The 68,799-nt window shown below is 42.5% G+C and overlaps 5 protein-coding genes and 12 non-coding genes across 17 annotated transcripts; 3 read left to right on the top strand and 14 right to left on the bottom strand.

Moving 5' to 3' along the window:
• Positions 1-21,236: 21,236 nt before the first annotated feature.
• LOC116671591 (stonustoxin subunit beta) lies at positions 21,237-22,964 on the bottom strand. The gene is made up of 3 exons (XM_032502940.1): positions 22,862-22,964; positions 21,816-21,916; positions 21,237-21,730 (listed from the first exon to the last, which is right to left on the bottom strand). The coding sequence occupies exons 1-3, from the start codon at positions 22,962-22,964 to the stop codon at positions 21,410-21,412; spliced, it is 525 nt and encodes a 174-aa protein (XP_032358831.1). The 3' UTR covers positions 21,237-21,409.
• Positions 22,965-24,536: 1,572 nt separating this feature from the next.
• Positions 24,537-29,764, top strand: aqp8a.2 (aquaporin 8a, tandem duplicate 2). The gene is made up of 5 exons (XM_032501563.1): positions 24,537-24,827; positions 26,600-26,726; positions 27,956-28,170; positions 29,247-29,381; positions 29,464-29,764. The coding sequence occupies exons 1-5, from the start codon at positions 24,574-24,576 to the stop codon at positions 29,507-29,509; spliced, it is 777 nt and encodes a 258-aa protein (XP_032357454.1). The 5' UTR covers positions 24,537-24,573; the 3' UTR covers positions 29,510-29,764.
• An 80-nt stretch (positions 29,765-29,844) lies between these two features.
• On the bottom strand, positions 29,845-31,484 carry hbae5 (hemoglobin, alpha embryonic 5). Its single transcript, XM_032501556.1, has 3 exons — positions 31,213-31,484; positions 30,662-30,869; positions 29,845-30,060 (listed from the first exon to the last, which is right to left on the bottom strand). The coding sequence occupies exons 1-3, from the start codon at positions 31,305-31,307 to the stop codon at positions 29,932-29,934; spliced, it is 432 nt and encodes a 143-aa protein (XP_032357447.1). The 5' UTR covers positions 31,308-31,484; the 3' UTR covers positions 29,845-29,931.
• trnai-uau (transfer RNA isoleucine (anticodon UAU)) lies at positions 30,936-31,029 on the top strand. The gene is made up of 2 exons: positions 30,936-30,973; positions 30,994-31,029. It is a non-coding gene; the product is annotated as a tRNA-Ile (tRNA).
• Positions 31,485-34,155: 2,671 nt separating the features above from the next.
• LOC116670855 (hemoglobin subunit beta-1) lies at positions 34,156-35,341 on the top strand. Its single transcript, XM_032501555.1, has 3 exons — positions 34,156-34,430; positions 34,809-35,031; positions 35,117-35,341. The coding sequence occupies exons 1-3, from the start codon at positions 34,339-34,341 to the stop codon at positions 35,243-35,245; spliced, it is 444 nt and encodes a 147-aa protein (XP_032357446.1). The 5' UTR covers positions 34,156-34,338; the 3' UTR covers positions 35,246-35,341.
• Positions 35,342-38,462: 3,121 nt separating this feature from the next.
• hbae4 (hemoglobin alpha embryonic-4) lies at positions 38,463-44,684 on the bottom strand. The gene is made up of 3 exons (XM_032501560.1): positions 44,336-44,684; positions 42,802-43,006; positions 38,463-38,916 (listed from the first exon to the last, which is right to left on the bottom strand). Exons 1-3 carry the CDS (start codon positions 44,425-44,427, stop codon positions 38,788-38,790), a joined length of 426 nt encoding a protein of 141 aa, XP_032357451.1. The 5' UTR covers positions 44,428-44,684; the 3' UTR covers positions 38,463-38,787.
• Positions 44,685-51,319: 6,635 nt separating this feature from the next.
• trnai-uau (transfer RNA isoleucine (anticodon UAU)) lies at positions 51,320-51,403 on the bottom strand. The gene is given in 2 exon segments: positions 51,320-51,355; positions 51,366-51,403. It is a non-coding gene; the product is annotated as a tRNA-Ile (tRNA).
• A 1,215-nt stretch (positions 51,404-52,618) lies between these two features.
• Positions 52,619-52,712, bottom strand: trnai-uau (transfer RNA isoleucine (anticodon UAU)). The gene is made up of 2 exons: positions 52,675-52,712; positions 52,619-52,654 (listed from the first exon to the last, which is right to left on the bottom strand). It is a non-coding gene; the product is annotated as a tRNA-Ile (tRNA).
• An 872-nt stretch (positions 52,713-53,584) lies between these two features.
• On the bottom strand, positions 53,585-53,678 carry trnai-uau (transfer RNA isoleucine (anticodon UAU)). The gene is made up of 2 exons: positions 53,641-53,678; positions 53,585-53,620 (listed from the first exon to the last, which is right to left on the bottom strand). It is a non-coding gene; the product is annotated as a tRNA-Ile (tRNA).
• A 624-nt stretch (positions 53,679-54,302) lies between these two features.
• On the bottom strand, positions 54,303-54,396 carry trnai-uau (transfer RNA isoleucine (anticodon UAU)). The gene is made up of 2 exons: positions 54,359-54,396; positions 54,303-54,338 (listed from the first exon to the last, which is right to left on the bottom strand). It is a non-coding gene; the product is annotated as a tRNA-Ile (tRNA).
• An 873-nt stretch (positions 54,397-55,269) lies between these two features.
• On the bottom strand, positions 55,270-55,363 carry trnai-uau (transfer RNA isoleucine (anticodon UAU)). The gene is made up of 2 exons: positions 55,326-55,363; positions 55,270-55,305 (listed from the first exon to the last, which is right to left on the bottom strand). It is a non-coding gene; the product is annotated as a tRNA-Ile (tRNA).
• A 615-nt stretch (positions 55,364-55,978) lies between these two features.
• trnai-uau (transfer RNA isoleucine (anticodon UAU)) lies at positions 55,979-56,072 on the bottom strand. The gene is made up of 2 exons: positions 56,035-56,072; positions 55,979-56,014 (listed from the first exon to the last, which is right to left on the bottom strand). It is a non-coding gene; the product is annotated as a tRNA-Ile (tRNA).
• A 2,014-nt stretch (positions 56,073-58,086) lies between these two features.
• Positions 58,087-58,180, bottom strand: trnai-uau (transfer RNA isoleucine (anticodon UAU)). Its single transcript has 2 exons — positions 58,143-58,180; positions 58,087-58,122 (listed from the first exon to the last, which is right to left on the bottom strand). It is a non-coding gene; the product is annotated as a tRNA-Ile (tRNA).
• Positions 58,181-59,376: 1,196 nt separating this feature from the next.
• On the bottom strand, positions 59,377-59,470 carry trnai-uau (transfer RNA isoleucine (anticodon UAU)). The gene is made up of 2 exons: positions 59,433-59,470; positions 59,377-59,412 (listed from the first exon to the last, which is right to left on the bottom strand). It is a non-coding gene; the product is annotated as a tRNA-Ile (tRNA).
• A 1,196-nt stretch (positions 59,471-60,666) lies between these two features.
• On the bottom strand, positions 60,667-60,760 carry trnai-uau (transfer RNA isoleucine (anticodon UAU)). Its single transcript has 2 exons — positions 60,723-60,760; positions 60,667-60,702 (listed from the first exon to the last, which is right to left on the bottom strand). It is a non-coding gene; the product is annotated as a tRNA-Ile (tRNA).
• Positions 60,761-61,956: 1,196 nt separating this feature from the next.
• On the bottom strand, positions 61,957-62,050 carry trnai-uau (transfer RNA isoleucine (anticodon UAU)). The gene is made up of 2 exons: positions 62,013-62,050; positions 61,957-61,992 (listed from the first exon to the last, which is right to left on the bottom strand). It is a non-coding gene; the product is annotated as a tRNA-Ile (tRNA).
• A 1,195-nt stretch (positions 62,051-63,245) lies between these two features.
• Positions 63,246-63,339, bottom strand: trnai-uau (transfer RNA isoleucine (anticodon UAU)). The gene is made up of 2 exons: positions 63,302-63,339; positions 63,246-63,281 (listed from the first exon to the last, which is right to left on the bottom strand). It is a non-coding gene; the product is annotated as a tRNA-Ile (tRNA).
• Between the last annotated feature and the right edge of the window lie 5,460 nt (positions 63,340-68,799).

The raw sequence follows: 68,799 nt of genomic DNA, 5'->3' as shown, positions 1-68,799 counted from the left end.
CTAACCCAATACACAAGTTAGCATTTCGCCAAGAACAGTTAAAATCCCCGGATGTGATCTCGACACGCCCATTTTACCGAGGATACATCGGATGGTAACTTGTGTGAACTTGGCCGGGCAGGTATCCCAGCATTCAATTTGGGTGTAAAGCGCTTATTGTTTCCGGAACACATATTTTCACAATTTACGTCTATTATTAAATCAATAAATTCATTTTTAAGATGTTTTAAGGAGAAAAATCAGCTGTGTAGATTTTGAATATAGGCAGTTCAACGAAAATTGATGGTGAATTAAAAAAGCCTTCGGAGTTTGAAAGCTCCGCAAACCCCGACGGGCGCGCTTGCTACGCCAGCCGAGAATGACTCTTGCGAGCCGGTCAGTCAGTCAGCTCACAGACCCCTCTGGCCCCACGTCTAGACAGACCCCTCTGGCCCCACATTTAGACAGACCACTGCAGCAAAGCTAGGTCCACAATTGTAAGATATTTTAAACAATTTTTATCGCTGTTGTTATATATATCTGTCCTCCTCATCCTGGCTCTCCTCCCTCTCGGGCTCCTCTTCTGCTTCTCGGTAAAGTATACAGACGGCAGTGACTAACTTTACCCAGTCCATCTATAATTTTAATACCTATTTTAACGTTTCTTTTCTGCTTTCAACTAAAATTGAATCCCGAACAATGTTACAAGGATTTTTTCCCTGCCGTTGTGTTGGTATTTATATAGTTATTGGCCCGTGATACTTAATAGCACTTAAAATGAAAACCTGGAAGACTGAACAACAAAACAACAAGGCGGTGTGAAGGGTGACCGTCCATGCTTTATTATGAATACACACATCAAAGCTAACTATAAAGTGGCAGGTGCCCTCTTTGCTGGGGGTGTTGCGCAATAACAGGAAGAACGTTTCGTCTCAAAACTGTCAACAGCGTTTTGTGTGCTTCTGAACTTGCGAGTTCAGTCTTCCAGGTACAGCTAGCAAGTACGGTCTCCCCAAGAACACAAGTCCGTTCTTTGCTTACTTGATATTGAGAAACGCCCTAGAGTTTTTTTCAGGAACCGTGGCGTTGGGTGAAAGATGATGCACGTTGATGTTGGAGACCTCGTTTTCTCATTCCCTCAACTTCCTGTGGAGCAGGAAGTGTGCCGTTGTTATGATGTCCGACAGCGGCAGCGGCTCGGCACTCAGTAACTGGGAGGGGGGGTGGGGGGGGGGGTATCCATAAAGCCGGCTGGTATCCATAAAACATCGTGTCCAAGATTCCCCCAAAAAAATTGACCTGTTTTCAAAAAGTTTCCATAACAATATTTTTAATAAAAAAAGAAGTTTATATATAAAAAATAAAAAATAAAAAGTAAAGTGAATCGTTCCCTGCTCTTCACGAGTTAAATAAAGGATCAGTCCACTACCTTCAATGAATTTTATTCCTATCGCTTTTGAAAACATTTTTAATAAAAGAACGTTTCAAAAAAGCTAAAAAAGTTGTAAAAAGCTCAGATGTGGATGTGTGAATCCATTTTATAACATTGGATATCCTAGAGACAAATACAGAGTCAACCTAACACGGCTCTTCCCCAAATTAGTCTGACTCTCTGCTCCTGGACCCCCTGGTCTTATTCACAAAGGGTGGGGTCTGAAGGTCACAGTGAGGTGAGTGGTTTGTGTGCTTAATCGTTATCTTTTCAATTGGAATGTGACTTAAAGTTTATGACCCTCAGAGCAGTGGACTGTAAAGAGGGACTGGAACCAGATTCAGGACGTGTCTTTCTAACATCATCAATTCAACTTCTGACACATTTGTAGAGCTGGGTTATAACAAAATATACCAGAACATCTTATATTATAAAACAGAATTATTGCAAAACATCTTAATGTAACAAACAACAAACTATATACTTATGACAACAAACTTAATGCATGACCAACATGTCTTCATTTATGCTGAAATAATGCCTCTACCTTTTAGCTTAAATGTATAATGCAAATCACACACAATGTTTAAGCACATATAACATTTTAAATTCCAACAATACAAAGACATTTTATACAGGTATAGAGTTGCTCTCCGGACTGTGCACCAGGTGTTTTTTTTTTCTCTGCATACCTATAGGCTACTTTATATTTTTATATTTTATATTCTTATATTTCAGGTTGACACTGTAAAGGTTTTGCTTCAATCTCTTCTCCTCTCCTCTCCTCTCCTCTTCCGTTTCCGGTGTGTGTGAGCGTGAGTGGCGGTGGCAGAGGTGCAGGTGCGAGTGGCGCAGAGTTTTCAAACTGTTTCTGTCCCTGTTTTTCGGATTTCCGACTGTATCTTTGACCTGTGGGTTTGTGCATGATCAGGTAAGTTTCTTAAGCTTTTCTTGTGGAGTGTCTGCTTAGGACTCGGGTTTCTTTTTTGGGAGGAATGGCGTCCTCCGGGACGCCGCCTCCGACTCTCCGGCAGGGCGTGAGGTTGGTCCCCCCGGAGGGTGATGTTACGGTGGAGGAGGTTCTGTTAGCGGTCGGTGAGCAGGTCGGCTATGACGAGCTGTCTTTTGCATCCAGAATGAACAAAGCAGTGGTGGTGTTTATGAAGGATGAGCAGCTTGTTCATCAGCTGATTGAGAGCGGCGTGTATATCAGAGACAGTTTAGTGCAGAGTTTCCCCGTTATCGGTTCCCTCAACGCGGGTCACCGTGTCCGGTGTTCCGCCGTTCATCTCCAACGAGGTGTTGGAGAAGGAACTTCGGAGTTTTTTATTTTTTTTATTTAACCTTTATTTATCCAGGTAAACTGTTTGAGAACCAATTCTCATTTACAAACATGACCTGGCCAAGAGGCTACAGAAATAAATAGGAACATACTGTCCAACTTTACATAGTCAAACACATGACACATAGAACAAGCAACTGAATTAAAAAAGACAGTCAACAAAAAAAGATAAAGAATAAGAGCTTAAATATGTGTGTATAAATATGGTTCATGATTGTCAGCAGGAACAAGAGTCAGCAATGTAATTTTGGAGGTTTTGCTTAAAGGTGGAGATTGGGATCAGAGATGTAAGTTTCAGGGTATTTTGTAGTGTATTCCAGTCATGTACTGCTACAAAGCGGAAGGCATTACGTCCAAAGGTAGTAGAGGTAGGAGGGGTACTAAATTTAATCAAATTACTCGATCTTGTATGATAGGTGTTATGAACGCCATGAAGAAGAGATAACAAATAGGGAGGTGTCTTACCCAGGATCGTCTTGTATATAAAGAGAAACCAATGATGTAGCCGCCGGGTATAAAGGGAGGGCCATCCCACCAGATTGTACAGGTCACAATGATGAGTGTGAAAGGGTGCATTAGTAGCTAAACGAATGGCTGAATGGTAGATTGTGTCAAGTTTTTTTAGGGCTGTGTTTGGTGCCATTTTGTAGATAATATCATCATAGTCCAAAATTGGCAGTACTGTCATCTTAACAAGGGTGCATTTGGTAGCATGAGTAAAGGAAGCTTTATTACGGAAAAGAAAGGCTAGTCTAGCTTTGACTTTTGCTTGAAGGTTATTGATGTGTGTTTTGAATGACAGGGATGAATCCAACCAAATACCTAGATATTTATATTTATTGACGTACTCCAGAGCCATACCGTTCATGCAGGTGATTGTAGGTGGAGTCTCGGTAATCGGTTTTCGGTTTGGGAAGTTTGCAAGTGGATTTAAAACAGTGACGTTAGGATGTAAAGATCCCAAACTGCGGCATGTGCAGTCTTTGAGGCGACAGGTGTTCATGTTCCTGGACTCGCCACGCAGACGCTGGAGGTGTCGTTCAGAGTAGCATGGTGACGGGTTTTATATGGTGTATGCCAGCTCTGGGCAGATGAATGTTTGAGTGTGGGGGTGGACACAAGCGTTTCGCGTGTCCCCTTAGGAAGCGAGCGCCGTTTGATGGCGAGGCTGCGGCGCCGGTGGCTCCATCCGTGACGGATGGCGGCCCGGGGTCGGTGATGTTGAGCCCGGGCTGTGTCCGAAGCGTTGGAGTGATGGGGGTGGGGGGAACCTTGCGGTGTTGCGGACGTGGCAGGGAGCGAGACGGTAGAGACAGGTGTGAATGGCAACGTGGAGATACAGTGCCCGGGTGGGCAAGCAGGCTCCGGAGCCCGTGGGGAGGGGGGCTCGAGTGTGTAGGTGCTGACGTGCAGTCACAGTCAGAAACTCCTGAGGTTGTAGCCTCCACCAGAACTTCGGGTGGTCCTACTGTGATCACCACTGATAGCAGGGTGGGGGTCCTTTCAGCAGTAAGGCGTCATGTGCTAGTGAGGAAAGGAGTATGAATCAGATGCTGATACTGTTTCTATTGGAGAAGTAATCAGAGCACCGATTTGTATCTTTAGAGGAAATAGATCGTTTTCTGAATGAATCATTTAATAGATCTGTGAAAGTGTCGGATACTTCCAGGACACAGAAAAATTGGTCACATCTGTTGCTGTTCTGCAGAGACTGGTTGGTTTGGATCTGTGGATAAAAAGAAACGTTATCGCCTCAAAAAGCGCATTACTTCCATTAGAAAGGACAAAGGCAGCAGGACTTCGAAAAGGTTAAGAACTTCTAATGATCATGACAGCTAAACTTATTCTTCTTTATACTGTTCTCTCCTTGTTTCGACTTGTCTGTTTCTTTTTTCTGATTTCTATGAGGAGCCTTAAAATAGGATCTCTTAATACAATGGTGGTATGGTCATAAGAGGGCTTTGGTTTCTGAGGTTTCTAGTCAGAAGAGGATTGATGTGCTGTTTTTGCAGGAAACCCATTCTGCCCAGCAGATGAGACTGACTGGGTATTGGTGGGGGTGGGGTGGGGGGGGGGGGGGGGGGGGGGGGGGGGGGGGGGTCCCTATGCTCTTAGCCATGGTTCTAATGTTAGTGCAGAGGTTGCTGTGTGTTTACGGCAGCGGCGGGTGTTACCATCGTATCTTCCACTGAGGTGGTAAAGGGACGCCTGCTGGTTGTCAGGGCAGAGATAGAGAGCTCTGTGTTTTGTTTTGTTAATGTCTACGCCCCTAATCAGGGACCTGAGAGTTATTTTTTTCACACAGTTACAAAATGAACTAAATAAGTACCATCAGGACCAGCTGATTGTTGGTGGTGATTTTAACAGTACTCCTGATTTCACTGTGGACAGGATAGGCGAGGAGCCTCACCCACTTTCGGCTCAGAGTCTGAACAGCATTATTAACCAGCTGGATCTGGTAGATACCTGGAGGGTCAAACATCCACAGTCCCGACAGTACACTTGGGTGAGGGTCATTAATAATAGGGTGTGTGCAGCCAGACTCGATAGGGTATATATTTCACTGAACCTTAGTTCTAGACTGTCCCGCAGTAGCATAACTCCTGTTGGCTTCAGGGATCATCACTGTGTATGTATGGATCTGATCATCTCGCCAGGTAAGAGAATTAAGTCCTACTGTAAGGTGACCAGATTTCTCAGACAAAATCCGGGGACATTTTCAGCTCAGAAGCGTATTTACCTACAAAACAAGTAATGTTTTTATTTTTGTAAAACTTAAAACGGGGACACTAGACCTAGAGCTGTTCTTATTAGGGGCTGAGCCCCCCCCCCCCCCCCCCCCCCCCAAGGTCTGATCCTAGACCCACCGCTGCTGCTACTTCCTACTCCACTCCACTAAACCTCAAGATAGAAAGTCCTAACATTTCAAGATAAAAAATCCATCCTTATACTTCAAGACAAAAAGTCCTAATATTTTAAGATAAAAAGTCCTAATATTTCAAGATATAAAGTCTTAATATTTCAAAATAGAAAGTCCTAATAGTCCTAATATTTCAGGATAGAAAGTCCTAATATTTCAAGATAGAAAGTCCTTATAGTCCTAATATTTCAAGATAGAAAGTCTTAATATTTCAAGATAGAAAGTCTCAATATTTCATAATGTTGTAATGTTTAGCCTACTGAACTACTGACAGCTTTTGCTTTACTGCTCAAGGCTTGTTTCTGCAACAGCTCATTGAGAATCAGATACAACAAAAACCTCTGAGGACCCACCCCTGCTGCTACTTCCTACTCCACTACACATCAAGATAGAAAGTCCTAATATTTCAAGATAAAAAATCCATCCTTATATTTCAAGATAAAAAGTCCTAATATTTCAAGATAAAAAGTCCTAACATTTCAAGATAGAAAGTCTTAATATTTCAAAATAGAAAGTCCTAATAGTCCTAATATTTCAAGATAGAAAGTCCTAATATTTCAAGATAGAAAGTCTTAATATTTCAAGATAGAACGTCTCAATATTTCATAATGTTGTAATGTTTAGCCTACTGAACTACTGACAGCTTTTGCTTTACTGCTCAAGGCTTGTTTCTGCAACAGCTCATTGAGAATCAGATACAACAAAAACTTCTGAGGACATATTTTCCTTTGACATTGATGCAGTGTTAAACGAGATCGCTGCAGTCGGCAGTAGAGAAACAAGCTGCAGCGTGACTTAATGGGATAATTGTCCAGCTTGTATTTACATTCATAAAAGTGCTTGTTTGGCTGCTAACAGACTCAGATTAATATTCTAAGTGTCTGACAACATTATGGAAAGGATTTCTAAGGAGGTCGACCTTTCTGTTAAAGATTAAGATCCTTTTTAAAACATAAAAGTCCGCGAAATTGCGTTCGCTAAACCCACCAGACTCCATGTAAATAACCAGTGATTTTAGCATCGTAAAACACGGCTTCTAAAACGTCTCCGAGCACCGCTGGCTCTGGCTGTCTAGAGCCTGCGTGTGTTGGGTGTGCGATTATCGGCTACGTTTTGTTAGTTTTTTCTTTCTTTCATTCCAATTTCGGGTCTTTCAGTCACAGTGAAAACCGGGGACATTTAATAATAGAAAAGCAGATTTTGCTTCTTTGACGCAGTGGTGGGATGTTGGCAAGGCACAAGTTTGGGTTTTTTGTCAGCAGTACACCGCCCATTCCACTGCTAAGGTCAGTGCGGCAGTGATGGAACTTGAGGCCAACATTGGCCATATAGAGGAGGTCTTACAAAGAGACACTGACCCTTCTTCTTTAGGGCAGTTGTAACAGAAACGTAAGCTGGAGTTGAGCTCCTTTCTAAGTGAGAGGGTGAAGGGGGCTCTGGTCAGGCGTCGTTTCCTCCAGTTAAGAGATATGGATGCCCCGAGCGCTTTTTTCTTCAATCTGGAGAGATCGGTGGCATGCAGATGCCATTTCATTCCATTTCTGCAGATCAGCAGATGGCATGCCTTCAGCTTCCGGGAGGCAGGGTAACCACCTGTCCTGGTGAGATGAGGAACCATGCAATGGAGTTCTATGCTGACTTCTTTGGGGCCCAACAGTGCTGCATGCAGGGTCGCGAGGAGCTCCTGGAGGGTCTTCCTCAGCTCAGTCCTGCCAAGAAGGCTGCTCTGGATTGTGAGCTGACTCTGGAGGAGCTGACAGCTGCCGTCAACCAGATGGCCTCAGGAAAGGCACCGGGGATTGACGGTCTCTCCACAGATTTTTATCAACAGTTCTGGAGTACAATTGGACCTGACCTTTATGACGTTTTTATGGAGGGGATTTGGAAAGGGTTTCTTCCTGTTTCAGCGAGCAGTGTTGTCACTGCTGCCCAAGAAAGGCGATCTGACTTTGCTTAAGAACTGGCGCCCTGTTTCCCTCCTCTGTACGGATTATAAATTACTTTCCAGAGCTTTGTCTAACAGACTGAAGGTTGTCCTGGGACTTCTCATACACTCTGACCAATCTTATTGTGTTCCAGATTGGTCAATCATGGACAATATTTTCTGCGTTCGGGACATTCTTGATGTGTGTAAATTGTATGATTTTAAGGTCGGCATCATCTCTTTAGACCAGGAAAAAGCTTTTGATAAGGTGGATCACTCCTATTTGTTTTCTGCACTCAGAGCTTTTGGTTTTGGTGATGGGTTTCTGTCTTGGGTTGGTTTATTGTATAATGGTGCACAGTCTTTGTTGAAGACGGGGGCAGGGCTGAGTCGGCCCATTCCTGTGCAGAGAGGGATACGACAGGGTTGGCCTATATCGGGACAGCTGTATACGTTGGCAATCGAGCCTCTCTTGTGCAGGATGAGGGCTCGACTCAGCGGCCTTTTCTTGCCGGGGTCTTCAGGTATGGTGCGTCCTCTTACTGTTTCGGCGTATGCCGATGATGTCAATGTTTTTGTTCACAGTCAGGAAGATGTTCAGTGTTTGCAGGATGCTCTGTCACTTTATGAGAAGGCCACATCTGCATGGGTGAACTGGGCTAAGAGTGAGGCATTGCTGGTGGACAGATACAGCGGTGCCCAGTCTGCCAGGGGGACTTGAGTGGGGGAAAGAAGGGTTAAAAGTTTTGGGTGTGTTTTTGGGCACGGAGGGGTTTGTGCAGAAGAACTGGGAGGGAGTGAGTGAGAAGGTGTGCGCTCGGTTGTCTAAATGGCGGTGGTTGCTACCTCGGCTGTCCTATAGGGGCAGAGTTTTGGTTGTCAATAACTTGGTTGCCTCGACCCTTTGGCATAAGCTTGTTGCCCTTGTACCACCAAGAAGCCTGATGGAGCACATTCAGAGAGCCATGGTGGATTTCTTCTGGTCGGGGAAGCACTGGGTTCGGGCAGCGGTTCTGTACCTACCTGTTGCTGAAGGGGGCCAGGGGCTGGTGGATATTCTATCAAAACTTGCCTCCTTTCGTATCCAGACTGCCCAGAAACTATCGATAGGGTGGAGCATGAGGTTTGTGCTGCCCTCGAGCAGCCTCAGCGGATACTGGTACATACCCGGTCTCTCTGTGAGCAGTGGAGTGAGGGGTGTGAATACAGTTTCCCCTCTCTGTCCATTACACCATCTGTGGGGGAGTGGCGGGAGGAGGCGGGCCTTCTGCTGTCTTTCTCGACCCCTCACCTGGGCAAGTTCCAGGATGCTGGGAAGAAAGTACTGTATCATACCTGCGTAAAGGTGCTGAACCGGCGGACTCTGGCTGGGCTAAGGGAGTCGAGGTGGACTGAGTTTTTTGGTCCTGATGGTTCCCCTAAGGACAGTTGGCGAGCCCTGTACAAGCTGCCCGTTGAAAAGCGGGCAGCGGACCTCCAATGTAGGATTGTGCATGGGGCCATAGCTACGAACCACTACAGGGCGCACATCAATCCCGTGCTCGGTGCTTGGTGCTCGGGTTTTGAATTGAATGTAACAGTCTTTTTTTGTATTGTTTGTATTTGTTTAGTTTGTCTTTTTTTGTCTGTGTTTGTGGGTTATTCTGTGATCTGAAAATGGTCCAATAAAGGGACTTTTAAAACCAAACCTCTTGTCTTGTCTTGTCTTGTCTTCTCCTCTTCTTTTGTTTTGTCTGTTCTTTCTTTCTGCAGCAGGAGGAGATCATGTTGTTCATGGAGAAGGAGAACCAGGAGATGAGTGGGGGGGGGGGGGGAATGCAACGCCAAGCCACGATCGAGAGACATAAGTCGCCGCGACGTGTAGTTACATTTTTCAAGAGGTGTACAGGAGAACACATATTGTGAAAGGACACAACCTTTTTTTTTATTATGAATAAAATAATTTTATATAAATGTATAACTACAGATGGCATACTATCTTCTGTTGTTGGCTTTTTAGAAATTGAGTTACTTCTGACTTATGACTTATAACTGTTTTATGGCTCCATGCAGAGCTGTCTAAGTGGCCTGGTGGTTATACTTGTGCGTTGAGCCAGCATGTGTGTGTGTGTGGGGGGGGGGGGGATTATCTGCAGAGGGAGTAGTGACTCTTGAGTCATAGTGAGAGAAACAAAGTGTCTCCCCTGTTCTTTCTTTCTGCAGCAGGAGAAGTCAACCCTCTCCCTGAGATCACGTAGTTCATGGAGAAGGAGAACCAGGAGATGAGTGGGGGGGGAAATGCAACGCCAAGCCACAGTCGTGAGACGTAAGTCGCCGCAACGTGTAGTTACGTTTCTCAAGAGGTGCATGTCAGGCTAGGGCGTAGGGTCCGGCGCAGAATCAGAGGGGTCTGGGGGGTCTCTGGCGTACAGGAGAACACATATTGTTAAAGGACACAACCTTTTTTTTTTTACTATTATTTTTATTAGGGCTTTTCCCCTTTATTACAGTTGATAGGCATAAAAGGGGGAGAGAGAGAGAGAGATATGGGGGAGGACATGCAGCATAGGGCTGTAGGTCGGATTCAAACCCGGCTGCTGCAGGACCCCAACACGGGGCGCACGCTCTTACTGGGTGAGCCCCGAAAGGCTGGTTGATATCTTCAACCAGCCACATACAGCTCATTAAATTCAAGGCAGCATTATTTAAAAAAATGTTGGTGTCGGTACTGAGGTATGATGGGAGGGGATGAGAAAATGAGTTTAAGGGGTGAGACACAGAAAGGAGAATAGAGACCTTTTCTGTTTTTGTTTACTTTTATAATGGAATAAATATACTTCATATACATTTAAATTCATGGTTTGTTCCGTCTTTTGTCCACAGTTTAAAAATGTAGATGTTACCATGATTCATGGTGTATTTTTGTAAATTTGGGTCCCGGGGACACACCAAATTTCTCTTTTGGGTCTTGGGCTGAAAAAGTTTGGGAACCACTGGTATAGACTAACATCCTCTCCATGGCCCAGCCATGTCTCAGTGAGACACATCAGATCAGTTAGATTATCTGATATCAGATGGTTTACTGGTCCTGCTTTAGAGGACAGAGATCTAGTATTTAATAGTCCACATCTAGTTTCCCTGTTCTGTTCTATCACTGCAGTGGTAGCTTTAATTCCAACTAGGTTGTTGAGTATACCTTTGATTTAACCGATCTGAGTCGGGGGGGGGGGGCAGACTTTGTCACCATTTGTCTAGTACTGGTTCCAGGAGCAGACCAGGACGAGGTAGGTAGGAATAACAAGGAGATTATTTATTTGTAGTATGAAAATGGAAGCGGGTAAATCCTTATTTTGGCAGGAGGTGACACAGGCAGGCTGGAGGGTTTGAGCAGATCCCAGAATGCATCTGTGAAGTTGTCAGCCAGGCTGGCGGGAGTTTCTATCCAGGTGGTTTACTGTAGACAGAGGAACAAGAGGCGGGTTAACAACAGGCAGAAAGACTTTCAAAAACTAGAGGAGAGATACAAGAGCTCCACATACTGGTTAGGCTACCGGTCCACAGGGAACGGGGGTCTGGTCACGGCTTGTTTGGAACAGAGGGGTCATCAGGACCGGGGGGGGCAGAGCGCAGATAGCAGCAGGTGTGTGGAGAAGGAGAACCAGCAGGGATGTGTTCAGGAAACTCAGGACAAACAGACTTCAGGTTAGAGCAAAATCAAAACAGGCTCAACATGCTGGAGCCCTGACAGACGAGACTCAGGCACATCATCAGACCAGAAATACATGGAAATCATAGGATTTATTGATTAATGCTATAGGAAAAGGTAAACTGATAATGGATCTATACCAAATAATTCAAGTTGGTAGCTGATTTGACAATAACCAGTGTATAATCTAAAGCTTTTCATCTTCATAAACTTTGAACTGCAGCTGTGTTTGAAGGCTCTGTGGTCCTAAATCCACCTGTGGGCTCCGTGTTCATTACATTATTTTCTTTGGGTGACCAACATGTGCCTCCAGACAATACCTTGTATTAGGTATATTATATTTAACACGTGAAATAGTTTGAGCCAACTTATATTTTTTAAATTTGGGGTTTTTCCTCTGATTTCTACATCAAACTATATTACACATGACTGTAGTGCAACTTAACATCTAAACTACAATAGACCAACAAACATGACATTTACTTTAAAAGATTATTTGTGTAGCTAGTGTTTGTGTGTATGCAGTAGTTATTATATAGGTGACTGATTGATTTTTTTTTTTTGACCACTTAAATATTAAATATGAAAACAGTACTCTGTGTCATACATTAAAATACATACATAGTCGGAGATGAGAATAATTAACAGTAAACATATGTAATGACTATTATTATACTTTAAAGATTTCACTCCTACCAGATAGACCTTCAGTGGCATGAGGCAACCCATGACGACCTCCGTCTGGCAGGAGTTGCGAGGGGGGGGGGGGGGGGTCTGGTCAGTTGGACACTGCCTGTCCCTGTCTCCAGGTGCAGGTTTGTCTTTGGGGTTTCCTCCCCCAGCCACTGACCCCCCCGAGTAAACCCACGTGGTTTTTGGGTTGCCTTCTTCCTCCTTCCCAGCCGTTGTGGTGGTTCTCACACCATCATCCTCCACCTGCGCCCCCGTTGGGGTCTTCACTATTTACCCATAGCTGGGGCTATTTACCCATAGCTGGGACAGTGGTTGACGGGCATCAGGGCGTTTCTACTCACCGATGGGCCTGCATGCCGCGTCTCTGGGGCCCACTGCTGCTCCGAGATCCTGTACAACTTAGCCTGGAACCACGAGGGACCAGTTCCCATGTGTGCCACGGGGAGGCGTGTACCAGGTCTTGGCCGTGTGAGAGGCTATGTACCGGCGGAGGAGTCAACACACACTCGGCTCCTCTTTCAGCCCCGGAAAACAGGCTGTCCGGTGGCAGTAGCTGGAAGTAGCATGTAGCATGTAGCATGTACAAGCTCTACTTCTCCAAAACTACTGCACTGACGCATCACACGCCCTGCGAGCAAACGCACGCACACACACACACACGAGACAGACATGCACACACATACACACACGAGACAGACATGCACACACATACACACACAAGACATACATGCACACACACACACACACACACACACACACAAGACAGACAGACAGACAGACACAGACACACACATACACACACACAAACAACACGAGACACACACACACACACACAAACAACACAAGACAAACACACACACACAAACACGAGACAGACACACACAAACAACACCCACACAAACAACAAGAGACAGACACACATACATACAGACACAAACACACAGACACGAGACAGACACACACACAGATACAGATACAAGGACACACACGCACACACACACACTCAAACAAAAAAACACAAGACATACACACGGACACACACACACAAACACGAGACAGACAGACACACACACGCACAGATACGAGACAGACATACACACACACACAGATACAGATACAAGGACACACACACACGCACGCACACACAAACACACACACACACACTCAAACAACAAAACACGAGACATACACACGGACACAAACACAAACACGAGACAGACAGACACACACGCACAGATACGAGACAGACACACACACAGATACAGATACAAGGACACACACACAAACAAAAAAACACGAGACAGACATGCACACACATACACACAAAAGACAGACATGCACACACATACACACACGAGACAGACATGCACACACACAAGACAGACAGACGCACACATACACACACACACACACACACACAAACAACACAAGAGAGACACACACACAGAGAGATACAAAGAGACACGCGTGCACACACACACAAACACAGAGACACACACACAAACACAGAGACACACACACACACACACACACAGAGATACAAAGAGACAAAAAGAGACACGCGTGCACACACACAGACACACACACAGACACACACGATCACTTACCCACATACACAAGACAGACACACACACACACACACACACACACACAAACAACACAAGACAGACACAAACACACAGACACGAGACAGACACACACATACAGATACAAGGACACACACACATACACACACAAACAAAAAAACACAAGACAGACACACACCCAAACTACAAGAAACAGACATACACACAGACACACACACAAACACGAGACAGACAGACACACACGCACAGATACAAAGAGACATGCACACACACAAACACACACACAAACACAGAGACACACACACAGACACAAGACTGACACACACTCACACATAGACACACAAACAACACAATACATACACATATACACACACACACACAGAAAAACAAGACATACATTCACACATACACAGATACACACACAGACACACAAACAACACAAGACAGACACACACACACAAAAACAACACGAGACAGACACACACACACAAACTACAAGAAACAGACAGACACAAACACAAAAACAGACACACACAGACACGAGACACACAGACACACACACACACACACACACACTACAAGTACAAATCCACGTTTCCTCACCCAGGCAGAAGCCTCCTGTACCACTTCTTCCTCCTCTGCTTTTTCATCACCTGGCTCTGCAGATCCTCCAGCTGGGACCTCATGGAGCTCTCGGTCCTCTCCCACTCCTGCTCCTTCTCCTGCTGAGTCACCTTCAGGCTTTCTGTGGCCTGAAGGAGGGATGACTTGTCCTCCTTCCACTCGGTGAGATGACTCTCCAGCTGCTGTTCAAACTTTTTCTCAAGCGCAGCCATGAGGTTCTGGTGGTTCTGGTCCTGCATCTCCAGCTGGGCTCTGTTGGAAGCCAGGGATCTTTCCAGTATTGTCTTTCCCTCCTCCTGTTCTCTGAGAGCTTCCTCCATATGGCTCAGTTTATCCTGCAGCTCATGAGCTTGAGCCCTTTCCACCTCCAGACAGCTCTCCAACTCCAACTCCACGTTGGTCTGACTCACCTTGAGCATCTTCTGATCCTCCACTTCCTTTTTCAGGACCTCGCTCTCTCGCTTCACCTGCTCCAATTCAACCTTCAGGTCTTTGGAAATGAAGAACTGAAGGTCCAGATCTTTTATGGCTTTTTGCAGCCTGTTGCTGGTTTTGACCATCTGGGATTTCAGGTGCTGTGTTTCCCTGGGTGGGTAGGGGACACGTTGAGCCAGAGCCTGATCCAGCTGGGCTCTAAGGGAAGCCTGGGATCTTTCCAGTCTCTCCTTGGCCTCCTCCCCCTGTTTTCTGAGAGCTTCCTCTATCTGGCTCAGTTTATCCTGCAGCTCCTGAGCTCGAGCCCTTTCCACCTCCAGACAGCTTTCCAACTCCAACTCCACGTTGGTCTTACCTACCTTGAGCTTCTGTCTCTCCTTACGAAGCTCCATCTTCTGATCCTTCACTTCCTTTTTCAGATCCTCCTTCTCTCCCTTCACCTGCTCCAATTCCACTTTCAGGTCTTCGGAAATGAAAAACTGAAGGTCCAGATCTTTTATGGCTTTTCGCAGCCTGTTGCTGATTTTTTCCATCTGGGATTTCAGGTGCTGCGTTTCCCTGGGTGGGTAGGGGACACATTTAGCCAGAGCCTGATCCAGCTGGGCTCTGTGGGAAGTCTGGGCTCTTTCCAGTCTCTCCTTGGCCTCCTCCTCATGTTTTTGGAGAGCTTCCTCCATCTGGCTCAGTTTATCCTGCAGCTTCTGAGCTCGAGCCCTTTCCACCTCCAGACAGCTTTCCAACTCCAACTCTACGTTGGTCTTACCTACCTTGAGCTTCTGTCTCTCCTTACGAAGCTCCATCTTCTGATCCTCCACTTCCTTTTTCAGGACCTCCTTCTCTCCCTTCACCTGCTCCAATGCCACTTTCAAGTCTTCGGAGATGAAGAACTGAAGGTCCAGATCTTTTATGGCATTTCGCAGCCTGTTGTTGGTTTTGGCCATCTGGGATTTCAGATGCTGTGTTTCCTTGGGTGGGTAGGGGACACATTTAGCCAGAGCCTGATCCAGCTGGGCTCTGTGGGAAGTCTGGGCTCTTTCCAGTCTCTCCTTGGCCTCCTCCTCCTGTTTTCGGAGAGCTTCCTCCATCTGGCTCAGTTTACCCTGCAGTTCGTGAGCCCTGTCCATCTCCAGAAACCTCTCCAACCCTACATTGTTGGTCTCACTTACCTCAAGCTTCTGTCTCTTCTTACAAACCTCTATCTTCAGAGTCTCCACTTCCTTTTTCGGGGCCTCCTTCTCTCCCTTCATCTCCTCCATTTCCACCTTCAGGTCTTGAGTACCGAAGGTCTGCCGGTCCAGATCACACATCTCCCTCTGCATCAGCTCTGTGTCATGGCCCGGACTGCTGCCCTCTCTCTGCTGTTGGAGCTGATCCAGGAGACCGGCCAGCAGGTCCTCCCTGATGATCAGGTGAACTCTCCCCTCAGAGTCACACTGGGTGAGCGTGGCCTCGCCGTCCTTCAGCTCACGCCGTACCTGTTCTTCAAGGTAACTGAGGTAGAAATCCATCCGTGGTTCAGTGTCTCCGGAGTTGAAGTCCATGTTTTCCAGTGTTCTTTCTCTTGTTGCAATGTGCACCTTAAGATTGTCAAAGTCAACTGTCTCTGATAGAAACTGCTGTCTGAGTGAATGTTTCAGAACTCAAGGTTCCAGTATTCAGTGTGTCGTTATGACGACAACAACAGGTATTCTTATTTTTTCAATCCTAATGGTCATTGATTCTATTGTTGCCATGGGACACCAGTTTGTTTATGTTTGAATATACAGTATTAATGTAATGCTTTCTGATGATACCTTAAATATGGCAAAGAAACAACACTATGAAATATGAAAGGGAAAAAGATGGATGTCTTTGCACAAGTGCAGTACACACAAGTATGCGCCAAGTGGGACGCCATTTTCTCTAACTCCAATAACCATGTGTGCTCAGCAACTACCTATTATTTAAGATGTGCATTTGCCACAATAAATATAAAAGACATGGTGTGCCCCTCCCACCTTCTGACAGGTGAAGGACAAAAATGCAACACTGCTTTATGTTCCCATGATTTAATACAAAAGGCAACGTTTTGACCCTGCTGGGTCTTCTTCCAGGATTTAAACAGAGAATTTGATTGACTTCTCAGTCCCTCCCCCCCATTTTCCCTCATTTGAATGCTTGTGCATGAGCAGTGATTGACACGCAGTGAGACACCCCCCCCCTAGCTGTGATTGGTGCATCTGAACAGGGAGCCAACCTGCTTCATGTAGTGCTACTGGAACAAAGTCAGTTTCAGTAAATATGACAGAAAGTTAGTTTTAGTCTTGCCTACTGCACCTTTAGTAACAAATGCATGGACTAGTTAATATACCAGAGGACCTTTATATTAACTTAGGTCCCTCCCAAATGAATATATTTGTAGCTTGTGCTTACGACCTGCCTACAGACCACTTCAGACTTTGTTGCTCCCCCGCGCTCCATCGCTAAATGTTTAACATATGACACAGAACTGACTCTTCGCTGCAACGCAAATATATTTATTCACCTCTATTCACACACAATGAGGCATATTTTCATGTGGCATTTCACATCTACAACAGGACTACAAAATAAATTTTACAAGAAATTCCAGGTGCAACTGCAACTACATTGGTGTGTCTGCCCCGTTTCTGATACCGTGGCGGCAGAGGTTTTGCCATGGGGGGGTCGCCAATACAAAATCAACATAGAGGATACACTGATTCCACCGAAAGAAATAATTTCAGCATCCAAAGTATTAGTTTGATCATTTCATGAAACTGGATCAACGCTCCACGTTCATCCAATTTTCGTCATTTGACTGTTGCCATTTACTTTTTTTATTGGAGCAGAGCTCCACGTGGTGACGTATATTGTTATATATCTCTGGTGACGTGTATTGTTATATATCTCTGGTGACGTGTATTGTTGTATATCTCTGGTGACGTGTATTGTTGTATATCTCTGGTGACGTGTATTGTTGTATATCTCTGGTGACGTGTATTGTTGTATATCTCTGGTGACGTGTATTGTTGTATATCTCTGGTGACGTGTATTGTTGTATATCTCCGGTGACGTATATTGTTATATATCTCTGGTAATGGATTGTTATATATCTCTGATGACGTGTATTGTTATATATCTCTGGTGACGTATATTGTTATATATCTCTGGTGAGAAGGCCGAGGAGTCGAGGCAACACCTATTTAACAAAATGAAACCTCCTTTCTCAGAGACCTTGTTTTAAAGCGATGTAACATGAGGTGTGCATCAGCTGTCCATTGTGTTGCCTCAGATGCTGTATTTTATGATCTTTATGATCTTAGTTGGCTAATTTTGAGTTGTAGTTCTGGGATTATTGTTATATGACCATACCAGTACATCCCACCAGGGGGAGCCACACACATCCAGACACAGGTGTGTGTATGGTTTTAAAATTAAGGACTTAAAAGTAAGTAAGAAATCACCTATCCACTGTGTCTCTCAGGTAATTTCAGAGCTTTCTGATGTACGGTTTTAAAATTAAGGGCTTAAAAGTAAAGCTATATTGACGTTTTTTTCAGGTGGTTAAATGCATTATTTTCTCTTTTTCAGGCTACTCTAAAAAGGAATCCTTACGTTATTCCAGCTTCATTCCAAGTCTGGGAGAGACATCACCTATCCATTGTGTCTCTCAGGTCTCAGAGCATTCTGATGTACAGTTTTTAAATTAAGGGCTTAAAAGTATGGCTATATTGATGTTTTTTTCATTTGGGCTTGGAGACAGCTTTCTGCTGAGGGACAGTGGGCTTGGAGGCATGTGTCTGCTGAGGGACAGTGGGCTTGGAGACAGCTTTCTGCTGAGGGACAGTGGGCTTGGAGGCATGTGTCTGCTGAGGGACAGTGGGCTTGGAGGCATGTGTCTGCTGAGGGACAGTGGGCTTGGAGGCATGTGTCTGCTGAGGGACAGTGGGCTTGGAGGCAGGTGTCTGCTGAGGGACAGTGGGCTTGGAGGCAGGTGTCTGCTGAGTGACAGTGAGCTTGGAGGCATGTGTCTGCTGAGGGACAGTGGGCTTGGAGGCAGCTGTCTGCTGAGGGACAGTGGGCTTGGAGAAAGCTGTCTGTTGAGGGACAGTGGGCTTGGAGGCATGTGTCTGCTGTTTTGACAGTGGGCTTGGAGGCAGCTGTCTGTTGAGGGACAGTGAGCTTGGAGGCAGCTGTCTGCTGAGGGACAGTGGGCTTGGAGGCATGTGTCTGCTGAGGGACAGTGGGCTTGGAGGCATGTGTCTGCTGAGGGACAGTGGGCTTCGAGGCAGCTGTCTGTTGAGGGACAGTGAGCTTGGAGAAAGCTGTCTGCTGAGGGACAGTGGGCTTGGAGAAAGCTGTCTGTTGAGGGACAGTGAGCTTGGAGGCAGGTGTCTGCTGAGGGACAGTGGGCTTGGAGGCAGCTGTCTGCTGAGGGACAGTGGGTTTGGAGGCATGTGTCTGCTGAGGGACAGTGGGCTTGGAGGCAGCTGTCTGTTGAGGAACAGTTAGCTTGGAGACAGCTGTCTGCTGAGGGACAGTGGGATCCACTCAGATTAACGTGCGAGTCTAAACATCTATAGGCAATTCAAATAGAAATGTATTATATTTCTGCAGGCTACGTAGATGTGTTAAATTAAAAGCTACTGGCAATATTAATTACGCCTACTCATTCATCCAGATAAGACTAGTGCATATAGTGCACCGTGGGTCGGAGAGAAAAGTATTTTCAAATGTTCTGTATGTCTGGCACATATTGTAGATTTGACAAATAAATTTGACTTGACTTGAAGTGGCAGCAGTTCAATCCAGTGTGTGTTCAACAAAGTCAAATAATCATTCCAGATATACGTGTATTTTGACGTAACTATGCCTAGAAAAAAATGTACACAAAGTCGAAGTCAGATTCAAAATTCTTTTATTTTTTTGACAGATTTTTAGTCAGTGGGTGTTACAGAGGGATTTTTATTTTAGATGTGTCCTTTTATCACTGCATTAATCAGAATATGGTGTCAACAGCCATAAAATAATCAATTTTGGCCACGTGTTTAGGTATAAATTGTTACATAAATTAGGCTATGAATGACATCTGAACAAACCCCGGTACAAGCGTTCAGAAGTGAAACTGGAAAGCTCTGTGTACTGCAGAGTTTTCTGACTCAGAGTATGAGGGAAACCCCATTTCAATAAAATGGCCTTTACCGATAGAGATTACAAAATTCTACACATTTAGCGAGACATTACGTGTCTTCCTCAACATCGCCGTCTTCCTCAACATCCTCGACGTGTCCGCCTACAACGCCTTTGTGCTGTGGCGAGAGCTCAGGCCCGGGTGGATGCGCGGCAAGCTCAACAAGAGGAGGGCGTTCCTCGCTCATCGAGAGACGTGGCGTCTGCCTCGCACAGAGGTTGTCCGCCGCGCTTGTCAAAGCCGTCGTCATGGCGAGGAGGTCCTGTGGTGGTGGTGGCGATGGCGACAGCAGCGGCGGTGGCACAGTCACAAGGGGCCTAGAGGAGCATGGGGATTCTGAACCGGACACACTGAGGGTGCAAAGCAAAGAGAAGCGGTGTCAGCTCTGGGATCCGAAGACCCTTTGATGTTATCCTTCGGGTCCCAGGGACCCAGGGCATTGTCCTTTCGGGTCCCCAGGACCTTGACGTTGTCCTTTTGGGTCACAAGGACCCTTGACGTTGTCCTACGGGTCCCTGGGACCCATGGCATTGTCCTACGGGTCCCTGGGACCCATGGCATTGTCCTTCGGGTCCCTGGGACTCATGACATTGTCCTTCGGGTCCCTGGGACCCGTGGCGTTGTCCTTCGGGTCCCCGGGACCCCGGAGAATGGGGCGCCACGGCAGTTGTGGGACGTACGTATAATGGTATGGAACATAAAACCGCGGGGTCTCTGAGACCCAAAGGATGAGGCCACATTGGTATTTGACATGGAATGAAAGCGGTGTCTCGGGATCCCGAAGCAGAACGGCTGGCTAGTACAAAAGGTCACATAAGCTAACCATGTCCCTGTGACAAAAAGGACAATACAAGGGTTAAATGCCTCTGCATCACAATGTGATCTGAGCGGAAGCACACGTTGCCACATCTGCATTCAGCTGGGTGTAAAACCTCATATGTAGCTTATGTTTTACTTACAGGCTGTTTTGAAATGTAACAGATATCAATACACGTAATCCATGTTGTAATAGGCCTACTGATGTTGAATTAACTGCTTTGATGTATATAAAAAGGTTACAGAGAAGTCACAAAGGTGTCAGAGGTATTTAACTTAAATATGAAAAAATTCCAGTGAAATCTTCAGTCATAAATTATAAACATGAAAATGGAGAAGAATATTTTGTTTAAATGAATGTGTACATACAATTACTTTTTATAGTAATACATTCTTTATTTCAGATGTCATGAAGTCATAAGACATTCAACATTCATACATCAAAATCATAATCAGTGCATAAATATCCATCCTGATGTTATAGAACCAGATATACAGTATACAATAAAGGAGTATAGGACAAAAGGTACACGAAGAATATGTATTTCTCAAAGTGAGACTGATTAAAAACAGTTTCAGGTATCAATAATTACAGGAATTGGTGCTGCATTTAACATTTGTCAAAGTGTCAAAATCTGACTCTAGCTTTATCATCATTAACAGAGTTGATCCGTTTTTTAGCTTTAGCAATTCATTCTGATCTCTGCAGTATTGTGCATGAGGATTCAATTTCTATCCAGAAACCTGGAAGAATCTTTTTTCTCAATAGTAGTCTTAACTTTTTACAACAGCTTAACCTCCTTCTCTGCCCCCTCACCGGTCACATTATAAAAGTTTATAACCCCTGCAGACTGGTCGATGTAAACTCCGATCGTGGAGCAGCACGGGAGATCCTTGATGTTGTTGATCATACTGTTTAACCAGATCTGGTAACATGTTCCTGACCAAGACAGACCCCAGGACTCCTCATTTTCTCCGAAGCCGCACTGCCTAGAGTGTGCCCTCCTTCCTGCTCCTTCATAGGTGACTCCAATTACCACCCACCCCGAATACTCCACCTCCCAGTAGGCCCTCATGTTCCATATTACTTCTTTGCCCACCACCTTGAAGAAATAAAAAAAGGAAGACAAATGAAAAATATTTGTTGCTTTGCAAGACAGCCTGTATCTGTGTTATTTTCTGTCTTACCTGTGGAGAGTACACAGTTCTACGGAGAACCTTGAACCCGCTGTCAGAAATCCACAACATCTTGTTGGCAGTTTTATTGTCCGAAGTTAAATGCATCCAGTCTACAAGAGAACATTAAGTAATGGTGTTTTTTTTAATTATATCCTGGAAAAGATTTGAGAAAAAAAATGAATCTGCACATTGCAAAAAAGGGAAAAGGTATTCAAAACAAGCGAAATTATCTACCCATGCAGCAAGATAACTTCACTTGACAAACTTGCATGATTTAAGATTATAGTCTAAAGTTGAATACTTAAAATAAGAAATCCAAGATAAATCATCTAACACTTCTAAATCTAACCTTTTTAAAAAAAATCTTGGTAAGAACCAAATAATTTGCAGTGCACCGTACAGGAAATATACTTAAATACAAACTAATGTTCACTACATGAAGAGTATGAATTCATGCATTTTTGTTACCTGCATTTGTCTTCTCATTCTGGTTGGATTTCATTTTCTTCCCTAAAGGCCAAAGGTTAGATTACAAGGTTGAGAAGAATCATTTTTGGTTTCACACAAACACATGACACTACTCTCTTAGAATGCTGACATACAACACAAAGAAGAAAGAATCTTAAGTTATTTATCGACTTTTGAGACAAAATTTTAAATAAGTGACACATGCATGCATTTCTAATATTATACATTCATGGAGAGTTTGACAAATTGCAGTTTACAGTTAGTGTCGTATTCTGAAAAGCTTGCACCGTCATTAGTCATTAGTATCCCTGCAATGTTTGAAAGTTATAATCATCCCTAAGATGATAGTTTTTTCAATTCAAAATAATCTACCACACATCTATTATGGAAACAATCAAAAATTATATTAAAAGGCACAGCATGTGTGACATACTGGAACTTGGTTAACACATATCCAGTGTTCAACAAGACAAGGCCCATCTCTCGGTAACTGCCCCAGCAGATAGACAATTGACTTATTCGTCATTTGTTACATGGTGTAGACATTTTAATTTAAAAATAATTGGTATTGTAAAAACTTGACGTACCTGGTTTGTTGGTTTCTGAGAGGATTGTTGCAAAATCGGGTCTGGTCGGCGTCTTGAGGCTATGTGCCGATAATCCACATCCAGACGCTTCAAAATCCTTCATCGTCCAAAAGTAAACGTGCAAAGTATTTGTCTTCCACTTGACCACTTCCACTTTTATGCCCTCAGTAAAGATGAGGCAGGGGGGGCTCGAGAGGAGTGTCTGAAAGAGGTGTCGAGGTCATTGGAACGGGTGCTCAGCAGGGGTCAAGTTGGTGTACGGGGGGGTGCACTTGACTATGACATATGGATATAAGTACTTTGACGCTCGTGAAACTTTAGGAGTACATTTAGAAAAGCAAGGAGACAGTTGCAAACATGAGGGAGAGTAAGATTCCGAAACTGGTCTTGACAGTGTTGACAGGCAGAAGCAGGACCACATAAACAAAGACACATCAGTCAAATTAAATTATGTGACAAATTTATTGCCCATTTAATCCATCTATATTGTAATTACTGAGGATCTGTGAGTCTTGCATCAAGAGCTTCAGTTTGTTTTTGTCAATTACAATATTCCATTAACTACCGTATGTAGGTAGGTCATACTAAAAGCCCACCTTAAAAGGTGCTCTAAGCAATGTTGGGTGACGGCACTTCTTGTTGACGTTCAAAGTATTTTCAAACAAAATGAGACTAGCGTTTTTTTACAGTGTGTGTAGGGGACAGGCAGCTCGCGGATAGTGAGGCAATGTTTGCTGTATGTCAGAATCAGAAATACTTTATTGATCCCCGAAGGAAAACTCTGTGTTGCAGTCACACAAATAGTAAAATATAGTATTGTAAAAAAGAGTAGATATATAAATAAAGAAAAATAAGGAGTGTGGATATGTACGGTATTTACATAGTTAAAGGAATATTATGATACAGTATTTACATCATTAACATAATTAAGGAGTTGCAATGGTGAAAAGTAATAATAATAATAATAGTAGCAGATGAGTATTGCACACATTACAAGCCAGTGTTATTGCACAAAACAGATAAGATTGTCCAGTTTCAACCTCTCTAAGTGTCTGTGTGTCAGACACAAAGTGTCTGACACACAGACGCAAAGTGACTATAGCTAGCTGTTCAATAAATGTAGTTGAACAATACATGTCCTTCTAAATAGTAGCACAGTAGAAGTATAAAGTAGCATAACATGGAAATATAAGAAAAACGGTACTTGAGTACTTCAGTGTAAAATGTAGGATTATCAAATGTAAAAGTAATCTGATTTAATCCCATTTGTATAGGTGTGTAGAGTGCACAAAGGCACAAACCCATATAGAGCAGTGTAAAGTCTAGGGTCCAGGTCTATTTTATCTACATGGCCACTGTTGTTCCATGCATGCCTGCATCCAAGTGGTAATGATGATTAATAACGAGCACTTATGTGACCCCAGGGACTGAGGTTAACTAATTTTCCTTTATAAAAGGTTGCCTTGAGAACTCCTACACGGGCTGGCCACATGTCAAAGGGTTTGGGGTGGGGAGTGTATAGATACAATAAATCTTAGAATATCCTTCACCTTTGATGTTTTACGACTTGTGATGCAATTCCGGTTCAGTGTGCCAGCTGCTGCAGATAAAAATAAATAACCACAGCACCTATCAGTTTCCTTGACTTAGTCTGCAGTCTTGGTCAGGTGTAGGTGCCGGAGGTGTTCCGAAATAAAAAAAACAAAGTAGCAATGGGTGAGGAGAAAATGGAAATGGAAGACTCTACTCTGATGGAAAAGGGACGGAAGCCACCCGCGCCCAAACCTCCCAACAAATATGAGACTCTGTTCCAGCCCTGCCTGGCCGAGACAGTGGGGACCATGTTCTTCGTTTTTGTCGGCTGCGTGTCTGTCATTGAGAACGTGCCGGCGGCTGGACGGCTGCAGCCGGCCCTGGTGCATGGCCTGGCTGTGGCGGTGTTGGTGGCGGTCATGGATAACATCAGGTAAAGGTGTAAAGAATAGAAAGTTAGACACAGGCATTTGGCAGAATCATATATTTTGAGTGGAATAGGTCAAAGTAAAAAAGTTTCAAATTGTATAGATTTTCTTTTTACTTTTTGGTATGTAATGCAGCAGTCCTGTTCTATGCAGTGTAATAAATTGAATTTGTATAGCGCTTTTCCCAAGCTCAAAGTCGCTTTACAGAGTAGAAACAGTATGAATACAAATGGGACACTTCATAACATTGTGCCTCGAACTTTGACCTGTTGTGGCAGAAGGTATACAGCTAAGGCGACAATGGTTAAGATTAGGCACCGAACGACAAGTTAAATCTAGGAAAAAGATTGTGGTTTGGATTAAAACCCTCCCGAGTAACAAACATGTGTTTCATGGGTGAAACAATTAAAATAGAGATATTACTTGTTTTTATGGCTGTAGCTGTATCCATTCTAGCCACAACCACCTTTACCCTCTTGCTCATATATGCTGAGCAAAGGATTGTGGGTCAGTCCATCTCACCAAAGCATGGAAGAAATCATGGGAGGAGAGAGGAAACAAGAAAATGTGCTTTAAAGGGATGAGGCTTTTATTGCCCATGTCACGTAAATTCATCAGCTGTACGGGTGGTGTTTTTTTGGCATGTATTGTGATAGCTTAGACATGAAAGGGTAGAGAATGGGGGAGCGACATGTAGGTCTGAATCAAACCCATAGCCTCTGTGTCAAGACTGAACCTCTATACAGTATATGGGTGCACTCTACACCACTAAGCCACCCAGGCGCAGCTTTCAGCTCCACTGTATACTGAAAGGCTGCTCTCGTGTACTAAATCTTTTTTTCTGGCATACTAAATAGTACGGTAGTAGATACTGGAACGCAAGAACCGTTTCTCATCTGATCTCAGGTCCAGATTCAGCCCTGACGAAATGTAGCAACACGGGGTGCAAGCACACTGCTTTTTTATTACCATGAGTTTACATACACCCTCTGCTGATTGAGTACCACCTGGGACACACCACCAAGCTAGAGGAGAAATACCTCAAAGCCTGTTTATACCGTTGAGCACAATCCGAGGAAACGTGTCGTTCAATCTTGAAACCGCAGATTGAACGCGTCCCAGTTTGAAAAAAAAGTAAATCCCACCATGGCCACGCCAAGACCCGGCCTACGAAGCAGCTCGATTGGTTGGGGTTAGGCATTTGACCTTGAGTGGTTAAGGTTAGGATAGCCAATTGGGAGTGCCCTGATAGCTTGGTTGGAAGAGCGGGGACTTGTATTTAGAGGTTTACTCCGTGACGCAGCAGGCTGAGGTTCGACTCTGACCTGTGGTCCTTGCCTCCCCCCCCCCACCTCCCCTTCCATTTCTTCAGCTGTCCTGTCAATGAAGGCCCAAGAAATGGTCTTAATAAAAAAGGATAGCTGATTGGTCAGCGGGTAATACCTGTACAAATGGGGTTATGTTACCTTGCATGTGGACGCGAGGGCAGTAAAACACCTAGACTGGTGGTAGACTTGAAGTTCCACAGTTCTATGATTTGAATCCAAGCCATTGCTTGCACACTAAAATTTAAAAAAATCTATAAGTGTTCATGGGGGGGCTAAAATACCTCCATTCCTTCAATTTTCTCATTTTTGCCTTCTTTTTCTCTCTTTTCTTCTTTCTTTTTTCCTCCCCCTTCTTGGGGGCTTGGCATGGCCATAATGGGATTAATAATATTTAACTGTCTGTGATAATATCGCTCCCAGCGCTTCACTTGGTGCTTCTTTTTCTCTAGTGGCTCCCATTTCAACCCTCCCTTCACTATCGCCATCTACCTGTGTGGAGGCATGGAGCTGATGATGGTGGGACCCTACTTGGTCAGCCAGCTGATTGGAGGAGTGCTGGGAGCTGGAATGGCCAAGGTGCGTTGAAAGTGAACCACTTCAAGTGCACAAGATTCAGTACTCTTCCCCATTACTGTACTCAAGTACAAATTTGAGGTACTTTACTTGAGTCTTTTCTTTTCATGCCTAGTTACTGGTTACTGTACAAATTATGAGCTTGGCACACAAAACACATGTAGTTTATAAAATAAGATGTTTTGTTATAAATTAAACTACCCAACAATATAACGACCTACAAGTACCCTACAAGTGCACATGACTGTTTTGATCATGTCCGGCATTGAGTACAATTAGTAAATTTTTCCAATGATATTTTGATATTCCATCTTAAGTACAATTTCCAATGCAGGACTTTTACTGTAACAGAGTATAATTACAGTGTGGTATTAGTGCTTGTACTGAAGTAAAGGATCTGATTACTTCTTTTAGCACTTGATAGGGGGGTCATTCATTAACATTATTATGATATTTGTTTTTTTTTTACAACAGACTTCATAGTTAAACAAAAACTATTTTTAATGTTTCTATCTAAATAGTTCATGGATTACTTTCTAATCTAGTGTAGGTGTGATTTAACTCTCTGCAAATTTAGTTGAACAGCCTACATGTCTAAAAGGCATTTCTGTTGTGTTTTTGTTTTTTACAGTTGTGCTCATAAGTTGATTAACCCATGCTTAGGTTGAATAAAAAGTGAATTAAAAAAGTAATCTTTTCCAAATTGATCTTAAAGTAGCCCCCTCCCATCATCACATACCCTTCACCATACCTAGAGATTGGCATTGGGAACTTTCCATAAGATCATCTCTCAATGCAAATCAAATCTAACTGAAATAAAACCATACCGTATGGTGAAGGGTATGTGATGATGGGGGGTTGTTTTTATTCCAAAGGCTAAAGGAACTTTGTCAGGATTCATAGTATCCTGGATCCATATAACTGGTCTTTAAAAATAAAATCTGCCTGCTTCTATGGGAATTTAACATATTTATTTACAATAAAGTATTCGTTCACAAAGAAAAATGGGTTGGATTTTTCCTCATTTTTTTTTATTTTAAATTAAGGCATTAAGATCAATTTCCAAAAGATGATTTTTTCCCCTCAACTTTAGCCTGGGTTCATAACCTTATGTGAACCTTACCGTACATAACATAAATAAGACTATATAGATGTGCCCAGTATATTCTTTATCTATCCAGTTAGGTAGGGGGTCTTTGGCTGAAAAAAAGATTGACAACCTCTGTACATAGATGATGACTCCTGCAGACCGGTACTTGAACGCAACGGGAGCAGCGTTTGACAGCGTCAAGTCAGAGAGCCAGCTGTTCGGAGCCATCTTCGGGGAGGTGGCCATGACCTGCCTGGTCACCATGGTGGTGCTGCTGGTGGCGGTCAACAGCAAGACCAAAACCCCGCTGGCTCCGTTCCTGGTGGGCTGTACCGTCATCGTTAACGTCCTGGCGGGGTGAGATAACCCAACGGGGCGATGGCCACACACTTTAACGATTAAGCTCTTTTAAAAATATAATATGAAGTTTCGTCGACATTGGAAGTTAGGGTGTGTTTTTGGGACGGCAGTATTTATTTTTATTTTTTTATAACTTTTTGGGGCTTTTCTCTATGTTCTTACTAATCAAGCCAGGCGCCGATAACTGCTGTTATTTTCATTTTTCTTAACGCAGGCCTATGACTTATGTTTTTATTTCTTTTATTTGGTTACTTTTATAAACCATTTAAAATTACTAATCCAGGTTTGTTGTACGAAATAGACTAGTTTCCATGATGTGTTCAATGATTTTGAAACAAAATTAGTCCATTATAAAAAAAATATAAACAATTACAATTAGTAGCGGATTTTTTTTTTTTAAGTCACTGTTTAATCATAATACATGAATCTACACTGAATCTACACGAGATACATAGTTTTGCCATGCAAGCCTATGTAGCTTCATTAATTTAGGTCCTACCGTTGTTATCTAGAGATAGAGAGATACTTTATTATCCCGAAGGAAATTAAGGTGTCCAATAGCTTATAGGCTACACAACATATACACACAGGCACACATATGACATATGACATCCACGTATGCATACTACAAGAATACAAAGACATCAATAGTGTGCCCTTACAGTAAAGTTTGATTGTGGCATGTTTAAAGGAGCGATGTGGAAAAAGGCAAAAAGGTGCAATGGTATCATTATTCAACAATAGGCAACACAATATCAAATATATAATAAGCATTGCTTATCTATATAGAGACACTAGTAAAATACTAAGTAAGAATAAGAAGAAAAGTGTAAGTTAAAGATTTGTTTTTTACAGTCCATGGTTGTTCATATCATATCATTTTGGTTTGTTTTTTAACCTCAGTTGTTCCAAACATTTCTGACCTTATCTCCTAAAAACTTCAAATAGCGTACAACCCTTCCAACTCTGGATGTAAAAATGTTCTTTTTAATAACCACATTCAAATGCGACCAAATCCTTTTAATAATTCAACTTAATTATTAGGCTAATTAAGCTTTCTTTCCGGCGTACAGAGGTGACATATCCGGAACGTGTCTGAACCCTGCCAGAGCCTTCGGGCCAGCTCTGATGACAAACTACTGGACCTACCACTGGGTTTACTGGGTGGGGCCCATAGGTGGGGGGCTGGTGGCAGCCGCTTTGCTCAGGTGAGAGAAGCCCGATACGATTGACTGAATTAAAATAATAACTAACATGGCATGGCATGATAATGTCTCTCTTCTCTTTCAGGCTCATTCTGGGTGATGATAAGTTAAGAGTCGTTATGAAATCATAACAGCGAACATGTCTGGCCCACCATATCAGCTACACCCTTGACTCATGTGGCGTCACAGTGACGTGCGGTCAGTGTGATGCTGTTGTACTTTTCTCTGCTTTTCTTCCATGCCAAACTGGGTGATCACTGTGAATTTTTTAGTATTAAAATATTAAGAACGAAATATGTAGACTGATCTCTCATACCAATGCAGATCAAATAAATGCTTGTTTTTGTTACTTGTGTGTAACAAAAACTACTCGTGTGTGTGTGTTTGTGTGTGTGTGTGTGTGTGTGTGTGTGTGAGAAGTAAAAAAGAAATAAATAATAATGATAAAAATTTCAAGAGATAAGAGTTTTTTGGTGTAATGCAGTTTATTTTATGATTTTGCACCATGAGTTACGATCGCCGGTGGCGCACCGCATTGCGCACTGCGCGCAGTTTAGCGGTATCTCTCGGCCAGAGCCAGGGCCACAGCGGTGAAGAACTTATCATAGGACATGTGGGCCTCAGGGGTGAACTCCGTTGGGAAAACGGTGGCGAGCTCCACCAGGATGCAGTGGGCCAGGATCTGCGGATGACAGCGGGCACAATTAGAAAGTAAATAGATGTTTAACACTGCAAAATAGAGAGAAGACTTCTTTCCACTTTCCTCCCATGTGTCAGTGCATTGCAAAAAGAACATGCTTCAAAACTGGCGAAGCTGCTTTGAAAACAAGTCAACCTTGGTGCATATAAGCTCGACTAAAATAAAAAGGAAGAAATATACTACTACTAATACTAATAATAATAGTGATAATAATGATGAAACCCAAGGAAACTTTACAGAACCACAGTGGCTATAAGGGAGGTTGCAGGCTGTGGTGAACAAGTGGCGTCTTTTTTTTTTTTTTTTTTTTTTTTTTAAACAATAACATAACCAAATGCACAGGTGGGACAAAAAAAAAAGACTTGAGGGCTTGTAACCCACCTTGCATTCAAATTAAAGACAGCTGTACATGGTTGCCACCAATTTGCAAAGGAACATAACTGTTTTTTATAGGCTATGTTAAAAGGGAATAATATATATTTAAATAAAGGGAAGAAGAAGAAGAAGAAGAAGAAATCGTAATCTCAGCACATATCATGATCTGCTATCGTTGGTTACATTCTGATGATAAACGGTGTCTCACCTTGAAGTTGGCCGGGTCCACTCTCAGCGTGAAGGCGTGCTTTTCGCTGAGCTCCAGCAGGCCCGTTTTCAGGTCGTCAATTTTGGACACAGCCAGACCCAGTCCTCCCATCACTTTCTTTCCGTGGGCCTTGACGGAGTCAGAGCCGGGGCTCAGGTCAGGCCAGTGGGAGAAGTAGGTCTTGGTTTGGGGGTAGACGGTAATCATCCTGTGGAGGTGGAGAAGACCTTAAGTGGTTGGAGTTTCAAAATGTAAAGCGCGCAATTGAATAAAGGCTCTAGTGGCGCAATCGGTCAGCGCGCGGTACTTATAAGACAGTATTCAGCGGAGTAATGCCGAGGTTGTGAGTTCGAGCCTCACCTGGAGCATTCTTTTGTGTGGATGTTAAAGCTCCACAAGCAGTGGAAATATTTCTAAATCAACACGCATACGTCTGTGTTCTGAAAAGTAGTCCCACCGGGATCGGTTGCATAAATAAAGTTCCAAACACGACATCCACTTTTCTCTAACATAAAGTTATAACATAAATCACGGGTAAACGGGACACTTACCTGCCCAGAGCCTCAGTGCCAACAACATCTGCTGACTTGGCGATTTTGCCCCACAGGGCCTTGACGGCAGCCTTGTCTTTGTCGTTCAAACTCATTTCGGCTTGGTTCTCACTCTCTTTCTCTACCAGAGTCGGATGATGATCCTCGGTCAGTTTGGACTTCTACTTAAATGCATGTGGCCGGAGAGCCGCACCCACGGGTGCTGATGCCAAGCCGCGTATCATGGCCTCCCTCCCGGCCAGATAGAAACTTCGGTGGACGCATGCCAGCACGCGAGGCGGTATCAGCTTGGCGCATTGGGCGTCAGTTGGTGGCCAATTGCGTAAAACGAATGCGTAATGAGTCCCCGCATGGGGTCCTGCTGGGTTTGGTCTCTAACGAAGGATATGCCGAACCGAATACCCTGAGCACGTGCAGAGCAAATCAGGTCACAGGAGAATGGAGCAGCGAAGAAGGATGATTTAATATCAATAAACCTGATGTAAGAAACAGAAACAGGCCTCTCGCACCGCGGAAGAAAATCTTTTTTTGCACAGTGTGAGAATTCTCCGGTGGCAAGCTTATTTTTTTAAAACGCTGGCCTGTACAAGACAGTATAGGTTTTGATTGAGACTAAAATCGACAAAATCAAGCTATAAAGGCCTTTAAAAAAAAAAAAAAAAAAGAACAAAATCCGTTTATTTAGACCTTCTAGCCTACAGCATGTAAACAGGATGTGATGGATCATTTTCTAAAATGAAATAATAACAGTATGCAGCTGTGAAAGACGTGTAGCCTACTATTTAGCGGTGATTGCATTTTTGTTTATATTATTATTATTATTATTATTATTATTATTTTATTATTATTATGCGGATATATCCATGAATCTATTTCATATCAAGAGGGAGGGCTGGGAAGGGGGGGGGGGGGGGTGTCATTCGATCATAACGTGGGTGGAGGCTACTGCAGATAACACGCGCGTGCTTTCCCAGATAACACTCTGGCATCAAACACTGTCCAGCTTTACATGATGTCTAATAAACACACAAATAAAGTAATCGTTTATCTGAAATTACACTTGCTTGTTTACTCCTGTTTCCTGTATCTTATCCGAGAATATTTACTGAGGAAGGCTGCAATGGCTTACACTTTGTTTTGGTACTTTTTTTTTGTTTCTTGAATTTTTTTTTTGCCGGGAACAACCATCAGTAATAAAAGGTTAGTTGACCCTAAAGACGACAACAAAGCAGCAATTCCCAAACACAGAACTACAGACCAGATAACAGCTGAAGAGAGGAGTGTGATGAAAAGGCCAGGGAGTTCAAATGTGGCTTTAGCCTGATTTCAAATCACAAATGGAGGGAGACATTAGTGGACATTATAAATCATCGGTTCATTTTTTTTGCTTATGGTGAAACAACTAGTGGGAACAAGATCTTAAAAACAGCAAGATGGGTGGTCTTTTATTTACAGGAAAGTGCATGCTCTTATAATTAAGGCATCAATTAACACTATTTAAGATAATGCACAGGGTTTATTATAGTCCAGAGAAATTAAATAAAATGAACCGTGAGATGTGATTCCTCTGCTGTCGCTGTGACAAATAGAAAGGTAGGCCTGCTTCTTTTTTCCCACATGCTTTGATCATGTGGAAAAAAAACACAACAACTTTCCTTTTGGAATTTTGGAAATTTGTTACCAAGCTGATATCTCAGGGTTTAAATGTATCTGTTCCCCCTTTCACCTCCTTTGTGTCTTTTGGGAATTAACATGTCTGACAAGAGGAATAAATATGAAAGTGTGTACACAGATCATACTTTGATGGCAGCTGGGAAATGCATAGCTTTGAAATGGAAGGCTTCCACACCCCCAGCAATAGTCCAATGGTGGAATGAACTCTCAAGCTGCTTTGTTATGGATACATATATTATATATATATATATATATATATATATATGTATCTCAACTTACCATTTTCGAATGATGTTTTTTATTAAGTGTTACCTTTAACGATGTATTATTGCACACATCATATATAGCATTTAATACATCAAGTATTTCTTAATGATTACCAAATGATTTGTAAACCTCTAATAAATTGTTGGTAAGCCGTCAACAAACATGATTTTAATGGCTGTTGAAGTTGCAACTGATGGTAATAATAACTTGTGAGTCATGAATAATAAATACTCTGTAAAGCGTCTATAAACATGATTAAGATAACTATTGTCATTGGCCAAATAATGAAATATTAGATCACAAAACAAATTGGGCCCGTACAGATTCATGTTATCAATGTTATACTTGAAGCTTTATTAACCACTTATTGATCCATAACTAATGTGCATAAGCAGTTCAGACATCAGTTAATAAGCACGGGTCCAGGTTAAATTAACTACATCAAAGTGTTGGAAATCATTTCTCACCTGTTGTTTTTTTTGGGCATTTAGGTATATATTTTGTGACAGCTTGGACAAACAAGGGGAGAGAGAATGACCAAAGAGAACCAACCTCTAAATATTGGCGAGCGCTCTTCCACAAAACCACCCAAGCACCCTGAAACCTGTCATTTAATGAGAAGTTCCAGTTTGGAGTTAGGATATCTGTGGTAGAGGATTCCTTTACAGCAAGGAAACAATGACATGGTGCTTACTTGCATCATATTTCCTTTCCCAGCACATATTGTTGACTTGTCTAAGAGCGCAAAATGCCCACATTCTCATCTTTCTAAAGCTGGAGACCGAAGACAAATTGCTCATATTGACTTCTTTTATCTGAGCCTGAAAAATCGACGTCAATCTTTGTAAAGACGTGAAATGGCTGCGCCTTTTGAGTCTCTTTGCGCCGCGCCCATTTGGCAATGGTCAGTGTTGAATAGGGAGTGACGGTTAGGGTGACGCGTGAGGTGGGCGCAGGACTGGCTGAAGTGACGTGCATGTGAGGGTCTGCCACAGGCTGCAGCCGGACACTTGTCCAACTTTCTAGAAAGACCTGGAGGAGTCTGCAGTTTATCTGAAACTCTCATCTCCAGCCTATCACAGCTTGGGGGACTTTGTCTTAAATAAACGCGTGTCCAGCTGAAGCAGTAGCCAGCAAACTATTCCGCTTTTTTTCGGTAAAGCCTGGACACAAATTAAAGCCGCCATGGTTAAGTGGACTGACGAGGAGCGCAAAGTCATCAACAGCATCTTCTCCAACCTGGACTATAATGACGTCGGGCCCAAGGCTCTGCGCAGGTAGGCTACAGGGGGGGGGGGGGGACAGCCGAATTATGGCACAGCTATAGAAGGAAAATGAAAAAAGTGGCATTTAATGGTACGTTCAGAAAATTTCTCGAACTGGACAACTCACACTTCTTATTTTTGGCATGTCTGTATGTGTATAATTTTGATCTTATGAACTTTAATATCTACAACAGTTTTTGTTTAGTTTTTTTGTCTGTTTTGTTGTATTTTACATTCTGATATGGACCTGTGTGTCTGAAATAAAGTTGAATTTAATTAAGTAAAAAGAAAAGGTTTTCCAGTTAATCCAACAGAATTCTTCGGGTCTTACCCTACCTGTCCCCCCCCCCCCCCCCCCCCCCCCCCCCCCCCCCCCACACACACACACAGATGTCTGATCGTTTACCCATGGACCCAGAGGCACTTCGGCTCCTTCGGGGACCTTACCACTGCCGCTGCCATCATGAAAAACGCAAAAGTGGCAGCCCACGGCATCAAGGTGCTGCACGGTCTGGACCGGGCTCTGAAGAACATGGACAACATCAAGGACGCTTATACAGAGCTGAGCATCCTGCACTCGGAGAAGCTACACGTGGACCCCGACAACTTCAAGGTACACACACACACACACCCACACACACAGTTTACACACACACTGTAAGGACTTTGACTTTACTGACTGTTTTCCCTTCGTATAGCTGCTGGCTGACTGCCTGACCATTGTCATCGCCGCCAAAATGGGAGAATCCTTCACACCGGCGACGCATACCATCTGGCAGAAGTTCCTGAACGTGGTGGTGTCCGCTCTGGGAAAGCAGTACCACTAAACCCAGCAGCTTCCGCACCTGGATACCTGCATGGAGGAGATCTGACCTCTGTTCACCTGTCTCCTCAATAAAGAAATAAAGTCACACTGAAGAAAAGTCTATTTTTCTTTTTTTTTTTCGTGCGTGCGTAATTACGCATCATATTACAGTTGATTCAGGAAGGTTTGGAATCGAGTTAATGCTACTCTGTTAGCTGCTTAAATTGATAAATTGATGCAGAATTACTCGTGAATTTCTGTTGCTCAAAATTAACAAATGATGACTTTATGACTAATAATGACTTTATGGGATTAGTTTCATTCATAGAGGAATGTTAATTCGGAATTGACATGCGACCAAATTCCAGTTGCGTAAAAGTTCATTTCAGACCCATACATGGGCTCAGCCTCTATATAAACAGAACAGCCCTTATTCTCACGTGCTGCATGACCCAACATGTTCGAAAATAACGCCTCAAAGGTGTCCTCCTGGATGCCCCTGGTAAATAAAACATAAGAGAGTGCCTTCTGCGGTGGCCCAAATGTGCAAGAAAATGTGATGAAGAGCCCTCCAGATTAAATAGCTAATATGTCCCTGTGTGTTTTTACAAAACAAAAGCATCATTGTGGAATGTAAAAAAAATTTAACATGCCAGAACCACATCAAACAGTCATAATGTGCAACTACACATAGCTGTCTGTCCATGGTACTTCACAGTTATGTTTTTGTGAAACTTTACCGTTTCGTGTGACGGAGTGACCAAAAAGTGTTCGTTGTGTTTAGCCTAACCAGGGACGATATTAACGAGACAACAGACATGAATACAAGCCGATTTTTATATTTGCGTTAATATGCGTTTGGTAGTAGGCCTGTATCTGATATCTATGTTAATATTTGTTATAATTGTACGGTTTACTGCCGGGTTATATAAAATAAAGTGTCTTTCTTGTAATTATGCTTATGACTCTACATTATTTGACTTGTGCCAACCAGTCCAGACCAAGCCAAGCTCAATAGATTTGAGATTGAGCGTTGGTCTGGGGGAGTCTGCTCTGTATTTTCTCTGCACAAGACGTGTGCCAACGAGTTTAAATCACTCTGTACACAATTGGATAGTCCTTCAAAAAGGACAAGAAGCGGCTTGATCGCTTCTCTATCGTCATCTTGTGAAACCCGCCAATAGCGCGCCAGGTAGATAAGCCAGTTCGTGATTGGTTCCCGCAAAATAGTGAACTGAAGCAGGAGAATTAAACATGCAAGTTTCCAGACCGAACTGCAGTCTAAGTCCAGCCATTGTTTTTCAGATGAAATATAGCCTATACTTGGATTTCCACTTGCCAAAAAAGGATTTCAGCTCCCTCCTTATTACCGAAAGGTTCTTTCTCTGTACCCAAAAAACTTACTTTCATTCATGAGGGTTACACTAAACACATTTTAGCACAGTAGGCCTATTTCCCGTTAACCTTCTGAAAAATCTTTAAATGCCCAATATTACTAGTGACTTAATAGTTTTTTAATGGCCAGTGATTGAGGCCTCTTTTTATTGACTTTGATTTTTCTGTCTCAAAATGATATGATTTCCTTCATGAGGGTTACTGTACATCTGACAGATTAAACCTCACTAAATCATGTTAACTAGTTTTCGACTTATATTGCAGAAACGTTTAAAAGCCAGCTGGATCACTTAGATCACCAGGGACTGGTCAGATAGCATGGGGATACGGCTTTAAGCCGTTATGCTGTCCACAGCTGGAATCATGAGCACCCCTGGAACGGCAGGCACCAACTGTGGCCATTTTAACACACTAAGCTAAAGACTGTTCTCTTTTTCCACAGCTTTTCATTAGTCCCCTTTTTATAGTAGTTTTATTTATTAGGTTTTAAACTTGTCTGTCCCTTTTGTGAAAAAAATGTGTCTTTTTTCATTTATCCAGTGCCTGAGTTGGACCACAACAGGTGCCAGTACCCTGATTCAGCAGTTCTATGGCATGGCATTGCAGTGTCATGAATATTTTTATATCCATACGTATGTCTTGTAGGGGTGACTAGTCGATTGTTAGATCTAACGAGCCTGATTCGACCAATCTCACAGTCTCAGTGTTGCAGTGTCTGAAAACGTGGTTATTAGATGTGCCGGTTCTCAGTACTGGTGAGTGCTGGCCCAATGTAAAGCACTTTGAATGACCTCTGTGAATGATAAGGTGCTATCAACTAGCCTACAGAGCTTTAATAGTCAAATCTGAGACACACTATAAAACATTTGGTTTCTTAACCAGGGGTTTGGAGTAGTTTCACCGTAAAAGCATCATTCATTATTTAATTCTCCCCCCTGCCACTCAGACAGTCTGAGTCCACCACTGGCCTGAAGCTATCCCGTGATTGTTGTACAGTTTTTTGGTTTCATGTGAGGACAAAGTGGTTTTCTTGAGGTCTTGTTTTTTGTTTTGAATTCATCACACACATCGACTATCTCACACTGCAGTTTGTCAGTTTGACTTATTCCAATAACAGGATCCAAGGTGTTAAATCAAAGAAGGGATATTTGTGCATCTTTTCTTTTTGCTGTATGAAATGAATACTGTGCTATCACAGAATCAAAATAATACAGGCCTATTAAATCCCAGTACATGATCTTGTAATCCAATTTCACCGGTTTATGGTTTTTAATCCTCTTGTGATAACTCAATAAGTCTAGGAAAACTAAGAAATAATAAACTAAATTATGGTACCTTTTAGAGGGCATCACCCCTTACTGTTTATTTCAGCACCACAGACAGCTCCTAATGTATTACATGTTTATGTCAGCAGTAGGGATAGCTCTACGAAAATGTACACAATAACCGACAATTTTTAAACGGAATACATGAAACGAGTATACCACTGCAACCCTAACAACATGTAGATATGCTGTTACTGTGCCTCACACATTTCCACAATGACTTATTGCATTGCACCTTTCCTCTGGTTTTAAGTTCATACAAAACACTGCTGTTTTATTTAGATTTTCAAAAATGGTTACAATTTTAAAGACATAAATTAGTACTCAAAAACAATTTTCAAAACCACTGACCATCTTGGAAAAAAAATCCCCTAAGGTACACATTCAATAAAAGTAAAGTTATGTCCTATCACATCATTGTTGTAATAAGGACACCAAAATTACAATTATAAATAGATTCCCTATAAATAGATAGATAAATAGGTCAGATTCCTTATGTTTCAAGTTGTCATTGTTTTCCATTTAACTTAGTATAGTATACAAATCAAGTTGGGATTTAAAATTTCTTTAAATTGAATGACACACAGCATTGCAATCTAATAAGGTATGTTATCTTTTAAAATGGTAATTTGTAATAAATGGGATAAGAAAAACACAAGTTTGGCCCATGGTTGGTCCTTTATATAGACTTTATATGGTACAACACAACAGGAAAATTGTTAGTTTCACATTTTTATTATTACAAAATATTGCATTTTAACAACTACACATACATAAATAAATAACTCACATCGTGTGACATCATAAATGGTTCACATACTTCATAAAAACCCGTGGCTGGGTCTCATCTGAATTTCTCGGCGAGCACGGCTGCGAACGCTGACAGGTACTTGTCCATTGCTGCGTGCGCCACTGGTGTGAAGTCGTTGCGCATGTGCGCCGCCAGGGTGACGAGCATACAGTGTGAGAAGAACTGCAGAGAAGATAAAGGATCGTTATTGACTCAACGCTGATTCCAGTTGGGCCTTTTGTTTGAGATAAAATATCTAATTACCGGCCACTTATTCAGATATCAATAAACATGAAGTTAGTTCAAAATGAGGTACTTTCAGTTACACTTGTAGTGCCAAGTCCTGCATCCCTACCAAGACCTGAATCTTAGGTCTTTAGCTTAGGTGGGGGAGCGGTCCCCTAACAATCAGAAGGTTGGTGGGTCAATCCCCTGGTGCTGCAGTCCCAAGTGTCCTTGGGCAAGACATTGAACCCCCCATCATTCCCAAAGCTATGCCATTGGTGTGTGAAGGTTTATCTGATACCAGAAGCCACAGGGAATGGACATGGTGAATGGGGCCTGTAATATGGGAAAACCCTTTGAGTAGCACTATATCAACACAGTCCCTTCCCATTTGTTTAACCCTTGTGTGTGTCTTCCCATGAACTTGTCTTCTTTTTTTTGAAAATTTTCTTTACGTTTTTGTCCATTTTTTAACGCTTTTCCCCCCACTACCACCATTTTATAAACCACTGATACCTACTTTTTCACACACGTTTCAAACTTATTCCTATATATACCTCATTTATCTGAGAATATACCTAATTTTTGAGTTGATAAAAAGGAGAAGTTATGATTTATTTTGACTAGTTACGATCAGAGGATGTTGAGTGCATCACAGACTGGCTTATGTGAAAGTTTAATCAGGATACTGTTTTGACACCATTTAAACATTTCTATAAAATCCTATAAAACTGAATAAAAGACCAAAAATTCAATGAAAGTAGTAATTAATTTTACTTTACTTTAGCGTTGAATGAAACCATCCATGTTATTTTGGGGCAATTTGGTTGAGGCAAACCCAAATTTCTGATAGGGAAACTTCAATAAGGGGTCAAATTTGACCCAAGGAGAGGGTTAAAAACTAAATAAACTTCTTTGTGTTGTTCATCAATGATGATAAATGATCTGAACATCTGTACTTTTAGAGTGTTTGGAGTCATCAATGTTTTATTAGACTCAGTAGTAGTAACGTTGTCCTGTGAGGTACACACACTTTTCGGTGGCGATGACTGTAAAGGTACACATTATGATTATTGATTGTTGCTGCCTGAGTGGATGCAGAAAACGGCACAACACCCCCTCCATGCTTCAACTCATATTGGAGATGATGAAAATAATACATCCAAGAAAACTCAATGCATTTAACTTTAACATATAAACATAAAATGATATGCCACATATTTTAACTAATGTGTTAAGAGAGGTATAAGATATAACTAGACTCCATATACAAATGTATCAAAAATATTAAGGAAATGTATTATTTGGTTATAGTTCCACAATATTTTATTTTCCTAGATGTGTGTGATAATATTACATTTTCCATATGGAAGCATCAACAGTATGTGTGTGGTCTTCATACTTTTGTTACCCAGCCAATGTTCCGGGGTCTGGTGGACCCGCCACAATATTAGGCTCATAATGATTTACATAAAAATACCTAATCAAAGTTTACTTTAGCTCATTTACAAATGACATATACATGATTTTTGGTTCATATTTGCCATTTACCCCTGTGAGATCACATTTATGATCATATGATCATTTTTGTTATTTGTGAGAAAACAAGGAAATTTAATTATGAAAAGATGGAGAAAAAAATAGAAACTAGATTTTGGATCATCATTGGTGCTTATTCCCTAGAGCTTAATCAGAACAGGTGATAGTGCTTGAAATGTAACAATTTTGTAACTTTGTGAAAAATAGCAGGTGCAGAAATACAACGTAGTTTCATAGCACCTCCATTTAAATACACTTGGGTCAATTAGACCTGAACACCTCATATGTAATAGTTATGTGTAGGGGGGGGGCGTACCGTGTGCAGTCACTGAAAATATTATTTTTCATGTTCTTCACAGAAAATGAGCCAAGGCCAATAAATTTGAGTAAGAACAAATAAGAAATAGAATCGTTTTTTTTTTCCGGCCCCACAGACCCGAACACCACACAAGGGTTACGCTACTTGAGCTGTTGGGAGAAATATGGCAGCCATGTTGGTTTTGAAGCTTGAAACAAGTACAAGTTTGAGGAAGTTGTTCTTGAGTTATTTCTTCTCATGCCACTTTATATTTCTACTCCATTACAATTCATAGGGGGATATTGTACTTGTTACTTCATTACAATTATCTGCTTTATATAATTGTCCTAATTGTGTTTTTTTTTCTTTTCTTTTCTTTTTTTTTAAACAATTGTGAGGTTTGTACTTTTGGTTGGACAAAACAAGTATTGCAAGGGAGTCTCATTGGGCTCTGGGTGATTGTGACAGCATTTATCCCTATTTTTATACATTTTTCCAAACAATCTATCAATTAATCAAGAAAACATCTGTATATTAAACCATAAATAAAAATAATCACTAGTTGCAATCCTGTACAAAATACTTAAAAACGAAGCAACTCCGAATTGAAAATTAATTCTGTTTTTACAATGAGTAATGGTAATCAAATAATATAATATATATATATGTAATCAGCGCACTGCGCTCACACAGGAGAAGGGCACAGAATAGCAGTTGTTAACGGACTTTTTCTTTAAACTATTCTGTAGCTTGCTAAACTGTCATGGGTTTTACTGCAACATTTTCAATAAGTGTTCTGCTACGATGTGGAAGTTTACGACGTTACATTTGTTTGGAGAGAGAGAGAGAGACAGAGAGAGAGAGAGAGAGAGAGATTATCGCCTTGATAATATTGCTGTTTCTGTGTTTCTTATTGGATAGCTGATAGATGTGCAGATTGTTTAATATTAATCGTGCAGCCAGCCACGTGTTGATATCCAGGTTGTGTTTGCTGGAAAACGTTGAATCGCCAGTAGACAGACCAGCGCTGTGGAGCCACGTGCTTGGCTATTAAAGGTGTATTACACTGCTCCGTTATGGATTTGTGTGCTGTAATAGATGTGCCTTATACTCAGTTTGTGTTACTGAGCAATACACTATGTTACATTTATGTTAATTATTACAGAGAAATGAATGTAATTCTTAGTATCGTGTCTTGTTATATGCTGGTGGCTATACTATTTAGTTTGGGTAAATACTGTTACCCATAGTAAGTCAGATGCTTATTAATGTGCATTGTTATTTGCGTATATTTCAGAAACACATCCAACTTCACATGTAACGTCAAATACAACTTCATAGTTAACTTCATGTTGGAGTTGTAAATAAATCTTCCTGGATCTCAAAGTCAGACATCGCTGGTTCCCTTTGTTACCGGACACCCTACTGCGGGCCAGTGTTTCAGTAGCCAGTATTCAATAGTTTTTACAAGCCTATTGCCTATATTTTTGTATGAAAATAAACCCTGTTACACTTTTTTGAAACTATTTCAGCTTGTTTAGGCCTATTAATGCTTTCTGAACATATTGAACACAATTTATAAAATACTGCAATAGTACCGGGATAATTCATGCCATTACATCCCTATCAGTCACAGGGGCCATTTTTATGTGAGGCAGAAGACCCGGAAACACTGACCAATCAGAAGAGACTGGGCTTTTTCAGAGGGGTGCTTAAAGAGACAGGCGCTAAAACGGATAATTTCAGACAGAGGGTGAATGCAGATATATTCAGACAGTTTGAGAAAAATGTTTTTTTTTTTAAACATTAAAGTATGTAAAAAGGTCCAATCAAAACCCAAAATACATACTGTATGTAAGTGTATTCTTTACAGTGTATTAGTACTTTTATTTATAGACTTCCACCACCAGTGTTAATAAGAAACAATTAATCAGAAACCATTCTTTTTTTAAAGTTATTCTCCTCAGTATGATCCATCAGTAGAACTGATGCTCTTGTAAAGGCACCTTGAAGTTGGTGGGGTCTATCCGGAGTTGGTAAGCGTGCAGGGTCTGCAGAGGACCCAGGGTGATGGCTAGCTGGCTGATGTCTTTGGCTCCCTCTGCGATGGCCAGAACGATCTTCTTTCCGTGAGAGCGCAGGTGAGCGGAGCTGGGGCTGATGTCAAGATGGGAAAAGTACGTCTTGGAACCTGGTTGGGTAGCAAACATCCTGTGGAGGAATTGGGAATTTGTTTCAGTACTGTTGCAGTGATGCACGTTCCTAATTGAAAGACAGGCTACATTGCGCCAACGTCATTTTGACATCACATTGTTGCGCGACAGGTCGGGACTGGCGACTTTAAAGAGGCCTAAAGGCTATGTTCACACTTACCGTCTCTTTTGACAAGAAAAGGTCCATTAGGGCGCTTTTGTAGTAAAAATAGAAGAAGCTGGCAGCGTATTTTGGTTCCAAAAAGCAGCCGAGAGTGTCTTTTTGTTGCTACTACAACAGATACTGCTACAGTATCCTAGAGCACCATGTGGAGCAGTGCTAACGTTAGATAAAACAAAGCGGTGGAGCGAGCTAGAGAAAGAACAAAGAGAAAGAGAGAGAGAGAGAGAACAGTGCTACTAATGTTACATGAAACAAAGTGAGTTCTCTGTGCAGGGAGCACCCGGTCATATCATGTAACTTTGACTCCATTTTTTCTTGTTGTTATGTAAATGAAGTTCTGGCTGCTCAGCTTGTCATTGGTCGGCTGTCAAAAAAAGCACTTGACGTAGGGTGTTTTTTTTCTTCCAGAAAACTATAATGTAAAACAGACATTGGCAGCTTAAAAACATGCTAAGAGTGACCATAGCCTTAGAGTCATTATAATTTGCTTGCATATATGATATCCTATATAGAATTTAAAAGGTAACTAATAGCCACCCAATAGTTGATTCATCATTTACCAATGCTTTATAGACCATAATGTATACATTTATAGATGTCAATTAATTATTTATAATAATAATAATAATAATAATAATAATAATAATAATAATAAATACACTATCAATTCTTCAGGAACACATGTTGATGAAGGGTTTTCCCTTTCTAATAAGGAAGGAAGGCTTAGATCTTCATACGTGTTTTTTTAAACATTATTTCCATTAACATACATTCACAAGAAATACAGACCAAACACACACACACACACACACACACACACACACACACACACACACACTCACACACACACACAGCTGAGCAGTTATGTGTTGCATCATGGAAACATGTTTAACTTTCTGTAGCCATTGATACAATCCGATAAGAACAATAGGGAACCAAAGGGTACAGTACGTTTCCAGATTATTTCTGCATTTCCTTTTGGAAGTTTTTTCCAAAATGTTTTGTATTTTCGGACAGTATGAGTATGGTCACCGACCACACCACAGCTTCTCAGTGGGTCTAAGTTGACTAAATAGCTAAGATAAAAAATCTATTTGCAAGCCTTTAAACACAACCAGACGGTTTATAATTCGGAATTGTCTACACAACAGAGCTTGGACCCACCTAAGAAGCGCCTCTGCTCCAATATCCTCCGCCACAGGAGTCATCCTTTGCCATATCTCTGCAATGAGCTCCTTCTCCCTCGGTGAGAGCATCGCAGCCTCTCGCACTGAACGTCACAGAATTCACTGTAGTTGAATATATCCAGAGTGTGAGATGATTTTACAACATCTTAAAGCCTAACACCATCCTAAGAGCACACTAACGCCGTTAACCAAAACGCGAAAAAGACGCGTGAACGTAAAAAAACAAACAAAAAAACTGCTTCTGTGTGAAGATGACGACGTGTGAAGCTGAAGGTGTCCGCAGCCGTGTCGTTTCCCTGCTCGGTGTTATCGGACAGTCGCAGCCGCACCAGGGCAGGGTGGGGCGGGTGGGGGGGGGGGACTCCACGCCACTGTGCTATCTGCTGCTTCACGTGCGTCACGCTGAATGCTTCCACCATAACAAACTTTCATGTGGTCGACCACACAGCGCAGCTGGTGTGAGGGTGCAGAGGTGTATCTATAAGTACATTTACTTAAGTAGACTACTGCATTAGTTCCCAAAGGGGGCCCCCCGGACCCAGAAAGATCCCCTGGACCCAGAGGGGAATCATTCATTTTCACGATAAGGCAACGCAGCCTTATTTACAAGCACAATTTAAGCAACAAGGCAAGTCAAAGTTATTTACATAAAACATTAAATGGGCAAACATTCATTAAAGATAAGCTTTATTAATATAGCTAAACTAGGTTAAGACGTGTATAAAATACAAGAATACAATTTACAGTGCAGTGTAAGAAAGTAACGATCACTTGATTTAAAAAGGCAACATCGAAAAGAAATGTCTATTCCATCCATTACACAATGACAGAATGCACAACTATTTTGACCATCATCCATAATAAAACATCTAAAACCAAAGATCCTGTCAGATGGGGGACCCAGCATAGCACACAGTCACGTCAATGGGGGTCCTTTTCCTAAATTTGTAAGTTTAGGGGTCATTGATGTACAAAGTTTGGGAACCACTGGGCTATGTTACAATTTTGAGGCTCTTGAGTCTGTTCTTTCCTGTGGGTTCCGGGCAATTGTGATGACATTTCTCACTAATTTTAATTGATAGATAAATTAACTGAGAAAATAATGAGCAGATTAATCCACAATGGAAATAATTAATAGCCTACGTGCAGGCTGATAAGCACTATTTCAAAAACTGTAAAATCCTGCTTTTACATGAATGTGTAACAGAAACTCTAATGATATAATATAAAATAGTACAGTCACAGGGACATTTCTCTGCATTCAGTCATTTTGCTTTTACCACTTTAGTGTTAGTATGTTAGTATGTTTCTCGGATTGTACTTACATACTTTTACTTAAAGTGCCCATATTATGAAAACATCACTTTTTCTGGGATTTGGGGTGTCATTTTGTGTTTCTGGTGCTTTTACATGCATCCAAACTTGGAACAAAACCTATCCATGCTGTTTTGAGTGAGAAGCAGGTTCCTGAATGTCCTCTGCCTTCAGTCTCCAGGTGAGTTGTTCAAAATCTGCACGGCTTCCTAAGGCACTGGCTCAGACAAGGTGGCTAACCTTAGCATGCTAGCTCATTCTCAATAGCAAAAAACACTGCTACAACACACACTAGTTCACCATAATCTACAAAAGAACTACTTCCCTGACCCTGTTCTGCAGGTATTCCACAAGTGCCCATCGTTTAGAAAAAGTCTCCCAGCTAATCCTGCCTTTTACTAACCAAAGTTAGAGAAACATAAGCTAGCTGAGGTGATCTTACCTATACTGTGCATGTGCGACTCCCAACAAAGATAGTATAGACGTGAGATATCACACTCTGTAGCTACAACACGTGAGATGTCTCATTCTGTAACTAAAAAAGAGACCTAAACACACAGGGTGAAAACAGGATCTGTCTCACTCTGTAGTGAAATCAAGTGAGATGTCTCACTCTGTAGCTAAAACAGAGACCTGAACACACAAGGTGAAAACAGGATCTTCAGTAATGTGCAGTACAACAAAAATGTTGTGTTTTTTTGAAAATTAAACCATGTTAACCTATTCTGGTACAACCTCAAAATACAATTATGAACCTGAAAAGGAGCATAATGTGGGAGCTTTAAGTAACACTTTAATTGCAGTCGGGGATGGATTTTTTTACCCTGTGGTATTAGTAAGTAAACGGATGGATTCAGATACTTCCTCCACCAGTGTCCGATGCTGGCCCTGTCGGGGCCTTCACATTAGTTTGTTTGTTCATGGGTATTTTAGCAGGTGTATGTGCTCATCTGCTCCAGAGTTGCTTACACTTAACTAAGTTATTAACCTTTATTTTACCAGGAAAAAATCCCTTTGAGAGTCAGAATCTCTTTTTCAAGGGAGTTCTGGCCAGTGTAACAGTTCCACATTTAAAATATGAATTAAAAAACAAAAAAAAGGACAACATAAAACAGAAAAAGACAGTAGGCAATTTAACATCATCTCAACATAATCACCAGCAGCGCCCAGTGACATCACATTTAGTACTCAAATGGTCTGTATGTGACCATGGTGACTTTTATTTTGAAATCACACGGAACGGGGGTAAAGTGCAAAAAAACAAAAAAAAAACTTTAAAGACACGTTTCATCGAAAACAGTTTGCGTTCGGGGAATGTCATACATGATTTGACCATATGATGTAAGATTACATTTCCTGGTGGGGACTTTAGGAATCAGGAGAGAACATAAGTAAGGAGGCAAATATACCAATGCTCCAACCTGCCACTGTGCAAAGAAGGCCAACCAACACTCTCATACAAGCTACAGTGATGAGTACAAAAACTAGAATTAGTTATGAATCTTAGTGCTGCATGAATCCAGCATTTTCAGAGATTGATTTGCATGCATAAAATATCACCATAATCCAGCATTGACCGAAATGTTGTTTTTCTCGCACTTAAAGAGAAATAGCCTTTGTTTCTATAGTAGAAACCCATCTTTTCTCTAAATTTTTTGTTAGACACTCTATGTGCTGCTTGAAGGACAAACTTTCTTCTAAGAAGAAACCAAGATATTTTTAGACTGATACTCGTTCAATTACTTTCTTATCTAGTGTAACAGTCTGACAGGCATCGACTGTGCTCCTTGTGAATAAAAATCCAACTATAAAGACGTTATTTTTCATTATTTTCTCTATGTAGAACTCCTGACTTCATGGTCTTATTCCACACCATGACCAGAAAAAAAGCATATTAAATGTGAGTCAGAGGTTTCACAGTGGAATATATTTTGCAGTGCGGAGAAGGTTTTCCAGATAAACGTTCAGCTGCTGCTATCTGCAGCTCCATGCACTGCTGGTCAAGGGACAGAGGGCGTGAGGCCAGTCTGCATCAGATACCATTGTGCGAAGAACCACAGGGCTGCATTGGCCAGAGGACTTTACCTTTTCTGTAACACATTATGTGCCTTTTATGAGGCATTTGAACCGACACCATCATCCAGAGCCAGAGATCTGGCAGTGGTTTTTCAGTATTAGAAGAAGCAAGAGATGGTGACAATTTTAATAACCCTTATTTTTTTACATTTGTTTTTTATAAAATCAACAACTTAACAGTAGTGAGTGTTTCCTAACAAAGTTACAGCTAATCATGTTATCACATACCAAATACCACATAGTAAAAGCTTGCTTTTGGGTGCTCCTGGGATTCTGGAGGGCTGGGGATCCAACAGTTGCCCACTTTGCTCCATTGATGTCAGCCTTGTTTTATGGGCTCCTGTTTGTCTGTAATTAGACCAAAGAAGCATGTGATAATCTGATAAACCACGTTTTGTCACTTGAACTATTCAAAGACTACATTTGAACACAATAGACATTTTATGTGAATGAAAACTGGGAAAGGCCCAAGTGTGAAGACACTATTTGAATTAGACTAGACTGATTTTGCTTTAGCTTAAGCGCAATGTTGCTTGATGTTTAATTATATCAACAAAAATGAAGAAAGCTGAGTCCTCTATAATCTGGACCCTGGACTAGACAAATGGATTATTGAGTCTGTGACTGTTTCTCAGTTGGTCAGCTCGGCCTTTAAACGTATTTTTTCAGACAGCCGAATAGATCATTTAAAATTCCAACAGTTGGAGAAACAACTAACTTCACAAGTAGAAAGTCATCTAAGGACATCTGTGCAAAAAAACAACAACAAGAGAGTAAAAGCTTGGGGTGGGGGAGAGTGGGTGGTTCACCTCACATCACCTCTAGAAGGATCTAATAATCATGGTGACCTTACATAACCCCCCTCACCATGCATGGGCCAAAGACATGTAGCAGTTTTTTCTTTTAAAGTTCCTGTGAGGTTTTATATCAGAAATGATGCTTTGACAGTTGTTAAATGCTGTACAATCTTACATATTACAACAATTAACAATAACAATTGTTACTGTTCACAATAATTGCTTAATGATTACATCAGTAAAATGTTTAAAAAAAGACATGTACTTGTATTTGTAAACATGTAACATCCCCAACAAATGCAGTGTTTCATCCTCAAAATAAATAGTTTTCACTTGGTTTTTATTTGTTTGGAATATTGCCAGACCTTCGCTGTTACCCAGAGTTATGTGGGCTGACTCAGCATAACAAGGGGATCTCATGGCCTCTTTTTGCAGTTTAACATAAAATGCACAGTCATGTTTTATAGGTCAATGTGGTAGGTAGGTAAAAGGAAAGCACTGTTAGCCAGTTTTAGTAAAAGAAAATACATTATTTAACGAGGCCGATTTATATTTTGTTATTTTTTTGTTAAATTGTTGGGTAATTCTTTCTACAGGTGTTTCACAGTAGAGATATTGAGTTCTGTTTTGGATTTTACACATGAAAGGCTACCTCAGCATGCCAGCTGGCTAAAACTGGCAGATTTCAGACATTTTGATTAATGTTCTCATAAATCAATAAATGAAGGTGAGCTCTTGATCTCAACTTTGGGGAACAAGATACACACCTTTTTATAATAAAGGACGCTGCAGCATGAAGGCCAAGGATTGCAGTAGTTTAAGTTGACTTAGTTAGCAGTTGAGGTATTCAAAGAGTAGCTTAATTGGTTTGTGAATAGAGAACATTCAACTAACCCTTACATATTACATATTACTTAGCAGCTCCAGGTGAGGCTTGAACTCACAACCTCGGCATGACTCAGCAGGTTACTGTCTTATAAGTACCACGCGTTGACCGATTGCGCCACTGGAGCCTTCATGCTGCATTATTCAGTTATTGATAAATCTGACAGATTACTGTATTAGTGGAGTATGAAGGATGAGTTGAGGAGTTACAGCCTGAGTAAAGAGGTTGCTTAGAGACCCTCCCATGCTATCTCGGAAATTTCAGATCACCCTCCCTTGAGTAATTTGTATACAGTCCCTAGCATCTCTGAAGAAGATGACAACATTATGTGTGTTAGAAAAGATTAATACAATCCCACTCCAGCAAGGGAGTTGTCCAAACAGACATGAGGAGAATAGAAGTGTTCCATAATTGATGCCTCTGACAAATCTGCCCCATGTTTTGGCATGGAATTTTTTTATGAATGACAGGTTTGTCTGAGTGCAGATAAACATGTCTGCTCCAGGTGAGCCTTAAACTCACAACCTTGGCAGAGTTGGGTGCAGAGGTGTATCTATAAGTACATTTACTTAAGTAGACTACTGCATTAGTTCCCAAAGGGGGCCCCCCGGACCCAGAAAGATCCCCTGGACCCAGAGGGGAATCATTCATTTTCACGATAAGGCAACGCAGCCTTATTTACAAGCACAATTTAAGCAACAAGGCAAGTCAAAGTTATTTACATAAAACATTAAATGGGCAAACATTCATTAAAGATAAGCTTTATTAATATAGCTAAACTAGGTTAAGACGTGTATAAAATACAAGAATACAATTTACAGTGCAGTGTAAAGAAAACAAGAAGCCCATGACCAAGGATATTACGCACAGACAATTTTCCACATGAAGGCTTACATAAACATTTTGAATTTTTTTATGAATGACAGGTTTGTCTGAGTGCAGATAAACATGTCTGCTCCAGGTGAGCCTTAAACTCACAACCTCTGCTTGACTCTGCAGGTTACTGTCTTATAAATAGAGCGCACCGACCGATTGCGCCACTGGAGCCTACATTTAGCAATATTCAGTTCCTGAAAAATCGGACAGATTATTGTATTAGTGGACTTTGAAGGATGAGTTAAGGAGTCACAGCCTGAGTAAAGAGGTTGCCTAAAAACCCTCCCATGCTATCTCGGAAATACCAGATCACCCTCCCTTGAGTAATTTGTATACAGTCCTACTCCAGCTGCACACCTTTTTATATTCAAGGACGCTGCAGCATGAAGGCCAAGGACTGTAGGTATTCAAGGAGTAGCTTGATTTGTTTGTGAATAGAGAACCTTCAAATCATCCCCTACATATTAAAACTCAGGTGCTCCAGGTAAGAAGTTGCTTAAAGACCCTCCCATGCTATCTCGGAAATTTTTTCTCCTTTGAGTAATTTGTATATAGTCCCAAACATGTCTGAAGAAGATGACAACAACATGTTTGTTAGAAAAGATTAATACCATCCCAATCCAGCTAGTGAGTTGTCTAAACAGACATGACGAGGATGGAGCAGGACCGCATCACAAAAATCGCCTTCAGATGGACACCATCTGATGAAAGAAAACCTGTAATAACCAAAACCGCCTCGCGCAGAACTGTGACACAAGAACACAGATGAACCTGTCAAGATCTTTTGTAATTCATTCTACAGGTATTCAATATTGAGTTCTCTTTTTCATTTTACACATGAAGGGCTACCTCAATTTTCAGAATGTTTTGTTTTTTGACTGGTTTGACAGATTTGTCTGAGTGGATGTGTTCACCTCACCTGCTGCAGCTACAATGTTTCTGCTCCAAGTTAGTTTTGAACTCACATTCTGATTAACTGCAGGTTTCTGTCCCCTACATATTAAAACTCAATTGCTCCAGGTGAGGATCGAACTCACAACCTCGGCAGGTTACTGTCTTATAAGTACCGCGCGCTGACCGATTGCGCCACTGGAGCTTACGAAGTACTCTATTCAGTTCCTGAAAAATCTGACATATTACTGTATTAGTGGAGTATGAAGGATAAGTTGACGAGTCACAACCTGAGTAAAGAGGTTGCTTAGAGAACCTCCCATGCTATCTCGGAAATTTCAGATCCCCCTCCCTTGAGTAATTTGTATACAGTCCCTAGCATCTCTGAAGAAGATGACAACATTATGTGTGTTAGAAAAGATTAATACCATCCCACTCCAGCTAGGGAGTTGTCCAAACAGACATGAGGAGAATAGAAGTGTTCCATAATTGATGCCTCTGACAAATCTGCCGCATGTTTTGGCCTAATAGGATCTCCAATGATGAACTGTACTTGAAAACGAGAAGCCCATGACCAAGGATATTACGCACAGACGATTTTCCACATGAAGGGTTACATCAACATTTAGAATTTTTTTATGAATGACTGGTTTGTCTGAGGGCAGGTAAAACGTGTCTGCTCCGGGTGAGCCTCAAACTCACAACCTCAGCATCACTCAGCAAGTGACTGTCTTATACTGTAAGTACCGCACGCTGACCGATTGCGCCACTGGAGCCTGCATTTTGCAATATTCAGTTCCTGAAAAATCTGACAGATTACTGTATTAGTGGAGTACGAAGGACGAGTTGAGGAGTCACAGCCTGAGTAAAGAGGTTGCCTAAAAACCCTCCCATGCTATCTCAGAAATATCAGATCACCCTCCCTTGAGTAATTTGTAAACAGTCCAACTCCAGCTGCACATCTTTTTATATTCAAGGACGCTGCAGCATGAAGGCCAAGGAAAAGAAAAGATTAATACCATCCCAATCCAGCTAGTCAGTTGTCTAAACAGACATGACGAGGATGGAGCAGGACCGCATCACAAAAATCGCCTTCAGATGGACACCATCTGATGAAAGAAAACCTGTAATAACCAAAACCGCCTCGCGCAGAACTGTGACACAAGAACACAGATGAACCTGTCAAGATCTTTTGTAATTCATTCTACAGGTATTCAATATTGAGTTCTCTTTTTCATTTTACACATGAAGGGCTACCTCAATTTTCAGAATGTTTTGTTTTTTGACTGGTTTGACAGATTTGTCTGAGTGGATGTGTTCACCTCACCTGCTGCAGCTACAATGTTTCTGCTCCAAGTTAGTTTTGAACTCACATTCTGATTAACTGCAGGTTTCTGTCCCCTACATATTAAAACTTAATTGCTCCAGGTGAGGATCGAACTCACAACCTCGGCATGCCTCTGCAGGTTACTGTCTTATAAGTACCGCGCGCTGACCGATTGCGCCACTGGAGCTTACGAAGAACTCTATTCAGTTCCAAAATTTGACATATTACTGTATTAGTGGAGTATGAAGGATAAGTTGACGAGTCACAACCTGAGTAAAGAGGTTGCTTAGAGAACCTCCCATGCTATCTTGGAAATTTCAGATCCCCCTCCCTTGAGTAATTTGTATACAGTCCCTAGCATCTCTGAAGAAGATGACAACATTATGTGTGTTAGAAAAGATTAATACCATCCCACTCCAGCTAGGGAGTTGTCCAAACAGACATGAGGAGAATAGAAGTGTTCCATAATTGATGCCTCTGACAAATCTGCCGCATGTTTTGGCCTAATAGGATCTCCAATGATGAACTGTACTTGAAAACGAGAAGCCCATGACCAAGGATATTACGCACAGACGATTTTCCACATGAAGGGTTACATCAACATTTAGAATTTTTTTATGAATGACTGGTTTGTCTGAGGGCAGGTAAAACGTGTCTGCTCCGGGTGAGCCTCAAACTCACAACCTCAGCATCACTCAGCAAGTGACTGTCTTATACTGTAAGTACCGCACGCTGACCGATTGCGCCATGGAGCCTGCATTTTGCAATATTCAGTTCCTGAAAAATCTGACAGATTACTGTATTAGTGGAGTACGAAGGACGAGTTGAGGAGTCACAGCCTGAGTAAAGAGGTTGCCTAAAAACCCTCCCATGCTATCTCAGAAATATCAGATCACCCTCCCTTGAGTAATTTGTAAACAGTCCAACTCCAGCTGCACATCTTTTTATATTCAAGGACGCTGCAGCATGAAGGCCAAGGACTGTAGGTATTCAAGGAGCAGCTTGATTGGTTTGTGAATAGAGAACCTTCAAATCATTCCCTACATATTAAAACTCAGCTGCTCCAGGTGAGGCTCGAACTCACAACCTCGGCATGACTCAGCAGGTTACTGTCTTATAAGTACCGCACGCTGCCCGATTGCGCCACTGGAGCTTACGAAGTACTGTATTCAGTTCCTGAAAAATCGGACATATTACTGTATTAGTGGAGTATAAAGGATGAGTTGAGGAGTCACAGCCTGAGTAAAGAAGTTGCTTAAAGACCTTCCCATGCTATCTCGGAAATTTTAGATCACCCTCCTTTGAGTAATTTGTATACAGTCCCAAACATGTCTGAAGAAGATGACAACAACATGTTTGTTAGAAAAGATTAATACCATCCCAATCCAGCTAGTCAGTTGTCTAAACAGACATGACGAGGATGGAGCAGGACCGCATCACAAAAATCGCCTTCAGATGGACACCATCTGATGAAAGAAAACCTGTAATAACCAAAACCGCCTCGTGCAGAACTGTGACACAAGAACACAGATGAACCTGTCAAGATCTTTTGTAATTCATTCTACAGGTATTCAATATTGAGTTCTCTTTTTCATTTTACACATGAAGGGCTACCTCAATTTTCAGAATGTTTTGTTTTTTGATTGGTTTGACAGATTTGTCTGAGTGGATGTGTTCACCTCACCTGCTGCAGCTACAATGTTTCTGCTCCAAGTTAGTTTTGAACTCACATTCTGATTAACTGCAGGTTTCTGTCCCCTACATATTAAAACTCAATTGCTCCAGGTGAGGATCGAACTCACAACCTCGGCATGCCTCTGCAGGTTACTGTCTTATAAGTACCGCGCGCTGACCGATTGCGCCACTGGAGCTTACGAAGTACTCCATTCAGTTCCAAAATCTGACATATTACTGTATTAGTGGAGTATGAAGGATAAGTTGACGAGTCACAACCTGAGTAAAGAGGTTGCTTAGAGAACCTCCCATGCTATCTCGGAAATTTCAGATCCCCCTCCCTTGAGTAATTTGTATACAGTCCCTAGCATCTCTGAAGAAGATGACAACATTATGTGTGTTAGAAAAGATTAATACCATCCCACTCCAGCTAGGGAGTTGTCCAAACAGACATGAGGAGAATAGAAGTGTTCCATAATTGATGCCTCTGACAAATCTGCCGCATGTTTTGGCCTAATAGGATCTCCAATGATGAACTGTACTTGAAAACGAGAAGCCCATGACCAAGGATATTACGCACAGACGATTTTCCACATGAAGGGTTACATCAACATTTAGAATTTTTTTATGAATGACTGGTTTGTCTGAGGGCAGGTAAAACGTGTCTGCTCCGGGTGAGCCTCAAACTCACAACCTCAGCATCACTCAGCAAGTGACTGTCTTATACTGTAAGTACCGCACGCTGACCGATTGCGCCACTGGAGCCTGCATTTTGCAATATTCAGTTCCTGAAAAATCTGACAGATTACTGTATTAGTGGAGTACGAAGGACGAGTTGAGGAGTCACAGCCTGAGTAAAGAGGTTGCCTAAAAACCCTCCCATGCTATCTCAGAAATATCAGATCACCCTCCCTTGAGTAATTTGTAAACAGTCCAACTCCAGCTGCACATCTTTTTATATTCAAGGACGCTGCAGCATGAAGGCCAAGGACTGTAGGTATTCAAGGAGCAGCTTGATTGGTTTGTGAATAGAGAACCTTCAAATCATCCCCTACATATCAAAACTCAACTGCTCCAGGTGAGGATCGAACTCACAACCTCAGCATGACTCTGCAGGTTACTGTCTTATAAGTACCGCGCGCTGACCGATTGCGCCACTGGAGCCTATGTAGTGCGCTATTCAGTTCCTGAAAAAATACTGTATTAGTGGAGTACGAAGGATGAGTTGAGGAGTCACAGCCTGAGTAAAGAAGTTGCTTAAAGACCTTCCCATGCTATCCCGGAAATTTTAGATCACCCTCCTTTGAGTAATTTGTATACAGTCCCAAGCATGTCTGAAGAAGATGACAACAACATGTTTGTTAGAAAAGATTAATACCATCCCAATCCAGCTAGTGAGTTGTCTAAACAGACATGACGAGGATGGAGCAGGACCGCATCACAAAAATCGCCTTCAGATGGACACCATCTGATGAAAGAAAACCTGTAATGCCCAAAACCACCTCGCGCAGAACTGTGACACAAGAACACAGATGAACCTGTCAAGATCTTTTGTAATTCATTCTACAGGTGTTAAATATTGAGTTCTCTTTTTCATTTTACACATGAAGGGCTACCTCAATTTTCAGAATGTTATGTTTTTTGACTGGAGTGACAGATTTGTCTGAGTGGATGTGTTCACCTCACCTGCTGCAGCTACAAGGTTTCTGCTCCAAGTTAGTTTTGAACTCACATTCTGATTAACTGCAGGTTTCTGTCCCCTACATATTAAAACTCAACTGCTCCAGGTAAGGATCGAACTCACAACCTCGGCATGCCTCTGCAGGTTACTGTCTTATAAGTACCGCGCGCTGACCGATTGCGCCACTGGAGCTTACGAAGTACTCTATTCAGTTCCTGAAAAATCTGACATATTACTGTATTAGTGGAGTATGAAGGATAAGTTGACGAGTCACAACCTGAGTAAAGAGGTTGCTTAGAGACCCTCCCATGCTATCTCGGAAATTTCAGATCCCCCTCCCTTGAGTCATTTGTATACAGTCCCTAGCATGTCTGAAGAAGAGGACAACTAAACGTTTGTTAGAAAAGATTAATACCATCTCAATCCAGCTAGTGAGTTGTCTAAACAGACATGAGGAGAATAGAAGTGTTCCATAATTGATGCCTCTGACAAAGATGCCAGATGTTTTGGCCTAATAGGATCTCCAATGATGAACTGTACTTGAAAACGAGAAGCCCATGACCAAGGATATTACGCACAGACAATTTTCCACATGAAGGGTTACCTCAACATTCAGAATTTTTTTAATTTTTTTATGAATGACAGGTTTGTCTGAGTGAAGGTAAAACACATCTGCTCCAGGTGAGCCTTGAACCCACAACCTCTGCATCACTCAGCAGTTTACCATCTTATAAGTACCACGCGCTGACCGATTGCGCCACTGGAGCCTATACGCTGCTGCATTCAGTTCCTGAAAATTCTGACAGATTACTGTGTTAGTGGAGTATGAAGGATGAGTTGAGGAGTCACAGCCTGAGTAAAGAAGTTGCTTAATGACCCTCCCATGCTATCTCGGAAATTTTAGATCACCCTAACTTGAGTAATTTGTAAACAGTCCCTAGCATCTCCGAAGAAGATGACAACAAAACGTTTGTTAGAAAAGAATTATACCATCCCACTCCAGCTAATGAGTTGTCCAAACAGACATGACGAGGATGGAGCAGGACCGCATCACAAAAATCGCCTTCAGATGGACACCATCTGATGAAAGAAAACCTGTAATGCCCAAAACCGCCTGGCGCAGAACTGTGACACAAGAACACAGATGAACCTGTCAAGATCTTTTGTAATTCATTCTACAAGTGTTAAATATTGAGTTCTCTTTTTCATTTCACACATGAAGGGCTACCTCAATTTTCAGAATGTTTTTATTTGACAAAAAAGTGACAGATTTGTCTGAGTGCATGTGAATAACTGCAGGTTTCTGTCTTTTAAGTTCCACACACTGACCACTTGCGCCATGAGAGCAAATGAAAATAGCTATCAATTTCCTGGGAAATCTGACTGTTTACACTGGCCAGACAGGTATAAATAAAATGCAGGAGAAAGACATTTAGCAGGAGTACGAAACACTGGTCCAGCAGATCAACCAGTAACAAGTTCTACCACAGTTGGTGAGTGTCTCTCCACAGTTGTTGCTCCCGCTCGGGCAAAAAAGATGGACAAAAATGGGCTCCCGGATAGATCCGTTGGTAGAGCGGGTGCCCATATATGCAGTAGGCTATGATTCTATTTCAACCTGCAGCCCTTTGCTGAAAACATCACAGTACCACAGTAAAAACTACAGATCCCCCAAGAGGCCACAGCACTTCAACTTAAGAATGCACAAGTTGTCAAAAATGTGCTTTCATATGGTGTTTCTCCATTACTTGGTACCTGCTTTACTCGGCCGTGGTGCCCCGTCCTCCTTTTAACACTGCAGATTAGCACCGCCTCATGCGTGAGGTGAGCGTAGCTGGTTACCATAGCAGGGAACTGCTGTGACCTAACGCAACACACCCACACACAGAACCTCAAAGGGGTGTTGTTTTACATTCTCGGTATGTGGCTTTTGCCAGAGCCGGAGACAAATTTAGTTTAAAAAAAACGATCACATATCAGACAATTTGATTAATGTTCTCATCAATCGATAAATTAAGGTGAGCCTTTGATCACAACTTTTGTGAGAAAGATACAAAACTTTTTATAATCAAGGACGCTCCAGCATGAAGGACAAGGACTGAAGTAGTTTAAGTTGACTTAGTTAGCAGTTTATGTATTCAAAGAGTAGCTTGATTTATTTGGGAACAGAGAACCTTCAAATTATCCCTACATATTAAAACTCTGCTGCTCCAGGTGAGGCTCGAACTCACAACCTTGGCATGACTCAGCAGGTTACTGTCTTATAAGTACCACGCGCTGACCGATTGCGCCACTGGAGCCTACGTGCTGTAATATTCACTTCTTAAAATATCTGACCAATTACTGTATTAGTGGAGTACGAAGGATGAGTTGAGGAGTCACAGCCTGAGTAAAGAGGTTGCCTAAAGACCCTCCCATGTTACCTTGAAAATTTCAGATCACCTTCCTTTGAGTAATTTGTAGCAGTCGGCTATGATTCTATTTGAACTTGCCGACCTTTGCTGAAGAAATCACAATACCACATCAAAAACCGTAAAAACTACAGATCCCCTAAGAGACCACTGCACTTCAGCTTAAGAATGCACAAGTCATCAGAAATGTGCTTTCTTATGGCGGTTCTCCATTACATGGTACCTGCTTGACTCGGCCGTGGTACCCTGTCCCCCTTTTAACACCTCAGATTAGCACCGCCTCATGCGTGAGGCGAGCGTGGCTGGTCGTCATAGCAGGAAACTGCCGTGACCTAACGCAACACACCCACACACAGAACCTCAAAGGTGTGTTGTTTTACATTCTCGGCCTGTGGCTGTTGCCACAGCCGGGAGACAAATTTAGTTTCAAAAAACTATTACATTTTAGACAATTTGATCAATGTTCTCATAAATCAATAAATTAAGGTGAGCCTTTGATCCCAACTTTCGTGAACAAGATACACAACTTTTTATAATCAAGGACGCTGCAGCATGAAGGACAAGGACTGTAGTAGTTTAAATTGACTTAGTTTCCAGTTGATGTATTCAAAGAGTATCTTGATTTTTTTTGTGAATAGAGAACCTTCAAATCAACCCCTACATATTAAAACACAATTGCTCCAGGTGAGGCTTGAACTCACAACCTCGGCATGACTCAGCAGGTTACTGTCTTATAAGTACCACGAGCTGACCGATTGCGCCACTGGAGCCTACATGCTGCAATGTTCAGTTCCTGAAAAAATCTGACAGATTACTGTATTAGTGGAGTATGAATGATGAGTTAAGGAGTCACAGCCTGAGTAAAGAAGTTGCTTAGAGACCCTCCCATGCTATCTCGGAAATTTCAGATCTCCCTCCCTTGAGTAATTTGTAAACCGCCCAACTCCAACTAAACAAGATGCCCACCTTTTTATACTCAAGGACGCTGCAGCATGAAGGCCGAGGACTGTAGGTATTCAAGGAGTACCGTGATTTGTTTGTGAATAGAGAACCTTCAAATCATCCCCTACATATTAAAACTCAGCTGTTCCAGGTGAGGCTCGAACTCACAACCTCCGCATGACTCAGCAGGTTACTGTCTTATAAGTACCGCGCGCTGACCAATTGCGCCACTGGAGCCTTCTAACTGCAATATTCTCTTCTTAAAAAATCTGACCAATTACTGTATTAGTGGAGTACGAAGGATGAGTTGAGGAGTCACAGCCTGAGTAAAGAGGTTGCCTAAAGACCCTCCCATGCTATCTCGGAAATTTCAGATCACCCTCCTTTGAGTAATTTGTAGCAGTCGGCTATGATTCTATTTGAACTTGCCGACCTTTGCTGAAAAAATCACAATACTACATCAAAAACCGTAAAAACTACAGATCCCCTAAGAGACCACTGCACTTCAGCTTAAGAATGCACAAGTCATCAGAAATGTGCTTTCTTATGGCGGTTCTCCATTACATGGTACCTGCTTGACTCGGCCGTGGTACCCTGTCCCCCTTTTAACACCTCAGATTAGCACCGCCTCATGCGTGAGGCGAGCGTGGCTGGTCGTCATAGCAGGAAACTGCCGTGACCTAACGCAACACACCCACACACAGAACCTCAAAGGTGTGTTGTTTTACATTCTCGGCATGTGGCTGTTGCCACAGCCGGGAGACAAATTTAGTTTCAAAAAACTATTACATTTTAGACAATTTGATCAATGTTCTCATAAATCAATAAATTAAGGTGAGCCTTTGATCCCAACTTTCGTGAACAAGATACACAACTTTTTATAATCAAGGACACTGCAGCATGAAGGACAAGGACTGTAGTAGTTTAAATTGACTTAGTTTCCAGTTGATGTATTCAAAGAGTAGCTTGATTTTTTTTGTGAATAGAGAACCTTCAAATCATCCCCTACATATTAAAACACAATTGCTCCAGGTGAGGCTTGAACTCACAACCTCGGCATGACTCAGCAGGTTACTGTCTTATAAGTACCACGCACTGACCGATTGCACCACTAGAGCCTACATGCTGCAATGTTCAGTTCCTGAAAAAATCTGACAGATTACTGTATTAGTGGAGTATGAATGATGAGTTAAGGAGTCACAGCCTGAGTAAAGAATTTGCTTAGAGACCCTCCCATGCTATCTCGGAAATTTCAGATCTCCCTCCCTTGAGTAATTTGTAAACAGCCCAACTCCAACTAAACAAGATGTCCACCTTTTTATACTCAAGGACGCTGCAGCATGAAGGCCGAGGACTGTAGGTATTCAAGGAGTACCGTGATTTGTTTGTGAATAGAGAACCTTCAAATCATCCCCTACATATTAAAACTCAACTGCTCCAGGTGAGGCTCGAACTCACAACCTCCGCATGACTCAGCAGGTTACTGTCTTATAAGTACCGCGCACTGACCAATTGCGCCACTGGAGCCTGCTATCTGCAATATTCACTTCTTAAAAAATCTGACCAATTACTGTATTAGTGGAGTACGAAGGATGAGTTGAGGAGTCACAGCCTGAGTAAAGAGGTTGCCTAAAGACCCTCCCATGCTATCTCTGAAATTTCAGATCACCCTCCTTTGAGTAATTTGTAGCAGTCGGCTATGATTCTATTTGAACTTGCCGACCTTTGCTGAAGAAATCACAATACCACATAAAAAACAGTAAAAACTACAGATCCCCTAAGAGACCACTGCACTTCAGCTTAAGAATGCACAAGTCATCAGAAATGTGCTTTCTTATGGCGGTTCTCCATTACATGGTACCTGCTTGACTCGGCCGTGGTACCCTGTCCCCCTTTTAACACCTCAGATTAGCACCGCCTCATGCGTGAGGCGAGCGTGGCTGGTCGTCATAGCAGGAAACTGCCGTGACCTAACGCAACACACCCACACACAGAACCTCAAAGGTGTGTTGTTTTACATTCTCGGCATGTGGCTGTTGCCACAGCCGGGAGACAAATTTAGTTTCAAAAAACTATTACATTTTAGACAATTTGATCAATGTTCTCATAAATCAATAAATTAAGGTGAGCCTTTGATCCCAACTTTCGTGAACAAGATACACAACTTTTTATAATCAAGGACGCTGCAGCATGAAGGACAAGGACTGTAGTAGTTTAAATTGACTTAGTTTCCAGTTGATGTATTTAAAGAGTAGCTTGATTTTTTTTGTGAATAGAGAACCTTCAAATCATCCCCTACATTTTAAAACACAATTGCTCCAGGTGAGGCTTGAACTCACAACCTCGGCATGACTCAGCAGGTTACTGTCTTATAAGTACCACGCACTGACCGATTGCACCAATAGAGCCTACGTGCTGCAATATTCAGTTCCTGAAAAAATCTGACAGATTACTGTATTAGTGGAGTATGAATGATGAGTTAAGGAGTCACAGCCTGAGTAAAGAAGTTGCTTAGAGACCCTCCCATGCTATCTCGGAAATTTCAGATCTCCCTCCCTTGAGTAATTTGTAAACAGCCCAACTCCAACTAAACAAGATGCCCACCTTTTTATACTCAATGACGCTGCAGCATGAAGGCCGAGGACTGTAGGTATTCAAGGAGTACCGTGATTTGTTTGTGAATAGAGAACCTTCAAATCATCCCCTACATATTAAAACTCAGCTGCTCCAGGTGAGGTTCGAACTCACATCCTCGGCATGACTCAGCAGGTTACTGTCTTATAAGTACTGCGCGCTGACCAATTGCGCCACTGGAGCCTGCTTACTGCAATATTCACTTCTTAAAAAATCTGACCAATTACTGTATTAGTGGAGTACGAAGGATGAGTTGAGGAGTCACAGCCTGAGTAAAGAGGTTGCCTAAAGACCCTCCCATGCTATCTCGGAAATTTCAGATCACCCTCCTTTGAGTAATTTGTAGCAGTCGGCTATGATTCTATTTGAACTTGCCGACCTTTGCTGAAAAAATCACAATACTACATCAAAAACAGTAAACACTACAGATCCCCTAAGAGGCCAATGCACTTCAGCTTAAGAATGCACAAGTCATCAGAAATGTGCTTTCTTATGGCGGTTCTCCATTACATGGTACCTGCTTGACTCGGCCGTGGTACCCTGTCCCCCTTTTAACACCTCAGATTAGCACCGCCTCATGCGTGAGGTGAGCGTGGCTGGTCGTCATAGCAGGAAACTGCCGTGACCTAACGCAACACACCCACACACAGAACCTCAAAGGTGTGTTGTTTTACATTCTCGGCATGTGGCTGTTGCCACAGCCGGGAGACAAATTTAGTTTAAAAAACTATTACATTTTAGACAATTTGATCAATGTTCTCATAAATCAATAAATTAAGGTGAGCCTTTGATCACAACTTTCGTGAACAAGATACACAACTTTTTATAATCAAGGACGCTGCAGCATGAAGGACAAGGACTGTAGTAGTTTAAATTGACTTAGTTTCCAGTTGATGTATTCAAAGAGTAGCTTGATTTTTTTTGTGAATAGAGAACCTTCAAATCAACCCCTACATATTAAAACACAATTGCTCCAGGTGAGGCTTGAACTCACGACCTTGGCATGACTCAGCCTGTTACTGTCTTATGAGCACCACGCACTGACCGATTGCACCACTAGAGCCTACGTGCTGCAATATTCAGTTCCTGAAAAAATCTGACAGATTACTGTATTAGTGGAGTATGAATGATGAGTTAAGGAGTCACAGCCTGAGTAAAGAAGTTGCTTAGAGACCCTCCCATGCTATCTCGGAAATTTCAGATCTCCCTCCCTTGAGTAATTTGTAAACAGCCCAACTCCAACTAAACAAGATGCCCACCTTTTTATACTCAAGGACGCTGCAGCATGAAGGCCGAGGACTGTAGGTATTCAAGGAGTACCGTGATTTGTTTGTGAATAGAGAACCTTCAAATCATCCCCTACATATTAAAACTCAGCTGCTCCAGGTGAGGTTCGAACTCACATCCTCGGCATGACTCAGCAGGTTACTGTCTTATAAGTACTGCGCGCTGACCAATTGCGCCACTGGAGCCTGCTTACTGCAATATTCACTTCTTAAAAAATCTGACCAATTACTGTATTAGTGGAGTACGAAGGATGAGTTGAGGAGTCACAGCCTGAGTAAAGAGGTTGCCTAAAGACCCTCCCATGCTATCTCGGAAATTTCAGATCACCCTCCTTTGAGTAATTTGTAGCAGTCGGCTATGATTCTATTTGAACTTGCCGACCTTTGCTGAAAAAATCACAATACTACATCAAAAACAGTAAACACTACAGATCCCCTAAGAGGCCAATGCACTTCAGCTTAAGAATGCACAAGTCATCAGAAATGTGCTTTCTTATGGCGGTTCTCCATTACATGGTACCTGCTTGACTCGGCCGTGGTACCCTGTCCCCCTTTTAACACCTCAGATTAGCACCGCCTCATGCGTGAGGTGAGCGTGGCTGGTCGTCATAGCAGGAAACTGCCGTGACCTAACGCAACACACCCACACACAGAACCTCAAAGGTGTGTTGTTTTACATTCTCGGCATGTGGCTGTTGCCACAGCCGGGAGACAAATTTAGTTTAAAAAAACTATTACATTTTAGACAATTTGATCAATGTTCTCATAAATCAATAAATTAAGGTGAGCCTTTGATCACAACTTTCGTGAACAAGATACACAACTTTTTATAATCAAGGACGCTGCAGCATGAAGGACAAGGACTGTAGTAGTTTAAATTGACTTAGTTTCCAGTTGATGTATTCAAAGAGTAGCTTGATTTTTTTTGTGAATAGAGAACCTTCAAATCAACCCCTACATATTAAAACACAATTGCTCCAGGTGAGGCTTGAACTCACGACCTTGGCATGACTCAGCCTGTTACTGTCTTATGAGCACCACGCACTGACCGATTGCACCACTAGAGCCTACGTGCTGCAATGTTCAGTTCCTGAAAAAATCTGACAGATTACTGTATTAGTGGAGAATGAAGAAAATATGTGCTGCCAGGTGGTAAGGAGCATAGGTTCTTGCCTAAGGGGCGTGAAGTCCTACAGTGGGGGACTACAGTGAACTTTTACATGGCTGTGGTGGATCATGTCAGTGATAACCCGCCTACGGTTCCCCTCTTGGACAAACAGCCGGAGCGTGTTAGACCACTGCTGCAGAAATGGTCTACAGTCTGGACAGAGTCCACCGGGGCTACTAACATCATAAAACATAAGATCTTGACTACCGATGAGCTGCCAGTGCGGAGGAGAGCTTACAGGGTATCGCCACACAAGCAAGCGGTCATCGAAGAACAGGTGAAGAAAATGCTCAGGAACAATGTTATAGAGCCTTCTACGTCGGCTTGGGCGTCCCCGGTGGTGTTGACACCTAAGAAGGACGGAACTCCACGGTTCTGTGTGGACTTCAGTGGACTTAATGCTAAAACACACCATGACGCTTATCCCATGCCGCTAGTCCATGAGATCTTAGAATCCATGCATGGAGCGCAGTGTTTTAGCTCACTTGATCTTCAGAGCGGGTACTGGCAGGTGGCCATGGATGAAGGAAGTAAACTAAAAACAGCCATGACCACCCACCTAGGACTGTTCCAGTTTAAGGTCATGCCATTTGGACTTAGGAATGCCGGAGCCACCTTCCAACGGCTGATGGAAAATGTTCTGGGGGAGTTAAAGGGCAGAATATGTTTCGTGTACATAGACGACATCATTGTTTTCTCTAAGTCGCATGAGCAACACCTACATGACCTTGAGGCGGTGTTTGAAAAACTCCATCATGCACATCTAACTCTCAATGTCGCTAAATGCCATCTTCTGCAATCCCAACTCACCTTCCTAGGACATGTGGTCTCCGGAAAAGGCGTAGAAGTGGAAACAACAAAAGTGGAAGCAATTGCGGCTTACCCCGCACCTAGGGATTTGAAGAGTCTCCAGAGGTTTCTGGGGTTGGTGGGCTGGTACCACAAGTTCATCCCTCGGCTGGCCGATATCGTCACCCCCCTTAATAACCTCAAGAAAAAAGGGGTCAAATGGGATTGGTCTGCACAGTGTCAGGCCGCCTTTGAACATTGTAAAGCGATGCTGCAGTCGTCACCAGTGGTGGCTCAGCCAGAGCCACACGGGTGTTTTCAAGTGCACTGTGATGCCAGCGATGTAGGTTTGGGTGCGGTCCTGATGCAGGCAATAAAAGGGGAAGACCAAGCCATTGCATTTGCTTCAAGAGCTCTCCATGGTGCTGAACTGAGGTATTCCACCTCAGAAAAGGAGTGCTTGGCTGTTGTGTGGGCGGTGGAAAAGTGGCGTCATTACTTGGAAGGAGAAGCATTTGACGTTTACACAGACCACAGTGCACTGGCTTGGGCATTCAACTGTCCCAAAACTTCATCCCGGCTCACCCGATGGACGTTACGGCTGCATGCATTCTCTTTTCGGGTCCATTACAAGAAAGGTTGTTGTAATGTGGTACCGGATGCCCTGTCCCGAGCACATCCTCAACCGGATGGGAACGTAGGTCTGGCTAGTGCAAAATCTTACTGGTCTGATCTACCTAAGACCCTTCAGGACATTGAAACGGCTCAGGAGACAGACCCCTTATGCCAAGAGCTTGGCCTTTCCATCTGCGATCCAACACCGGGACGCCTCCATTATCAACAACAGCATGGAGTGTTATACCGGGGTGTACCATCTAAGTATGGCGGCTACAACTACCAGCTGGTGGTTCCCGCTGTGTTAGTCCCAGAGTTTCTGGCTTACTTCCATGACAGTCTATTCGGAGGCCACCTAGGGAGGATGAAGACCCTCCTGAAGATCCTTGACGTGGGATGGTGGCCCACAGTGCGCAAGGACGTTTGGAGCCATGTGCGCAGTTGCCCTATCTGCCAACAATACAAAGGATCCAATGTCAAGCCCGCAGGGCTACTCCAGTCAACAGAGGTCTGTGCACCGGGGGAGATGGTAGGAGTGGACTTCATGGGACCCCTTCCTCTCAGCAAGGGCCGGAATTCAATTCTGATGGTGGTGGTCGATTATTTCAGTAAGTGGGTGGAGCTGTTCGCATTGAAGGATGCCAAGACACCAAAAGTTTGCCAGATCCTTAAGAACGACATCTTTACCCGATGGGGGGTACCCACCTTCCTTGTGTCTGACCGTGGGCCCCAGTTCACCAGTTGTTTACTGTCCAGCCTCTGTGAATCCTGGGGTGTCACGCAAAAGCTTACCACAGCATACCACCCACAGACGAATCTGACGGAAAGGGTCAATCGGACCCTGAAGACCATGATCGCCTCGTTTGTGGGGGAACATCATCAGGACTGGGATCGATGGTTACCTGAGTTCCGGTTGGCTATTAACACGGCCGTGCATGAGACCACTGGGGTGTCCCCTGCTGTGTTGGCTTTGGGTCGCAACCTCAAAGGCCCATTGGAGCGTCTTATTCATAAGGCACCCTCACCCAGCACATCTACATACAACACACTACACACAGGCGCTATTGCTGAAGGAGGTTGAAAGACACGTCGGGGTGGCAAAAGCCAGACAAGCTAGATACTATAATGCACGACGCAAAGATGTACACTTTGCAGTTGGGGATCTGGTCTGGGTTAGGTCGCACCCACTGTCTAAAGCCTCAGCCAAATTCTCTGCCAAGTTTGCACCCAAATGGTCAGGGCCAGTTAGGGTAGAGAAAGTGCTAGGACCTGTAAACTACCGGGTTCGATGGTCAACTGATAAACTGAAGGTGGACAACGTAAATGTGGTAGACTTGAAACCATTCTATGGCCCCGATAAGCCGCTGGCTGGGGGGGGGGGGAATGTAATGGTCACCCATACTATCTTCATGTGCAGCTTTTTCTTTATATGATGGGGAACATGCATTACGTGTATTTGTTTTTTGCTGTCACTTGTAGATGTAATAAGCTGTGTTATCTGAGGCCTGAGCTGGAACCACGGATTGTTTGCAGACTGATATTTGTATACATCATGAGTGGTCTGGTGTAGGCGGGGGTATAAAGGGGACGTGTTTGTAACAATTCGGGATCAGCTGATCGATCGAGGAGAGAGAGACTTCGGAGCTCAACGGGAGAGGCGCTGACGATTGAGGAGGGCTCTGGTTTTCTGCAGGCCTGCCAGATGGGATACACCGCGGGATAAATGGTTTACTTTCTCTCAGTGGATTATCAATTGGAAGACATTCTGGTCTACTGCATCCACCCTTCTTCCAATCGGACTTGGCGAGGTCGCGTAAGTTACCCGTCTACTCATATTGACAGCAGCGTCTCACCACGCTTCACCCGGCATTTTTGTTAGGGTTCTTGGTTTGGTTTCAAAGAAGGAGGACTTTTGTTTATCCGGATTATTTCTGAACAGCGGGACAGTGGGTCTTTTTTTCCGGTGGAGGGGTTTGGATGTGCGGGATTGTTTATGAATATGTTTGTATGAAGGAGTACGTTGCTGTGTTTGGCTTCAATACACTTTGTGAAACTCAAATCTGTGTTGTTCTTCGTCAGTGGACAAGGTTATTACTGGCACTTATCGGTGTGTAAGGGGTTGTGGTGGATGACACAGTTGCGGTTTGATTGAGTAGCAGGGATAGGGTGAACACAACCTGTTTTATTGATATTAGAGAGCCGCCCATTTCCTTAATTTTAAGCGTTGTGCTTTTCCTTTGCCGAAAGTGTTTGGGAATTGTTACAAGTTAAGGAGTCACAGCCTGAGTAAAGAAGTTGCTTAGAGACCCTCCCATGCTATCTCGGAAATTTCAGATCTCCCTCCCTTGAGTTATTTGTAAACAGCCCAACTCCAACTAAACAAGATGCCCACCTTTTTATACTCAAGGACGCTGCAGCATGAAGGCCGAGGACCGTAGGTATTCAAGGAGTACCGTGATTTGTTTGTGAATAGAGAACCTTCAAATCATCCCCTACATATTAAAACTCAGCTGCTCCAGGTGAGGCTCGAACTCACAACCTCGGCATGACTCAGCAGGTTACTGTCTTATAAGTACTGCGCGCTGACCAATTGCTCCACTGGAGCCTGCTTACTGCAATATTCACTTTTTAAAAAATCTGACCAATTACTGTATTAGTGGAGTACGAAGGATGAGTTGAGGAGTCACAGCCTGAGTAAAGAGGTTGCCTAAAGACCCTCCCATGCTATCTCGGAAATTTCAGATCAACCTCCTTTGAGTAATTTGTAGCAGAAGGCTATGATTCTATTTGAACTTGCCGACCTTTGCTGAAAAAATCACAATACCACATCAAAAACAGTAAAAACTACAGATCCCCTAAGAGACCACTGCACTTCAGCTTAAGAATGCACAAGTCATCAGAAATGTGCTTTCTTATGGCGGTTCTCCATTACATGGTACCTGCTTGACTCGGCCGTGGTACCCTGTCCCCCTTTTAACACCTCAGATTAGCACCGCCTCATGCGTGAGGCGAGCGTGGCTGGTCGTCATAGCAGGAAACTGCCGTGACCTAACGCAACACACCCACACACAGAA

Source organism: Etheostoma spectabile, chromosome 21 (genome assembly GCF_008692095.1).
Source record: "Etheostoma spectabile isolate EspeVRDwgs_2016 chromosome 21, UIUC_Espe_1.0, whole genome shotgun sequence".
Taxonomy (NCBI): Eukaryota; Metazoa; Chordata; class Actinopteri; order Perciformes; family Percidae; genus Etheostoma; species Etheostoma spectabile.
The sequence above is the reverse complement of the archived record's forward strand: the minus strand, read 5'-3'. Positions and strand labels throughout refer to the sequence as shown.

Bases quoted from the DNA above. Each gene is read 5' to 3' on its own strand.
- aqp8a.2 (XM_032501563.1), top strand. From the start codon at position 24,574: ATGGGTGAGGAGAAAATGGAAATGGAAGACTCTACTCTGATGGAAAAG. The intron at 26,727-27,955 runs GTGCGTTGAAAG...CTCTGTACATAG, and splicing joins TGGGAGCTGGAATGGCCAAG to ATGATGACTCCTGCAGACCG. The intron at 28,171-29,246 runs GTGAGATAACCC...TCCGGCGTACAG, and splicing joins ATCGTTAACGTCCTGGCGGG to AGGTGACATATCCGGAACGT.
- LOC116671591 (XM_032502940.1), bottom strand. From the start codon at position 22,964: ATGAAGGATTTTGAAGCGTCTGGATGTGGATTATCGGCACATAGCCTC. The intron at 21,917-22,861 runs GTACGTCAAGTT...GTTCTCTTGTAG, and splicing joins CTCAGAAACCAACAAACCAG to ACTGGATGCATTTAACTTCG. The intron at 21,731-21,815 runs GTAAGACAGAAA...TATTTCTTCAAG, and splicing joins GAACTGTGTACTCTCCACAG to GTGGTGGGCAAAGAAGTAAT.
- hbae4 (XM_032501560.1), bottom strand. From the start codon at position 44,427: ATGCTCTCACCGAGGGAGAAGGAGCTCATTGCAGAGATATGGCAAAGG. The intron at 43,007-44,335 runs GTGGGTCCAAGC...ATTCCTCCACAG, and splicing joins GGAGCAGAGGCGCTTCTTAG to GATGTTTGCTACCCAACCAG. The intron at 38,917-42,801 runs GTGCCTTTACAA...TCTTCTCTGCAG, and splicing joins TAGACCCCACCAACTTCAAG to TTCTTCTCACACTGTATGCT.
- hbae5 (XM_032501556.1), bottom strand. From the start codon at position 31,307: ATGAGTTTGAACGACAAAGACAAGGCTGCCGTCAAGGCCCTGTGGGGC. The intron at 30,870-31,212 runs GTAAGTGTCCCG...CCACCTCCACAG, and splicing joins GGCACTGAGGCTCTGGGCAG to GATGATTACCGTCTACCCCC. The intron at 30,061-30,661 runs GTGAGACACCGT...TGTCATCCGCAG, and splicing joins TGGACCCGGCCAACTTCAAG to ATCCTGGCCCACTGCATCCT.
- LOC116670855 (XM_032501555.1), top strand. From the start codon at position 34,339: ATGGTTAAGTGGACTGACGAGGAGCGCAAAGTCATCAACAGCATCTTC. The intron at 34,431-34,808 runs GTAGGCTACAGG...ACACACACACAG, and splicing joins GGGCCCAAGGCTCTGCGCAG to ATGTCTGATCGTTTACCCAT. The intron at 35,032-35,116 runs GTACACACACAC...CCCTTCGTATAG, and splicing joins TGGACCCCGACAACTTCAAG to CTGCTGGCTGACTGCCTGAC.